The sequence below is a fragment of the Terrapene carolina genome, unplaced genomic scaffold (assembly GCF_002925995.2).
Source record: "Terrapene carolina triunguis isolate 2854851 unplaced genomic scaffold, T_m_triunguis-2.0 Scaffold211, whole genome shotgun sequence".
Classification (NCBI taxonomy): Eukaryota; Metazoa; Chordata; order Testudines; family Emydidae; genus Terrapene; species Terrapene triunguis.
The window spans coordinates 6233851-6305939 of record NW_020664562.1 but is presented as its reverse complement, the minus strand read 5'-3'; positions in this window follow the sequence as shown (position 1 = coordinate 6305939).

The following is a 72089-nucleotide window of genomic DNA, read 5'->3' as shown; positions in this document are numbered from 1 at the left end:
TATCTGATAGCTCAATATGCCAACTGTCTTTAGAACTGCTTTGAACTCACTGAAAAATAACACAATGGGCTACTTCCATTCCTGTTACAACACCGCTGACACACCAAAGATAACCTTACATAGTGCATTAGATTTTTTCCTAGGGTGTATCCACTGTGAGAAAATTTGTAAACATTTTTCTGCACTACTGAAGGTGCACTAATGCTACTTATCATGGAAGCTGTAGTGTAAATAGTGCGTAAGTGTTTCAACCACTGTGTCATCTACACCTGATTCCCTCATTGTTAGCCATGACAGAGCTGCCATAGTATAGAAACACTAGTTTTTCTAGTGAAGACTAAGCAATAGATGTCTATTGGGCAATCTGAGCATATTGAAAGAACCACAATTTATGCAATTTTTGCCATAGATGTACATTAATCCATTAATTTAAAATGGGTTAGGACTGCAGAAAATTGAGTCCTGAAAAACTGGTCTCCTGTAGAAGTCAGCAGGGACAGTCATTAATACCTAGCAAATAGAGCTGGTTGAATAGCAAAATCACAGACAGGATTCAAAAAATGTTTTAGAATTCTAGGGCTCTGGTTCAGTTTGACTATACTGAAGCCCATTGGTATTCCCAAAGATGTCAAGCTCCAAAACTGGTTTGGATGATTTGCTAGTATACACAAAGGTATATGTGACAACATATATGTATTCTGCATTCAAATGGGTGTGTTTCTGAATACTCATATTTGATGCTGCCTATATATGTTCAACCCACTTGTATTTTCAAAGCTTTGGTCAAGGAGGGAACTGAAACAAAAATATGCCACCTTGGATGACCATTTATGAAGTGGAATATTAAATACCCAACATTGAACCTTTTGCAAACAAGTGTTACACTTAAAAGCACGGTCTCCTGGGCATAGGTCAGATACAACATTAGAAAGTATGGGTGAAATCCTGGTCCTGCTGAAGCAATGGGAACTGTGTCATTGACTTCTATAGGCCCTGGATTTCATTCTATACTGTAAACAAACCTGGTATTTTATTTCCCGTAACTTTGGTAGCACACACAGCACTACTGTTTTTGTTGGAAGCTGCTGTCATTTCATAAAAAAAAAACATTTTAACTACAACAGTAGCGCACACACTATAAAGTAATATTTGTTGAATATTTTCAAATGCAAAATATAATTGCATAATAGTCCCACTGTTCTCAAAGTTAATGGTATACATCTTGAACTGGCTATTATAATTTTACTATATAAAAAGAAAGAAGATTTGAGAAACATCTGCTTAGATGTTCTCAGAGAAATGACTAATTAATACATTTCTGTGTTTAAATCAAGTCTGTGACTTGTATTTTGTATAGTGATTACTTTTAATAAGTCAACATTTGCCAACATACCCCTGCCCTCCCTCCTCAATGTACCACGGTTATTTCTTTTCCATGATGGGGAAAACTGAGTTATCTCAGATACAACTCTACATAGTTATTGGCAAATGCTGGCTCTGCGATGGTAACTACTGTGGAAACCCTTTTGTGTGATGCACAGTAGTTCTGTGTCCAGAAAGTATGGCTATTGTTGCTTTCAGTATAATGTTTTCTGAATGTATATTTTTCCCCTCGGATTTATGTGGAAATGTGTCTGATTTTTGTTTGAGTTTGTTGTTGTTTTTGGTTTTGGTCATTTTAATGTTGCATATGTGTGATGTATTTGCCATCCCTTTTTTCTTTAAAGCAAAACCTCAAATATTTAAAAAAAGGTATTATAATTCACAACTGTACAGAATGAAAACTGGACATGGAAATGGAAACATCACCCTGACCCTGCTGTGAACTGCATGCAGGAAACTTCATTGCCACATAAAGTCCCACTGACTTTGCTTGTAGGGGTCGACCCACAGAGAACACGGTGCAATCAAGGCCTTTGTGATCACATTTGGGTTCAGATCCATTACAATGTCGAAGTTATAATGGTTTAAATAAATTTAAGCAAACTCATTAAATATCAAATATAAAGCTGTTTAGCTCTAATAGCATCCCTAATAAACCCAATGGACTCAGAGTAACAATCTGATGTGATTTTTTTTTTAAAAGCATCATTTACTGACACTAAAAAACTGTTGTAAAAATACTGAGGTTTTTTAAAACATCTAATAAGACTCTGGGGCGTGCTTGACAGGACACTTCTGTCTAAAGATCCATCTTAGCAAAAACCTAATCACATGCATCAGGGAACTAATTGTATAGGAAGCTTTCATGGCTATGCTCTTAGTCAAGCAGAATGACTTTCCACTTTCTACTCTATTAATAAATATGCTGCTGTACTTCTACTCCCATAGATCTGAGAAATAATTCTATTACAGCTACTGATTGTGCTAACCAATTAACTCTATTAACAAAGTACAAGGATTGTATAATTTCAATTAAGGGTGTGAACAAAGCTGCAGCCACTCGTTGGTCCTATGAAAATCACTTCTTTGCAAACATAAATCTAAGCTTGTGGGCTGAGATCTCTCCCATAACCAAGCATGAAGGGAGATGAGAGAGATCAGCACATGGAAGCAACAGAAAGTATTGTAAAAGAAAGGAATACAGCCATTGCCTTAGTTTTTGTTTTGAGTAATTATTATTAACCATGTGTGTTTTGATAGTTGCAAGATCCTAGCCCCATTATACCAAGCACTGTACAAACATATAGTAAATAATATTCCCTATCCCAAAGAGTGTACACTCTAAAAGACAAGACATAAGTGGATGAGGAAACGAAGGGTGATCTAGTGATTAGGGTGGTAGTCTGGGACTTGAGACACAGGTTCAATTTCCTGCTCACCACAATCTTCCTGTGTGACCTTGGACCAGTCACTTCGGGACAGGTTTTTAAAATAATGAAGATGTCTAATGATTAATATAGGCACTCTAGTGGGATTTTCAAAAGCATCTAAGCACCTAGCTCATTAATTACAATTGGTGTTATGTGCTTAGTTGCTTTCAAAAATCCCACTAGACACCTATTTGCATTTTAAGTACCTAAATACCGTTAAAATCTGGCTCTTAGTCTCTTGGTGACTCAGTTCCCATCTGTAAAATGGGGATAACAGCACTTCCCTACCTCACAGGGATATTGTGAGGATAAACACATTGAATATCATGAGGCACTCCTATACTACAGTAATGGGGTCAATAGCAGTACCTAGAATAGATAAATAGACAAACACATGAGCAGAGGTTTGAGGGACAATGAGGAGAGTGCAACAAAAATAATAGGATGTTTATCCTTTATGATGGGATAAACATGGGGCAACTCGTGCTTAAAGTTAACCATGTGCCGAAGTGCTTTGTTTGACTGGGACCATTCAGCATTCAGTACTGAGGAGCATCGTGTGATTGTCTGCTTTTTCTTTTAGATAAAGCCTTTTTGAAGTGTGGGGGCTGTATTGTTTTACATACAGCTTTCCCTAAAGGTTCTTTCTTGTGCACACTGATAAGGTAGTGGTGCTTTTCTACTGACCTCATCAGGGTGGATGAGAAGGTTGAGCTCCATATTTTTGAGGTAGATCAAACACTTTATGTTTATTATCAGTCCCACTGGTCCCATCTGGTATCCAATTCAAGTTCTCAGGGCTTTGGATGCCAAGCACTACACTTTACAATTCATACTGCTGTTTTAACATCAATGACTAATGGCTATTCCCATCTGTAACTTGAACTATGGGGAGGCATCTGGATTTTGCATTCATTACTGCAACTGATTATATGACACTGTAGGACCATTATTATCCCAATTGTCTCTTGACAGGTACACAGTTCAGCATAACCCGATGAGGAAGAAAAGATGCCCTGTAGCTGTGCATTGAACTCTACTATAGACCTTGAAGGGTGACGGTTAAAATGGGAATTTTCACATTTGCGCCTCAAATTTCCTGGGTAAATTTTTAATTACTCAGTCTAATGTGAGCATTACAAAGACTTATTGTTTCATGTTGTCTCAAACTCCACATGGATAATAAAGCTCTTCAATTACTCAAGATTCATTAGAAGCCATGACAATGACGTGACTATCCCAGCTGGATTCTGGGTCAATGCATAAGGCAACTCACATCTTATTTTTGGTTTGGGATTGTAGGTGGAATAGTGGGGAGGAATATTCTCTTTACATGGGCACCGTACTATAGCCTCCATTTTGAGGTCTGTGCTCACCCTCTATTTTTATTGTGGCGGGGTATCTATTTTATTGGTCAGCTTTAATGTGTTAAACAACTGATAGGATTTCACACCTATTTGAGGAAAACTTCTGTTCAGCTTGTGTAGAACTCTATTTGAAAGCTTGACTGGAAATGATTATTTTATTTATTCATTCTAATAAAATTAAATATAAAAATCAGGTAGCTATATTGTTGCTGTTGAATGTCCTCAGAAGTCAACCTGCATGTTTGGCCTGCGATGTGAGCCAGGAAGGCAGGCTAGAGTGATGGTTGCTTAAATCATGCTCTAAATCTGAATTAGAGTGTCAAAGAATTTTTGAAATCTTATTATGAAACTGTGATCAAGACTTTAAAACAAAGAAGTGGTTATTACCCTCCATAACAGAGTCTCTGAAATCCCAACCTGCAAAACTGTTCTAGGTGGTAGGCAGCCTGACAAGCCTTGGTAATTTCTGCTTGGAAAGAGAGCTGAGTATTCCTTTGTGAGAAGTTTTTAACCTGCTATTCTAAGGATCCAAGCAGCATCTCACTATATATGGAAGCACCCAAAACCTGCAGCTGCCTGATTGGCTCACATGAACTAAGCCTGGAAGTGAGCCGGTGAGTTGTCTAAGCAACAGTGCAGACTTCCTGCTGTTGCCACAGTGGACCCTGCACTTTCCTGTCTCCTGCAATCCTGATCCAACCCTGTTTTTGATTCCTCCTCCACTCCTGATCTGCTTCTCAATCCTAGCTCCTTCTCCATGCCTGATGCTCACCTCTCTCTAGTTCCTGTCCATTCAACTTGCTCCCAACCACTGGGTACCAATCCTGACTCGGACCCCCAGCTTTGACTTCTGATTCCAACTCAACCCTTTGCTCTGACATCTGACCCCAGCTCCAATCCTCAGCTTCAGATCCTGGTCCTGAATCTGGCTCAACCATCTGGCTCTGATACTTAGCAGTTGACTCCAGCTCTGACCCTGCTTCCATTTCCTGACCTGATGCCTTCTCTGCCCACTAGACCTGCATGCCTACATCCCAGTTCCTAACAGCTACACTTGGATTCAGGTCTGAATTATTTGTGTTTTTGTGACAGCAGATCAACATACCAGATGCATTTGAGTTTTTGTAAATGTCCCTCACTAAGGCCTGGTCTACACTAGGAGGTTATGTCGAATTTAGCAGCGTTAAATCAAATTAACCCTGCACCCGTCCACACAATGAAGCTATTTAGTTCGACATAGAGGTCTCTTTCAATCAATTTCTGTACTCCTCCCCGACGAGGGGAGTAGCGCTAAATTCGACATGGCCATGTCGAATTTGGGTAGGTGAGGATGGAATTCGACGCTAATAGCTCTGGGAGCTATCCCACAGTGCACCACTCTGTTGATGCTCTGGACAGCAGTCCGAGCTCGGATGCTCTGACCAGCCACACAGGAAATGCCCCGGGAAAATTTGAATTCCTTTTCCTGTCTGGCCAGTTTGAATCTCACTTCCTGTTTGGACATCGTGGCGAGCTCAGCAGCACTGGCAACGATGCAGAGCTCTCCAGCAGAGGTGACCATGCATTCGCAGAATAGAAAGAGGCCCTCAGCATGGACTGATCAGGAAGTCTTGGATCTGATCGCTGTGTGGGGCGATGAGTGCGTGCTTTCGGAGCTGCGATCGAAAAAACGGAATGCGAAGATCTACGAGAAGATCTCAAAAGCCATGACGGAGAGAGGATACAGCCGGGATGCAACGTAGTGCCACGTGAAAATCAAGGACCTGAGACAAGGCTACCAGAAGACCAAAGCGGCAAACGGACGCTCCGGATCCCAGCCCCAGACATGCCGTTTCTACGAGGCACTGCATTCCATTCTAGGTGCGGCCGCCACCACTACCCCACCACTGACCGTGGACTCTGACGATGGGGTATTGTCGACGGCCGCTTCCTCGGAGATGTTCGCGGACGGGGAAGATGAGGAAGGAGATGAGGAGGACGAGGTAGTCGACAGCTCTTACAACGCTGATTTCCCCGACAGCCAGGATCTCTTCATCATCCTCACGGAGATCTCCTACCAACCCTCCCAAGGCGTTAACCGTGACCCTGAATCAGGGGAAGGATCAGTCGGTAAGTGTTTTAAACATGTAAACATTTATTTTGAACAGAACAGGAATGGAATATTAACAATGGGTTTTTCATTATTACTTTGCCCTAGGCGCTTAACTTTTTAGTCCTTGCCAGTGCAGCTACTGGAAAATTATGTCAATATGTCTGGGGATAGAGCTGAAATCCTCCTGGGACATCTCCACGAAGCTCTCCTGGAGGTAATTTGAAAGCCTTTGCATCAGGTTCCTGGGGAGAGCGGCCTTATTGCGTCCTCCATGGTAGGAAACTTTTCCGCGCCAGGCTAGCAGCAAGTACTCTGGGATCAGTGCCTCGCACAGCATGGCCGCATACGGCTCTGGTTTTTTCTGGCATTCACGCAGCATGTGGTCTTTCTCAGTGTCCGAAATCCTCATCAGAGTGATATCACTCATGGTGACCTGCTTTAAATTAGGGGAATGTTAGTATTGGGACTGATTGCCTGTTCCTTTACATAACTGTAACCGGCAGTTTACAGCCACGCGGTGGAGGCAGGACAGGGGCAGCATACAGGGATCTTTCCTGGGGACAGCCATGACGGGGGTGGGACAGGGGCAGAGTTCATGCTGGCCGGATTGCCGGCAGCAGGAACTGGCCAACGCTAGGGGCATTGCTTTGAACGTGAAAGGAGGGCACTGCTATAAATTAAGCTTTCAGCAGCCAAAAGTCTATGGCTTACCATGTCCGCCTGCTACCCGAATTCAGCTGTCCTGCCCCGCTTGTGTGATCTGTACTCCAAGACCCCAGGCACTGAATGGGAAGGCCGAAAATTCGACCTTGTCCTGAGTGCGCATGTGATAGGTGCTGTGCATGGTCTTGTTCACATAGAAAGACTATGTTCATTGTTCACAAAAATGTATCTTTGTGAGGAATTCACTCCCTTTTTCCCATCCCACAGCTGCGAGTGTCTCTCGACCTACCCCGGCATCCCCCTCCCAGAGGCTGGCACAGATTAGGCGCCGAAAGAGAAGGACACGGGACGAGATGTTCTCCGAATTTATGGGCTGCTCCTGAGCCAAGGCAGCACAGCAGACCCAGTGGAGGGAGAACATGTCGCAATACCAGCGATCACACAGCGAACGGGAGGACAGGTGGCGGCAGGAAGACCAGCAGGCGACTCAAACGCTGCTTGGACTAATGAGGGAGCAAACGGACACGCTCCGGCGCCTTGTAGATGTTCTGCAGGACCGGAGGTAGGAGGAGAGAGCCCCGCTGCAGTCTATCTCTAACCGCCCTCCCCCGCCACAAAGTCCCATCCCCTCCTCACCCAAAGTCCCAAGAAGGAGGGGCGGCAGGGGCCGTGAAAACAGTCACTCCACCCCTGCAGACTGCTCAAGTACCAGACAGCTCTCATTCCCAAAGTTTTGATAAGTCCTTTCCTTCACTCCAAAAGCACCTCACCCAAGCCCCCGTCCCAGTGTCATCCCCTACCTGTGTAGTTGTTAATAAAAAATACGTTTCTTTTAATTACTGTTTCCGTCAGGTTCTTTTAGAGGAGAGTGTGTTTGAAGGGGGGAAAGGGGGTTGGTAATTGGAGAGGACAGTCACCTTTACCAGGGTACAGACACGGGGGCAGGTTCAGCAGCAGGCCACACACACATTGCAGTCACTAGGCACCCTGGTGTGTTGGAAGGGGGGAAACGGGGTGAACGGGGTATGTAACTGGAGAGGATAGTCAACATTAACTGGGTAAAGAAATGGTGGCAGGTTCAGCTTCTCTTTAAACAAACTTAATAGTCACAGGTTACCCTGCTCACTGTGGAACCTAGCTTTCAAAGCCTCCCGGATGCACAGCGCATCCTGCTGGGCTCTTCTAATCACCTGGCTGTCTGGCTGGGCGTAATCAGCAGCCAGGCGATGTGCCTCAACCTCCCACTCCACCATAAACATCTCCCCCTTGCTCTCACAGAGATTGTGGAGCACACAGCAAGCTGCAATAACAATGGGGATATTGGTTTCGCTGACATCAGAGTGAGTCAGTAAGCGTCTCCATATCCCCTTGAGACGTCCAAAAGCACACTCCACCACCATTCTGCACTTGCTCAGCCGGTAGTTGAAGAGTTCTTTTTCACTGTCCAGGGTGCCTGTATAGGGCTTCATGAGCCAGGGCATTAGCGGGTAGGCTGGGTCCCCGAGGATCACTATAGGCATCTCCACATCCCCAACAGTTATTTTGTGGTCCGGGAAGTAAATACCTTCCTACGGCCATCTAAACAGACCAGAGTTCCTGAAAACATGAGCGTCATGAACCTTGCCCGGCCATCTGACATTGATGTTGGTAAAACGTCCCCTATGGTCCACCAGTGCTTGCAGCACCATTGAAAAGTAGCCCTTTCTGTTAATGTACTGGCTGGCCTGGTGGTCCGGTCCCATCTATAGCCCCACCGCAGTTTGGGAATCCCATCGCGGCGAAGCCATCTATGATGACCTGCACGTTTCCCAGGGTCACTACCTTTGAGAGCAGTAGCTCAACGATTGTGCTGGCTACTTGCATCACAGCAACCCCCACGGTAGATTTGCCCACGCCAAATTGGTTTGCGACTGACCAGTAGCTGTGTGGCGTTGCAAGCTTCCAGAGGGCTATGTCCACTCGCTTCTGGACAGTCAGGGCTGCTCGCATCCGGGTGTCCTTGCGCTTCAGGGCAGGGGACAGCAACTCACAAAGTTCCAGGAAAGTTCCCTTACGCATGCGAAAGTTTCGCAGCCACTGTGATTCATCCCAGACCTGCAGCACTATGCGGTCCCACCAGTCTGTGCTTGTTTCCTGGGCCCAGAATCGCCGTTCCACAGCATCAACATGACCCATTGCCACCATGATATCCACGGCGCGGGGTTCCGTGCTTTGCGAGAGGTCTGTGCCACTCTCAGACTTAATGTCCTCACCGTGCTGCCATAGCCTCCTCGCCCGATTTCTCATCATCTGCCTCTGAAAAAGGTGGATGATAAGGTGTTGACAACGGCCATAACTGCAGCGATGGTCGCAGCGGGTTCCATGCTCGCAGTGCTGTGGTGTCCGCGCTGTCACTCACCAGAAAAGTGCGCGAACTGATTGCCCGCCGGCACTTTCAGGGAGGGAGGGCTGGAGTGACGGTTGAACGATGGCAGTTACCCAAAACCACCCTCGACACAACTGTGGGATAGCTGCCCACAGTGCACCGCTTCCAGTGTCGACGCTTGCCCCGTTAGTGTGGACTCACAAAGTCAAATTACTGTTCTTAGTGTGGATACACACGTTCGACTTTGTAATATCGGTTCCACTAATTCGATTTAAGTAAAATCGAACTACTCTCGTAGTGTAGACATAACCTTACTAACCTTAGGGTATGACTTCACCCATATCACATGGGTCTATGCCACTCTTGTAACAAGTAATGATTGAAAAACTCTAGGCATATGAAAAGCTACATGCATTACATATTTTTATTTAATACTACTGTTTCCTTTTTGTTCCAGTTTAGATTTTTAAAGACAGTATAGAATAGCTCTTTTGTGTTTCATTCAAAAGTTACTTTTCTATTGGTTCCAAGTTTTAAATAAAAGAATGGGAGTTGAGTTGATAGCCCTTTTGACCAATAATGTTGACAATTTCCCACTTTTAAAAATACGCTTTTCTATTGTCAAAATAAATAATTTATTTCAATGGTAGGAAAATAACACCATTTATTTCCAGTGGGAAGGTAAACTTTCAGTGGTATAAATAACGTATCTCTAGATTGCTACATGAGTCAGAAAATAGATCTGAAGTAAAGCCCATCTAAACCTGGTGAATTTATTTGAAGAACACTTCATTTGGCCTAAAGCTGGAATCTTGGTATCTGTATCGAACAAAGGTAAGCCTGGCTATAGCATATGCAGTCAGATTACCTTATTCTTAAATATTTTTTTTTAGCAAAGAGTTGTATAAGGCAGCCTGAAGGCAAAGCTTTCAGCAAATCTCTAGCCACCAGCATGTGAAATCACATCTTCCCTTAATTGGAGTAGACCACATTTTTTATTAATAGCCTCTAGTGCTTTACCAACATTATCTTTTGATCAAGGGATTTGCAATCAACTTCCTGAAGATTATTTTATTTTGCAAGCAACATTTTTGTTATTTGTTACTGATTGTTTGCTTGTTAAAATATACTCATTTATATGTGAAATGTAAGAAGCTGAACTTCCCTTCTAGTAATATTTGGTTCATTTTTGATACATGTTGCACCATGATTGGATTTTAACAATGCATTTTTTATCCCTTTTACATAACCCTTCTTCCATTTCTGGAATTCATACCGTTTTGGGGGGAACATTCATTTAAACTAGTAGAACATGATACTCCATCAGGTGTATGGGAATTAATTTTTACATTGGCGAGAAACATTTGCTGGACATAACTGGTAGAACTTAGCAATTCTGATTCCAAGCAGTATAGAGTAGCGAGGCACTAGACACCAGACAGTTTAGTACAGTACATTCATCATAAGTACAAAAGTTATTAAAATCACATTTAGCTTAGTTTACAGGAAAAATGACACCTCCCTTCCCATGTGGAAATATCACCAGTATTGGTGTATAAAGTGGGGAGTATCAAAGTAAGATATAAATAAGTTGCTAAATTGAACAAGTTCATTCTAGTCTTCCTTCTAGACCAGCAATTTACTTACATTCAATAGGGCCAGCATAGACTAAACTATTCAAAGTCGATTTTAATTTAGATGTCCACCATGTCTTCCTTTGAAGCTTGCCCTTGCTATAGGTCATCTAGCCATCAAGTTCTTCCATTTAGGGGATATCCATTTCATCCACATATACCCAGAGTGGTTTCAATAGAGTTATGATGGCATACAAATGGTGGAGTGTAGTTGTGAATGAGATCTTTGGAGTCTACTCAGGAAAAATATTAAACTATATTTAAAAAATTAAATATATATATTAAATAAAATTAAATATATATATAATTTATTTCGTCCTGTAGCTCTTTTGTCACATTTCTGTTTGGCCAGTAGTCCCACATGTCTCCACAACAGACGTTTGTTTTTCAAGCCAAGTGTCTCATTCAATAACAGAATAAACATTGCTTCAGCTATGCTATTAATACCCTGAGATGATTTGATTGACCCTTGGGATGCTTTAGAAGCAGTGCAGCTGATTGAATCAGCCCAACAACAATTAATTGATTCCAAAATGCTAGCATGATTAAGATACTAAAAACTAAGAAGTTCTTGTGTTCGAGCCCTGCATCTCTAACTCTAATGTGACTTTCTTTTTGTATTGGATTCTCATTAAATGCAGTTTATTACATTTGTGGGAGGAGGGGGGAAAAGAGACAGTGTTCAGAATGATGCAGTTTTTTTTCTGACACCATCTCATCAGTCATTATGTCTTTGCATTTTTTCAGAAAGAATATACTCGTTCTTCACAGTTATCAGTGAGGGGATAGATATAATTAAACAATAAACACACTATTGTAAGAAAATATACATATATGTGATATAATTAAAAGTAAAATGTGACTAAACTACATGGGGGTGGTGAGGGAGAGAAGAACACCGGAAAAAAGAATGTGCCTAGTGTATCTGAGCAAATCTAATTAAAAAGGAGATGGTAAAAGGGAATGGTATTGTGTGGGCTGAGGTCTTGTTATGATAGATAATTAAAATCATGCCAGTGAATTCACCATTCGTAACCAAGGTGTCATACATGTTTTGGCTAAACACTACAACTATATATGAATAGGGATTTAGAGTGTACATGAATATAATCTAGAAACAGATATTTTAAAGTCATATGTAGTAACTAGCTATTACTATTGCCAGTTTTCTTAAAAACAAAAACTTCTGTGAGAAAGTTTGTTTTTACAGTAACTTAAATGCTGTGTTGAACAGTCTCTCAGCCCTTTCCAAAGTTCCCAGACAGTTCAGACAAAACAATGATCAGTGTGAGTGTAAGCAGAGTCTGAATGAGCTCTCCCCTGACATCTAGTGGTGAGTTGTGGAAAAGGACTTCAGTACCTGATCTTGCCTAGGTGCTCAGCATGATGGGATTGCTTGCCCAAATGATCACTTGTGGCTGGTGCTGGATCCCCAGTCTCTTTGTTATTGGGGCCGGAGTATTAAAGGGTTGTTATCCTTGTTGTGTGAACCGAGGGCAGCAGAACTGTACGTAGCATACCTTGATGGAGGGATTCACCCTCAACTGCTCGAGCCGGTTTTGTATTGTATTGTATTGTATTGTATTGTAGGGTTTCCTTTTCAAAATACTGAACCTGGCCCTTGTTGCTGCTGTCTCCACCTGGCAGAAGGGTTACATAAGTAAACTGCATGTATAAGCAACAGTGTAACCTTTTAAAATATATTATAAAAACAAAAACTAAAATAATAGGACTAATACCTCTGGTACTAGTGTTTCCAGAGGATAGTAATATCTTTCCAATTTCTATGATTACCATTTCTCCAAGTGGTAGGGTAGCTAGGCCCACCTTATCAGAACATAATTCACTCATATGTTTTTAACATGTTCATATCAACCGTTTAACATCAGACATCCTTACAATCCTAATGTTTCCTCCCTTCCAGCACACTTAGCTCTACCTTTTTAAAGAAACACACTTTAATGTATTTGTTTATTTCAACCATCTGATGCTACATTACAACAAGCCAAAATTATATGTCCAAGTTTTTCAAAAGTGGCTATCCGTGCCTCAATGTTTAGGTGACTAACTGGAGACAGAACACACACACACACACACAAGTGTATACCTTTGACTATGACTGAGGGAGATATGATAGTGAAACCTTTATCCCAAACTACACTAAGATGAATTTGGGAACACACAAAAGTAATAGAAATATTCACATTAACCCATATAAGTGCCAGTAAAACCCTTCTCAAATATGCCCTGAAAAGGGACACCTCATATACTACTTGGATTTAGCATGAAGGCAACAATTTTAGTTAATTAATGTTCCATCAATCTTGGGCATCTTGTTATGATTGTAAATTCTTTGAGGGTGAGATTGTCTGTTTACTTCATGTCACTACAGTATTTATCACAATGGGACACAAGACTAGATGATCATAATGGTTCCTTCTGGGTTTATAATCTATGAATTCCTGACAGACTTCCAGATGCTACTGCAATACTAAAACCACTAATAGTGATATTATTCTATTAATTATTATTTGTAATACCATAGTGCCTAAAAGCCCTGTGATAGGCATTGTACCAACACAGAACAAAAAGATGGACCTTGCCCCCAAGGATCTTATAGTCTAATGATAACAATTTCCCATAAAACAAAATGTTTGGAACATTGTAAACTTAGGGTAGAACATTTTGTGAGAAACAATAGTGAAACACACAGGCACACAGTAATCTTTTACTTTACACACAATATACTGTGCAGTGAGGGAGAAGGGCGGGGGGAAGAGAGAGGGCTGTTGGTACTGGCCACAGTTTGTCTTAATTCTGCCAGATATTATTTTGCTTAAAGCCCTAGTGGTTTGGGGCAGATTGCACCAATGTCCTAAATAAAATTTCAGCCACATTTAGACAATGTATTTCACTGTGAACTTAATGAGCATGAAGGAAGAGCATGTGAAGTTTCCACAGATGGTGGAATGCCTTGTTATCAGGATATCAAGGCTCTATTTTGTTCTTGAACAACAGTTCTGGTTTAAGAAACAGTCCCCAACCTGGTCTGATGAAGTTTGAACAGCACTCTCCCGTCCCGTCCCACCAGATCTAACCCCTACACATTACCTCTCTACCCTACCTTAGCTTTGCTATCTTCTGGAAGCATGGGGGAAGCCAGTGTACACTAACTGACTGCTTCTCAGTCTCCCAGCAACTACATGCTAAGCAAGAAAAGCTCTTTAACCCCTACCTGGTTTTCACAAATGCTTGCAGCATCCAAACAGTTCTAGTAAATAAACGAGGGTTTTTTTAAAGGATTTTGTGGAGGTACAGAGAACAGCTAGCCCAGTAGCAACAGAGAAGGATTCAAGGAATTCTTTATAAATTTGGAGAGGTTCACCCATCAGAGTTCTTATCTCTTCTGAACAGGCCATTTCAGCACTACATAGTACACTGTCCATTTTTCTTCCTCAAGACCATTCAGCTCAAGTTCAATATAAATATCACTGTCACAAACCACTGAACATTATGTGTTACATGGAGTTCTATGAGGCCTGCTACAGCACCAATGGAAGATCATAAACCTTAAACCAAGATCTACAGTAGCATCTAAAAATATAACCTTATCCCAAGAGTTCAGTGCAGGAAGAAGCTAGAGAACATTTATTGATTAAGAGAAAAACCAAAGAGATCACAAGCACAGCACTTTGAAAATGACCCGTGACTTCCAAATATTTTCAAAACTTTAGTTGCTATGACAGCTGGAAGCAACTCCCCATTGCCAGGATAACTTGAAAGTAATATTTAATTCTTCCAGAAGTTGTGGTATAGTTGGTTAAACCTCAGGAAATAATCAGATAAAATGATGGAAAGAAATAATAATTTGTACAAGCTTCTTTTCTTGTTCTATTTGATACATTTGCTTTATGCTGCAGGCCACTATAATTATTAGTGTTTCCATAACAACATGAAACAAAGCATTGCTGGAGGCTGTTTGCCACATCACTGAATTTATCATTAATACCAATGGGAATCATTTTGGACTTTTAGGCAAACCTTGCCAAATGGGATAGCCCAGGTTGCATAAAATATTACCTTCATCATTGCCTATAGCAGGGGTCGGCAACCTTTCAGAAGTGGTGTGCTGAGTCTTCATCTATTCACTTTAATTTAAGGTTTCGCGTGCCAGTAATACATTTTAACATTTTTTAGAAGGTCTCTCTCTAAAAGTCTATGTATTATATAACTAAACTATTGTTGTATGTAAAGTAAACAAGGTTTTCAAAATGTTTAAGAAGCTTCATTTAAAATTAAATTAAAATGCTGATCTTAAGCCGCCGGCCCGCTCAGACCACTGCCGGCCTGGGGTTCCATTCACCTAGGCCAGCAGTGGGCTGAGCGGGGCCTGCGGCGGGGACCCCGGCTGGCAAGGGGCCGGCAGCCAGAACCCCAGACCAGCAGCGATCTGGGGTTCCGTCTGCTGGCTCCTACCAGCCAGGGTCCTGGCTGCTGGCCCTGCTCAGCCCGCTGCCGGTCTGGGGTCCTGGCCCTGCCCACATAGAGTGGGTACCTACCTTCTCCCTCGTTTTATCCCATTCTCTTCCTCTCTCTCTGCACTGAGCTATGGGTGGGAGTGCACTGAGCACAGGGCTGGGGGTGAAGGAGCAGGCTGGGGGTTGGGGTGTAGGGTGTCACCAGGAGCTAGAATGAAAGAGGGGGCTCAGGGTTGGGGCAGGAGGTTTGGGTGTAGAGTGCTTACCTGGGCAGCTCCCATTTGATGTGAGGGGTGCAGGTGGGAATGTGGGGGGGGGTGCAGGAGCTTCCATTTGGTGCTCAGGGTGGGGGTGCAAGAGTCAGGGCATGGGGTGTGGGGGGGCTGGGTATGTGTGGGGGTGCAGGAGTCAGGGCAGAGGGCTGGGGGCATGTGAGGGGGGTGCAGGGGTCAGGGCCCTGATTCCACCCTCCTTCCCCAAGGCCCTGTCCCCGCCTCTTCTCCGGAGCAGCAAGCTATCAACCTGGAGTGAACTATCTGAGGCCTTGTCTACACTACAGGGAAAAGGCGATCTAAGCTACACAATTTGAGTTACGTGAATAGCATAACTCGAGTCAACGTAGCTTGGATCTACTTACTGTGGGGTCACACTATGTGATGTCGGTGGGAGATGCTCTCCCGTCGACTCCCCTTTCTCTTCTCGATCCAGTGGAGTACAGGAGTTGATGGGAGAGCGATCTGCAGTTGACATAGTGGGTCTTCACTAGACTCGCTAAATCGACTGCCGATGCATTGATCACCACGTGTCGCTCCCCAGGTAAGTGTAGATAAGCCCTTAGTAACCAAGTCCTGAAAACCACCCTTTTACCACCCCCCATCAATATATTTTGAAATGTCTTTCACATTCACTCAGTTTCTTTTATTTTTATATATGTGTGTATACACACACACACACACACACCCCTCATGCTCAGAGTTTGCACAAGCAATCAGTTCAGATGGAGTTTGGTCAGGTTTCTGAAACATCTCATGCTTACAGTCCTGAAGCTATTACCATAATTACGGTCACACTCATATTATCACTTCCTTAGTTCTGACATGTCGATAAGGGCTACACACAAACTATCCTTTTGTCCCCCTTTTGCTACTATACTTTAATTCTTCCAGGACAGAGCAAAATTTTAAAAGAATGCACAGTGCTATTAACGTATAGCTGCTTGAGAAGGCATTTCAAAATCTGTTGACCAATTGCATGTTAACATTGCCATATATTATTTTAAAGCACAGCTCCTATGGACTTTGGCTCAGGACCCCGGGCTTAAGCCCCATGAGGTGGAGCTTCTGCTTTCTGCCCTGGGCCCCAGTGAGACCCCCTGAAACCTGCTCACGGCCCAAAGGGGGCTCCAGGCCCCTGGTTGAGAACCACTGCTCTATCTTCCTCCAATCACTTGCCTCATTCAGTACATGACTTCCACCTTCTGAAACAAATGAAGCAGGGGTCCTACAGACAACAGCCTCACCTTGACTAGGCAACCCTGATTCATCCCCAGAGCAGGTCCAGACTCTCCGCTGAATGAGGCTGGGGTCTTGTGGGAAAAAAAAATAGAATGTAATCATGTAACTAAAGACTTTATTTTAATCCATATATCCAGGGGGACAAATTAAGGTTACAGATGCCACCTTAATGTGGCATTTCCAAACTTTTGAGTGCTTGACTTTGCAACCTGCATACTTTTTTTTCCCATTTTTATTTGTGTGTTTGTGCACGTGTGTGTGTGTGTATATATCTATATCTATATATATATATATATGTAAGATTTTTTGGCTCCCAAAGACAGTGTTATATCGGGGTTGAGGGGTGTGTGTATATATATATATATATATATATATATATATATATATACACACATACATACATACACACACACACACACACACCTCAACCCCGATATAACACTGTCTTTGGGAGCCAAAAAATCTTACCGCATTATAAGTGAAACTGCGTTATATCGAACTTGCTTTGATCCACCGGAGTGCGCAGCCCCGCCCCCCCCGGAGCGCTGCTTTACCGCGTTATATCCGAATTCGTGTTATATCCGGTCGTGATTATATATATATATAACATGTGTATATACACACACACACACACACACACACACACACTTGTATAGAATTTCAACCCCACCCCATCATGTGGAATCATGTTGACACACACATGGATCATCAACAAGGTTGAAACCACAGCATGCTCAGTGCAAGCAGAATCTTCAGCTACTTTAGCCACTAAAATCTAACACACCTCTACTCAACCTGTGAAAACTGTGCTTATAACTTGACCAATTTTTTGCAGATTTTCATGAGCATAGCAAAAGGCACACCCTGACACAAAGGCCACCTCTCTTCCAAATGTCAAGTCCAATAAAAGAAATTTCCTCACCCTTTTGTCTCTTCAATAACCCTTGAGCAGTCTCTTCCAAACACTAGTTGTTTGATTATACTAAGTTGCTTTAATCAGCTGATTTAATAAATTGCTAACTTGTGTAGGGTACTTAAAGTATTTGATCATCCCAGACCCACCTGGAAGATGAGGGCTATAGTCCCTTTCCCAAGAAATTTTCAGTATAAGTCTTAACTTTAAATGCTTCCTTCTGAATCTTAATATGTAATCAAAAAGGCAAAGCTCTTTTTAGAATTAGTGCTAAAAGCCAATTTGTTTGCATACAAAAACATAGTTATTTAAAGAAAGAGCTATTTTAAAAAGTTATTTAAAAAAGAGAACCTTATTTACAGTGTTATTACAATATGTGTAGGTACTTTTTCTGGTCATATGTTCACTGGAGTGCTTGTTACACATCTCATCAATTAAATGAATTAGCTGAGTTGCATGTCCTGCTCAGATCATGACTAATGGGATCAGGTGATAGCTTCAGTTCATTTTGGTCAATGATGCTGTCATTCATTTATAAACCATCACTCTTACCGTAGGAATAACAAATTCATTTCTTAATGAGAAGCATAATTTTGCTGAATTGCAATGCAGAGAACCAGAGTCTGTTACCAGCTACTTATACTTTCTTGTGCTGTAATATTGTGTTTACCCTTCCATGAGGATGAAGCACTGCAGGGAAATTGATGCAATTATAACTAACCTTATGAATAGAGATTTTGCTGTTCTTCTCCCTCTACTTACACTCGACTAGTTCCTCACTTACACTGTAAACAGCCACTTCATAGTCATAAAAGACCTTTAGGAGAAGCTTTTATTCTGCTTAAATACAGCAAATGGCTTTTCATGATGCAGTTGTACAGTGAAGGCTGATGTAGTCATTGGTGATAATCATGCCTAAATTACTATTATATATAAATTTTTGCAGCATTACTGATTTTAAAAAAAAAAAAAAAAAAAAAAAACATGAAACATGGCAATCTGATTGAAGAACTGAATTGTCTTTGATGATTGGAAAGCTGAAAAAAGGGAAAGCATCTGAGCAGCTTTCAGAAAATAAACTATTAATATTCACTTCACATATTCAAATCTACATTACTGTCTGATCCAGCAATGACTGAAGTCAATGACTCCCAGTGGAAAGACTTTTAAGCAGAGACCTGCGAGAGGTATTGAATCTTATGTCACTCCGATCTAGAGAGAGCACAAGGTTTGCCAAAGTTATACTCTCAGGTGTTAATTCATGTTTTATCTTACCTTATTACTATTTGTATTACTGTAGTACCTAGAAGCCCCAGTCACAGGCCAAGACCCCATTGTGCAGAACAAAAAGGTGATCCCTGCCCCAAAGGGCTTACAATCAAAGCCTACTTGCCTTTTGGAGATTTATTAATGTAGAGATATTCCCCCATTCTGAGCACTAGATAAGTTTGGTGATAGGATAATTAATTATATGTTTGTTACCACAATGTTATCACCTTGCAATAGCAAGATCATAGTTAAGGTTGCATGAGAATTTTCTGTTTTATGGGGTCTGTATCTCATCTAGTTTTGGAACCCTGCTTTGTAAATATGCCATGGGGATTTTGAAACAAACTTCAGTCACTAATTAATATGTGTGGGGAATGTTCTCCAGTATTTATGATGTTTGTTGTTGGTTTTTTAAAGGAAGTGTAGAGAAACAAACACCAGAAAAGCTGGGAGGTTTTCCATACAGTGCACATTTACTTCCCCTGCTGCTGCCTGAGCAATAACATTGTGACATCAGAGAAAACCATCAGCCACTCATCATCACTCAGTCTCTCCAGTTCACTTGCATACTTGGGGGGAGTCACTATTGCCCTGGTTGTCATGGAAATGGCTTCCTTTGCTAACTGAATTACCTCAGATGACCATGATAGCATTACAAAGAAGGGTCCCAGGAGGAGCTGTAATGAAAGCTGACTCGGTTTAGATAAGGTCCTTCTTTGCTCTTGTGGGTTTGTCCTGGGTAATTTACTATTTCTTTTCAAAGGGTAATTGATTATTACTTTCCTCAAAAAGTGTTACATGAAAATAAGATACAAAATTCCAACTCCTTTTCCTGTATATTGATGGCTGTAAAAGTGTGAAATATACATGAGTCCAGACTCAGTTTTCTGTTACACATTTTTTAAATAAATAAAATAATAATAATAATAATAATAAGTAATTTACAAGTTGTAGTCTTTTTATGACATTAAAACTTTCCCCCAAATAGAGGAAGATATGTAAACAAGTCAGCATGAATTCAGTATGATATGTTGACATTCTATAACTATTACTGTTACAACTTCATTAGTGTCATAAAACATTGTTGGACTACATTGTTTTATAAGGTATACATTCATATATAAATACTTCTGTTACAAAACTAAGGAAATTGACAAAAAACAAATAACCATCATTTAACAGTAGTTAAGGTTGTCCTCATCAATAAACTAAACCATTAACAAAAATATGAAATACAAAGTTAAGGTTTAAAAATTTACAAAGACAAGTATTCTCAAATGTTAGAAAGTGCCAGAATGAAATTTGCCCATACAACCTTAATTCAGCCCTCTTGTGCATATTCATTATGATCCAGCCTTTAACTACTTGCAGAAATGATTGCCTGTGAAAAGTTTGGTGTAAGTCACTTGCCCAGCATCACATAGGAACTCTGTGGTAGAGCCAGGGATAGAATCCAATGTCCAGTGCAGTGGTAATTAAAGACTATATCATAATGCATATTCACAAGGGGCCAGGCTCATCCTGCCTCTGGATTCCAGGCCACTGACCCTGTTATTAAACTGCAAAGACCTACTCCTTAAAAACCCTTGCTTCTTCCTACCTCCCCTGTCCACATGTACCTTTTCCAGGACTACAACTTTCAATCCTCTCTCTCTGGAAGTCCAACTCCATGTGTGGCTTCCTACCAACCTGTTGCTGAGGAGCCTCCTTTTGGCAGTTCCCAGCCTTTCTGGTGACCGACTAGAACCCCTTCACTCCTGTTGTCCTTGCTACTAAAAGATCCCTACTGTAGAACTCCTCTTTCAATCCTCTCCTATTGGCTCAGCAGTTGTTCCTTCACAGAACCACCTTCTAGTTTTCCCCAGGTGGGTGTAATCCTTAATTAGCTGTCTCCCCTCTAAGTGTCAGAATGGGCTAATTGACCTCTCTGGCTTCCCTTAACCCTGTCCCTGCCATCATGGGTTTAGCCTAATATCCTTTTACTTTTCTCTTGATTCAGCTACTAATATAGCATCAAATCCAGCCACCCCCCACTTAGGCAAAGTAACAATTGATAATTCCTTTTTATGCTATCCTGAGGTTTTTTACACATCCAACTTTCATCTGAGGTTGTTATAAGCTCATTAATGATATAATTCTAGCCACTTTATATTATTATGTAATCATTCATTTGGTACCCTATCTCCATCATGGTCTGATATTAAAAACATTTAGGGCTTTTTAGCACTAAATGTTCACATTGGATCAGCACAAAGCTATTTAGACAGGCAGCTTCTGTGATATTCCAGCATCCACTGGAAAAAAGTCATAAAGTTCCATCTGTGCAGTTTAGGGATTTAAGAACAAATTCTTTCCTGTGCCAAGAAGAACACAGCACAAAGGTTGGTGAAGAGGAAGGCAGTCCTGGCTCCAGTTCTCATGATGCAGTTATTGCGATTCTGATCTCAGCATAAATTATAGCATCCTAGAAGTTGCTTTAACTCATGACAACTACCTATGCTTTCTAAGGAACTATATGCCATGAGAATTGGCAGAACCCCTCATGGCAGCTGAGATCCTTCAGCAGTTCAGTTCTTCTACTGTTGATACTTAAAGGAATAGTCTGTGTTCTGAGACAGAACTCAGAGCCTCTTTCACCAAAAGTATAGACCGTATTCTCTGAGCTATGAGAAAAACTTGTATCTTATATCAGTATAGGGCCTATGGTACTAAACTCAGCAGTTCTCATTCTATTCAACAGAGGGCAGTGATTCGCACACTAACCAGTTTGTTACAGCACATTTACTATAATGATTATCACCAACTTATTATGGATGTGTTACATCACTCAGAACATTCCATTATACACAAAGTTGTCTCTTTCATGATCTTAATGGGATGAAAGGAAAACATAGCCCATAAATATCTGAATTATTTTATCTTTTATTGATAAAAGGCTTAAAGTAAAGATATAGTAATCAATGTAGTAATTGCAGGTGTTCATGGTGTATTAAATATATATGTATATATATATATATAATACACCATGAACACCTGCATTCAGAGATAAAAACATTATGGAATCAGCATGATTAGATTTTCATTCAGTCACAGTCGCATAGTTTTCACCTGAACACTTGCAATTTACACCTAGGGAAAGATGCCAGTATTCCTGGAAAAATGGGGGCACACTTTGGCTCAAACACTGTAGCTTTGTACAAATTTACTGTGCTGTATTTCATTCTAAATCCTCTTTTTCAAACCTTAGGAATACAACTAGATAAACCAACGAACATGCATCATGAAAATGCATCAGCAGGACTTCTTGAGTCTGTATGCTAGGGTACATGTTTTGAATCATAACCCTGTATGTTAACTATAAACTGCTTCAACATAAAGGTAGAAGTGTCAGTTTGAGGTCCATTGAACACTGCTAATTTTTCTAATATATCACAATTACAGAAACACCTGGGCTAAGTAACTGTGCTGATCATTGCTCAGAGAATGTACAGTGCTGAACAGCCCTCAAAAATCTCATTGCTTTTTAATTCAGGTCATTTTTCAGTCACACTTCCTGCAAGGCACAACAATGTTTCTTTATGTAGCTATGCTTACTTTTTTAAATTCATTTTTAGCTACTTATGAAAAAGCATAGTCATTGGTTCAAGTTATTTTCTTACCTAAACACTGAAGAGAGGATGACAGATACAAGGAATAGGGATATATAGCAGATTTCATGTAGTATAGGTTAGGAGGTAGAGTAAATATACGTATTATTATTATAAAAAGTTATATAAAAGATACTTTTAATCAGTACTCTAATTTGTAGTTAAACTTTTTAGTAATATTAGCAAAATATCAAATATTGAAAAACACAAAAAAACTTTGCAAACATTTGCATGATTTTTTTTCTCCTTTTGTTGTTCAGCATAATATTCATCTTTGTTTCATTTAATCAAAACAGTACATTCCCTAATAGAATTGGAATTTGAGGGAATCTATCCCTGTTCTTTTAAAATGTTATTTTAACATATTAAAATGAGGAAGTGTATCTTGAAGAGTCTACTATTCTAAGAGTTAAATCACGGTCAGTCCTTTCTAGGTTCACTGGGATTGAAGGAATGTGTGTGCTCACATGTGTGGACCTTCCTTTTACCTCATTTCAATTCTTCACCACATTTGTTTGCTTGTATATCATCTTCCCATATCCTACACTTCCTCCATTTGAGTCTTTTAGATTGTAAAGTCTCCAGGGCAGTGATTCTCTCTTCCATCAGTACGATGCTCAATGCAATCCCATTTGGAGTCTTTGGTCACTGCCATAATATAAATATTTATTACATCTTGTGCTTATCAAGGCAGGAAGAATGGTTCCACTAATTCTTATGAGTGCTTGAGAAAGGAGGTTTTGTCATGGCAATGCCAGTCTGAGCAGTGATACTCCACAGTACCCAACTGTGGGTATTTTGTGGGTATTCTCAGAGCCCTAATCTTTACCTCACTCCCAACACATATATGCCCCTTGCTAGCATCCAGCAAGGAGAAAAATGTACGTTGTAACTTTTTAAGAGAGCAGTGTCAATGCTGAGCATTCTTTTCCAGTATCTCCATGATATCCTGCTCATTTATGCCCTCTGCAGGCAGAGTACCTCAGAATAACTTCACTTGTCTGCTACATCTCTGGCATCCTGTGCACTCCCATGATTCTGCCAGTAGAAAAGCCAGGATATTTCCCTACAAGTGCACAGAACTCATGCCAGTCCCACACTGCAGCCAAATTATTAGCTGCATGGTTAATTAGCTCACACTGACAGTTCACACTGGTCATTTTGAAGGGCATTAGAGTAGTCACCCCCATACTTCTTTCTTGTATCTGCAGTACTGTATTTATAAAGCAATCTGTGGAACTTGCAAGCACTTGACTTCCATCTTACAACAAATGTAGTGGCTGCTGTGGCAATATATAGATAAAGCACTCTCTCTTTCTCAGTTTCAACTTTTCTATTGTCGTCATTTTTGGAACCACATGTTACACAAAACAAAGTTCACAAATAAATAATTAGCAATTAGTGTTTTCCTTTGATGTGTGTGCCACTGGGTTAATGAAATACAAATACCTGTCTGTTTTCAGAATCATGTGTCAAATTTCAGACAAACTTTTGTGAAGTGCAGGTCAATATTTATTGATATCCCTTGCTTTCATTTTATTTTTAGAGGACAACCAATAACTTTAATGGATACAAATTAGATGTTAAGATCTTTAGGACTTGCTTGGGTTGCTTAAAGAATTATCTCCTGTATACCAGTCCTGTAACATTACATTTGTTAAAGGTGATTAAGCCTAGCTAAGAGAAATCATTGTTATCATAGAGAAAGGTGTTTATTGAAAATTGGCCCAATAGGTACAGACTGGGAAAAAATACTATGGTACTGGGGACTGTGCCTTCAAGGGCTGAACTTCCCAGATAGAGAGTCTGGGAGGAGCCCTGTGAAGTTCCTGTTATGAACAACCAGTTGGATCTGGACACAGAGTAAAGCAAATCTTCTGCAAGCACCTTAAGCATTGAACGGTCACTGGACACCACAGATACCAGGCTTCATCTACTCATTGCTTTGTACTGTGTGTCCATTGTGCCATGGTTTTGTACCTTGTCTAGCCATTTACACCTTGGCAAAGTGGGTCTAAATCGCTACCCAGATTTAATCAGATTTTACACCCACTTTGCAGAGGTGTACATGACTGCACAAAAAGAAAGGTAAGCCTATCGGGATTCACATCTCTTTAGCAAAAAGATTTGGGAAAGATTTTCAAAGACACAAAAAAGGAATTAGATGGCTAAATCCCACTGAAAGTCAATGGGAGCTGGGTGACTACCTTGGCCTTGTGTCTTTGAAAATCTCCCACCTTTCATTTTAATTGCAATTTTAAATAAGAAAAAAAAATTTCGCCTGCAATGGTGACAATAGCAATGTTTGATCTCAATACCAATCACAAAGAAATGAGTTAGACAGAATTTAAAAACATCTCATCAAGAGGCACGCCATACTTATCACTGTAAGCAGCACTATGGAGAAATCAGCAAAAATGTCAATGAAGAAATACAGAGATAAAAGAAAAGTGAGTTTGCTCATGAGATGAAAGAACTACCTATACAAGTATGAATCAATAAGATGAAGCCCCCCCACCCCACACACACACCCACACACACTCTCCTGCCACAGCACTCGAGGTAAAATAGGCATTTTGGGAGATCCTGATAGAGGTGTATAGAAGAATAGAATCTTTAAATGAGGAGATCACAAATCTGGCATCCAGCACAGAAAATTTCTGTACAATTGTTGGATAAGGGTAGAAAAATAAAGCAAATTTGCTTTATTATTCCTGCCTTTTAATGTAAAACTGCACATAAGTGCTATTTAATAAAATAGTTTTTATAAACAAAGAGTATTACAAATAAAACCAAACCATACAATGCCTATTATATGAATTGCAGTAAAATCTGAGTGTTCTAAGAGCTTAGGTACAGAGAACACATCATTCTTTTTTCTTCCAACAACTTCTAATAAACTCTCCAGAGGTAAACAAATTCAATCACTCACCTCATCTAAGAGCTAAAACACACAGGGAAAATTCAACCTGTCAATTCCTTAGCTAGAAAGTTTAAAGTTTACAAAATTAGGGCAAAGTTCTGCTTCTCAGAACTGCATGGGGGCTTTCATCTCTGATATTTTGCTCACCCTATTGAAATCAGTAGGAGATCTGCAAGCATAGGGAGAATAGCTAGGAATTCAGATACATCATGTGCATCTGAGAAGAGACTCTTGCCTTAAAGTTCTTCCTAATTATTTTTTTCCCCTCATACCCCAAGAATATATTGGATTTCTGCATAAAAAGATTCAAGCTCCACACTCAGAATCCTGAGGGAAAAAAAATTCCAGAACCTAATTCTCTCGCACAGTCTCCTTCCAGTTCCATGTTCTGAAGCTTACTCATTCAATTTTATGTCCACTCATTCGATTTAAATGGCCTGATTCTCATTTACACTAAAGCTACTTCACACTACTCTGATGACAGAATCCTTAAAATGGGTGTAAACATAATTTACACAGAACTTATGTCCCCTTTATGCTACCAATGTGGTATAAAGTGGCCTTACTCTCAATGAGAATATGTCCAAAATATTCATTATGAACTAAAATTGGAAATGACCCCAAATTGAAGGCAGCCCTTGGACGAGAAAGGCTGAGAGCACAAGGAGTACTTTAAAATAGAATCAAACAATATAAACTGGTGATACACAAAAATTAGACCCAGTGATACTATTGCCTTAGGATGAGAGTAAAATCCATAAAAATCCAATTTTTGTTGTTATTTATTTTTTTAAATTTGATTAACCTCTCCAATACTGATATGTCTGACTTTTTGTTATTCCGTACCTGCACCGGGTATCAGAAGCTGGTGTATTAGCAGACTATGAGCTGAATCTGGCTCCAACACTATGTTCAAAGAATGCAATGTGGTTCACTGTTATTTGGTGTAAAACCTTGGGTTTTACTAGTAGAACTGGGTAAATAGGTGGCTTTTTGGTTTTGAAAAATAAAAAAAATGTTTTAGGTCTAATTGAATCTGATTTTTTTCAGAATTTTCTACAAATCAAATAAGTTTGTTTTGGGTCTAACTAAAACAGTTGTTTGTAAGCATTTTTACCATGCTAGATTTACAGAATAGCAGGAGGAGATAGTGTCCTGCCTTATTTGGGAGACACAGTTTTGAATCCCCACTCCAGAACAGGGATCTGATCATAGGCCTTCCAGGTGAGTGCCCTAACCAACAAATTACAGAAGCTATTTCTCTCGGTGTACTAATGACTTTCAAGTACTTTACACAAAGTGTTACAATTGCAACAAGAGAGACTGAAAGAATCCCACCACCCACAGAATATCCCATAGCCTAGTGGTTAGGGCATTTACCTAGGCAGGGAAACACCTGGGTTCAAGTCCACTTCCCAGAGTAGGGATTTGAACCTTGGTCTCTGCCATTCTGTGTGTTTGTGTTTCTTCCCCCCAAAGCTGTTTGGCAACTTCATGTCAAATAGTGTCAGGTGGACCTACACTGCATTTTTTGGCAAATACACTATTTGCCTTAAAAAAAATGCACCTAGTATTTACTACCAATCTTTTAGACATTAGACTCAGTTGTCATCAAGAATCATATAGGCACCACCAGATACAGTATTGTCAGACATCTTTACTGCAGTTGCTCAGAGAAATGACAACAAATCAAAAAAGTACATCAAAATAAACGTTTAGGGCCTTATTCTGTCTCCATACTTACAATGAGAAGTACAGTGGGAATCTCCACTTGTGTATGTGTTACTCACAGAAGTTAGGTCTGCAGAAACTAGCCCTTACTGATTTTATTAAAAAAGTAGCTGAATACTAACAATGGACATTAAACTATTTACATTTTCTACTTTGCATTTTTTTAAAAAAATATAGCATTTGTAATGGACTAAAACTAGGAAATACCACAGTAATATCAACCTATTGCACATGGATAATCTCCAGTTTTAATGTAATGCATGTTTAATTACAAACAAGTAGCAGCAGAAAAAGTTCCATAATCTATTACACAGACCTGGAAACTGCTGTGACAAATATGGCAATTTCCTTCAATATCTGTGAGTGATCTCACTGTATTAACTGAATGTATCGCTGTGGGCCTGGGATTGTGTGTAATTCAACAGGGGAGCCACTCCAGGAATTAGTGGGGGTGATCAAGTAAATTCACTCAGGGGTAACACCTCCTGAGAGGTACCACCAGTTGGAGGGGTTTGCATACACTGGTTCAGACTGGATTCTCCAGAGACCAGCAAAGAAAGGATTTTTGGATGAACAGCCTGAGTTTAAACTGACTCAAGACCTTCTTTCTGATCCAGCAAATGGACAGAACCTCCTGTCCAATGTGGGGGAACCAGTCCTTCCTGGGAATGGTTAGAAGAACTGTAGCCTACTAAGATTCCATAAGACTGATGGGTGACCTCCTGTAATCTTTTCACATGCATATGGGAACTTTTATTGTTTTAATAGGTTTTCTCTTTAACGCTTTCACCTTAAGAATAAATGTGCTTGTTTATAGAGGGCTGTGTGGTAAAAACTGCTGGCAAATATGCTGTTCATAAGCCTTCAAAGAGTTACCAAAACACAGACTCTTCCTGGTTAGGGATTTACGCAGTGTAGGCTGGCTACTGTGCAGCCTAGAAAAATTCTGGTTAGGAGGGAGAAAGACTAGGTCTCTGTCAAAGAGTGGTGATAGCTGGGGATCCAGAAGCCTAAAAGTGGGTGCTTTTGCTGGACCACAGAAGGGCAATGCAGGACCAGTTGCCCTGAACTGTGACAATTGCTATCAGAATTCAGAGAACTATCCAATCAAGTATAATATACTGTCTATTTCTCACCTTCTTCTGCGCTTTTCTTTCTATTCCTTGTCAATTATTTGTATTATTACTATTGATTTAAATAAAGAAACCCCTCAAAAGAGTCTAATGACTATGAATGAGAGCACAATAATATTTCATTGGACATGGGTCCTGGCATAGTGAAAAGCTAATCTCTTTCACATCAAAGAGATTCTGGTGAAGACTTTGTTCAGTTTGAACAAACATGACTTTGTAGCTCCCTCCCTGATTTTTGCTTTGATTAACACGAAATATCAAAATGTAATTAAGTCAAAACAGCCATGTTTTGTCTGCTTTTGGGCCAAAGCCAGAAGCAAATGTCAATTTCATATGACTGATACACAAAACCCTCTCCATGCAGACCTCAGCTGAAACAATCTGTGTAAATGTGTTATGGGAAACAAATCGAAGACCAGGGCAATGACTAATACAGGCAAAGAACAAACACAACACAGCACACTAACTTATAGCAAAGGCACACATATTATTCAGGGAAACTAGATGAACAATGAGAAATCACTTCACTTGAGAGAGATCCTAGATCCGATCTACAACCACCTACCACTCTACTTGCTAGTGGCAAAAAGCCAGGACAACATAACTGACTTCTGTCTCTCACTTTCAATACTAGCGGTTAGATGACACTTATCACCCTGATGGGGGCATTTCAAACCTTTGGTCCAGTAGGTTTTGAAAGTGCCACATTTAACTCCAAGGACTATCCTTCCTGAGCCATTATATACAAGGGAAAATACACCCATACCTAACAGAGGCTACAGTATACCTCTTCTATCACTTGGTATTTAGTCTTTCTCCTGATGCAGTCTGTTCCTGCACCTACTTCTAGTCTTTTAAATCTTGGGTAAGTAAGTATGTACCTGAGATCATAGGACATCTTTGCCCATGACAAAATACAGCTGACTCTAGAAATCCCAAAAAGTACAATGAATACTCCTTAATCCCAAATCTCTCATTATAGGATATATTTTTAAAATTTTTTCAAAAGTATCTTTTTTCCCCTACAACACAAGCAGGGCCGGCGCTTCCATTTAGGTGACCTAGGCGGTCGCCTGGGGCACCAGGATTTGGGGGGGTGGCATTTTGCCGCCCTTGGCGGCAATTTGGCGGCGGGGGGTCCTTCCGCGCTCCGGGTCTTCTGCGGCAATTCTGCAGCGGGTCCTTCACTTGCTCCGAAACCCGGCGCCGAAGTGCCCCGAAGATCGGGAGTGCGGAAGGACCCCCGCCTAGGGCGCCAAAAACCCTGGCGCCACTTCTGAACACAAGTATTCACACCAAGGAATAGAGAACAAACTCAGACCCTGCACCCTCCAATCAATGTTGCCACTTCACAGCAGCCCTCCCATATTGGCTGTCTATCATTGGGCTGAGGCTCTTCTGTGACATTTAGTCTTGGTTGGTGGAGGCTTGTGAGCCTTCAGATTACTGCCAGTGCTATCATACATTTATAAGCATTGAACAAAGTCAAGCAGCATGTGAAGTACAGTATGATACCTAGCACTAAATGCCTATTTGGGAATTACTGATTTCACAACCATTACTTTGCATGAACTTGATAACAGCACACAGAGTATACGCCATGAGTTATCATGTAGTTTTGTTTATTTCAGGGACCACATGCAGCATCCAGATATAAAAAACTGTATGAGGAGCTAAAACTGTAGTATATCTTCAGTGAGAATGACAAAAATATTTCAGTCATTTTGTACTATTATGTGACAAAGGCCTCTGTTTAATACACCTGTGGAGAAAGCTAAACATTGGCAAGAAAGAATTTCCTTTTTACTATTATGTTCACAAAACATATTCCAGAAATGATTTTGCTGATATTATTAAGTATATTATTAACTCTTATAAGGCCCTATTTATCTGTAATTATCTAATAGTCTCTTACATCATGGATTATGGCTAATTAAAAACATGACTAGTTTAGTAGAAAAATCTGGTCAGAAATAGATTTAATTTTACTTTTATATGTTGAGGATTTGCTGATCTGTGGGGAGGAGAAAGCTCAACAGTCTTGTCACTGTGAAGATTGTTATGGTCTGTTCATCAGGAGAGATGGGAAGGTGCTGAAACACCATAAATACTGATGAATAATTTGGTAACAAGAGTGAAGGCTGGGATTTCAGCACTCATATTTATCATCAGAAATGACAGCAATTGTTTTGTCTCATTACCGTCCTTAAACAAATAGAAAAGAACAAAGTCAGAAAGAGAAGGAATAGTAAGCAAACAGAAGAAAGATGATGATTTTGCTAGCAGCTCAGTACAATGACCACAAAATCAGTGACAGAGCATAGTCCAGGATAATACAGACATTTCAAACACTATACAAATTGCTGGAGGTGCATGAACCGGTCTGGGTAGAAGATGACATTTGCAAGCTCTTTCCCCACCTAAGCCTTCACCGAAAGGACAAATCTTTCTTAAGTTTCCAAAAGATTTGGTTAACTTTTGAGAATTATTCATCTATGGCTTTTCTCTGAAATTGGGCTTTGGGCAGGACAAGTGCTGAAATATTCCAAGAAAGCAGTTTCTGTGGTAATTTTGGCCCAATAACAAGCAAGAAGTACTGGTATCTCCCAAGTATAGTTAAAGGTTTTCAGCCCAGCTCTGCAGATCAGAAATTTGGAGAATCATCTCAGCTTCCAGGGCTTATCTGAACTGAACAAATCCTTTTTAAGTCTGCCAATAATTAGTTTATCTCTGACTTCTCTTTATGAAATCACTTGCAAAATATTGCATGTCTGATTAAATTAGCTTCCTGTAGAGTCAGAAAATTGCAGAGGGGGCAGAAGTTAGATTCTAAACCAACTGGAATCTATTTAAACAGGATGATGGGCCTAAATTCTGATTAAATTTTAAAGAAACACTTGGAGATTTTCATCAACCCAGTAGGCTAAAGGCCATACTTTTAAAGGTATTTAGGACCCTAACTCTCTCTATATCTTTAAAAATCTAGCTCTAAGTCTTGGAATAAGAGAGGATTCCTGCCTTGTGACTCCCAAGCCTGGGGTTCACAGTGGAGTTATCTTCTACCAACGATGTCTCCACATCCCACCCCTTCAGATATTGGCTCCTCTTTCAGAAAGATCCACAGGACTTCATTTTCTTCCCCAAAAGGACCACTTGTCCTCTACACCTCCCACATACCTACAGAGAGACCTCAGTGCCCTTTGGAGTCTTCTCTGGAAGAGTTTTACAGTCCACTTCTCATCTTCAAGTTTTTTGTGACCTGCCAGTTATCATCTTGGCTTTCAACAGGAGGTACCAAGAAGGTAATCCACAAATCTTCCAGGTAACAGCAACATTTCAGGAGAGGGCTAATGTCCCATCCCATCCCTCAGTTGCGAGACACTGTTAGGTCAGTCTAAAACAGGCACAGGGCAACATGTACATTTATGGCTTGGGTCTGAAAAACACTACCGGAAGTCCCTTGATGACCATAGTGACAACACACTAGTGATTATGATGAGCATCTCAGCTTCTAGCAGCAGAAACATGTTTTCTGCTGCCTCCTCTGGACTATGGTGTGAGAAGCCAGAATCCTGTCCTACTCCCCTTCCAGATACACTTTTATGACTGAAGGTGGTGACTTTACGGGGTGAACCCTCTTGCAGATGAGCATCCAGCCTGAAGACCGGGGAGATGCAGAAAAGGTTACCGTGACTTTAGGAGTGGAAATAGGAATAGATGAACTGTGGTGCCCAAAAGACATTGGAAAGTAAGATTAACAACTGCAGAGAAAAAAGGAGATGGAGATGGATTCTAGTCCCTTTAAAGGAGAAGGAGGGCAGGTATTGGAGGCTAGGAAAGGAGTGGCTATGGTGGAAGTAGATGGGGTTTCCCTTAGAGAATTGAGTTTTCACTATGCTTAGATTCCCACTTATCAAGCAATGGAGACAGCTGTGAGGCTTATATCTTAAGAAATTCATGGTTATCACACACTTCTGAAAAATGTTGCTGAAAAATGTATACTGAGAGTCTGTAAATATATAACACATATGTAGGAAAGGAAAGAAGTTGGTAAAGTACAGATAGGCAACTGTGAGGAACAGTCAAACATAAACGATTCTCATTTAAACATAACACATAAAGGCAAGCAACTGAATATTGATAAAATGTACAAGTGCTTATATACAAATGCTAGAAAATGCTGCAAACTGCATGGAGGCTACTTTAAAACACCATAACAGAGGCTCAAACTAGAGGTATTATGGCCCCCCCCCCACAAAAAAAATCAGCAAGAAAACCAAAAAATGTAATTATGGCTAAACAACAGAGTAAAAGAAGGTGGTAAGAAGTGAAAAATCATTCTTTAAAAAGTGGAGTCAAATCCTAGTGAGGAAAATAGAAATGAGCATTAACTCTGGCAAGTCAAGTGTAAAAGTATAATTAGGAAGGCCAAAAAGAATTTGAAGAGCAATTACCCAAAGATTCAAAAACTAAAGAGCATTTTCTTTTAAGTACATCAGAAGCAAGAAGCCAGCCAGTCAGTCATTGAGGCTACTGGATGCTGAAGGAGCACTCAAGGAACACAAAGCCATTCCAGAGACACTAAAATGATTTTTTTTCATTGATCTTCACTGCAGAGGATGTGAGAGAGGTTCACATATCGGAGTCATTCTTTTAGGTGACAAATCTGGGGAACTGTCTCAGATTGAGGTGTCAATAGAAGAAGTTTTGGAACAAATTCATAAATTAAACAGTAATAAGTCACCAGGACCAGATGTTATTCATTTATGAAATTGCAGAACTACTAACCTTGGTACATATCAGCTGCTGTACCAGATGACTAGAGGGTAGCTACCATAATGCCTTAAAACAAAAAACAAAACAAAAAAACCCCAAGGCTCTAGAGGTGATCCTGGCAATTACAAGACAATAAGTCCAACTTCAGTACCATGCATATTGATTGAAACTATAGTAAAGAACAAAATTATCAAACACGGGCAAACATATGTTGGGGAATAGTAAACATGGCTTTAGTAAAGGGAAATCATGCCTCACCAAACTATACGAATTCTTTGAGGGATTCAACAAGCATGTAGACAAGGGTGATCCAGTCAATAAAGTGTACTTAGTCTTTCAGAAATCCTTTGACAAGGACGCACACCAAAGACGCTTAAGCAAACTAAGCTGTAATCGGATAAGAGGGAAGGTTCCTCTCATGGACTGGAAACTGGTTAAAAGATAGGAAACAAAGTGTAGGAAAAATGATCAGTTTTCACAGTACAGAGAGGTAAAATGTAGTGGCCCCCAAGAATCCGTACTGAGATCTGTACTGGGTCCTGTGCTGTTCTACTTATTCATAAATAATCAGGAAAAAGACAAAAAATCAGTAAGGTGGCAACATACAAAATACTCAAGATAGTTAACTCCAAAGCAGACTGTGAAGAATTGCAGAGTTCTCACAACACTGAGTGACTGGATGACAAAATGGCAGATAAAATTCAATGTCGTGCATTACTTTGTATTTAGCATTGGAAAAAAATAATCCCATCTTTGCATACAAAATGATGGGATCTAAATTAGGTGTTACCACTCAAAAAAGAGATCTTGAGAGGTCAATGTGGATAGTTCTTTGAAAACATCTGTTCAATGTGAAATGGGAGTAAAAAAAGCTAACAGAATGTTAGGAACCGTTAGGAAAGGGATAGATAATAAGATAGAAAATAATGTCACTTATAAATCCCAGGGTATGCTCACTCCATGAATAGTGTATGCAGTTCTGGTTGCCTCATCTCAAAGAAAATATATTAGATGTGAAAAAGGTGCAGAGAAGTGCAATAAACATGATTAGGGTTATGGAACAACTTCCATATGAGGAGAGATTAAAAGGACTGGGACAGTACAGCTTGGAAAAGAGATGACTAAGGGGGATATGACAGAGGTCTATAAACTCATGAATGGTATGATGTAAGTGTTATTTACCCCTTCACATAACACAAGAACTAGGGGTCATCCAATTAAATTAATAGGCAGCAACTTTAAAACAAATAAAAGGAAGTACACAACATACAGTCAAACTGTGGAACTCATAGCCACGGGATGTTTTGAAATCCAAAATAATAACTGGGCTCAAAAAGAAGGAAAAAAAGAATTAGATAAGATCATGGAGGATAGTCTTTTGACATTGGCTAATAGCCATGATAGCCCAGGGGGCAACCCCATGCTCCAGGTATCCCTAAACCTCCAATTGCCAGAAGCTGGAACTGGACAACAGGGGATGGATCACTTGAAATTTCCTTGTTCTGTTCATTCCCTCTGAAGCATCTGGCACTGGACACTGGCAGAAGACAGGATACTGGGCTAGATGATCCATTGGCCTGATGAAGTACAGTCAAACCCCGCAATAAGGTGCCCCGCTATAACGCGAAATCGCATATAACGCAATCACAATTTGGCCCCCCTTTAAGACACACAGTAATACAGTACTGTATGTACTGTACCAGTGGTCCCCAACACCATGATGGCTGCCGGGACATTGATGTGCACCCGCCTAGTGCCAGGCAGGGGAGAGAAGCTGCGGCCCCGCGCCTGCCGGGGACAGAGAGCTCCAAGGCTGCAGGTGCCGGTGCTCTCTATTCCCGGCAGGCGGGGGGCCGCGGCTCCTCTTGAAGCCGGAGAGAAGCCATGGCCCCGCACCTGCCCGGGACAGAGAACAACAGGGCTGCCGGCGCCGGTGCTCTCTGTCCCCAGCAGGTGCAGGGCCGCAGCTTCTCTCCCCTGCTGGGCACTAGGCACTAGGGGCACTAGGCGGCGCACATCAATGCACCGCCTTGGGGACCACTGATGAGCTTGAAACCCCGCTATATCACGACCCCGCATTTAGCGCGATGTAATTTTTTGGACCCCAAGCATCGCGGTATAGCGGGGTTTCACTGTCTGTACATTCTTATGCTCTTATGTTAAGAATATGAAATTGCCAGAGGAAGTGAAATATTAATATGTTAAAATTGACATTTTCCAGTACTGCAGCTCAATGCTGAGAGTTGCTGATCCTTTGCAGATCCCGTTGGTGGCAATTGAAATTGGAAGTGTTCAGCAGTTTTCAGGATCAGGTCCTTGCTTTACTCAGACAGTGATCTTCAGAGAATGGAGGGTAAGGAAAGGGATAAAAATCTCTCTTTCATGAATACCTTTGCAAAAGATTGATGGCCAAAATTATGACTCTCCACAGCCCTCAGTAATGCAAAACTTGTATCCATTAAAACTTAAGGCTCTGTGAGGTGTTCTGTGTGGGCAGAGTGGTGCGTCAGCAAATAACAGCTGGCAGGCTTGGAGCCTAAATAATTGCAGTCTTCTATTTTCTGGAGTTCTAATATAGATACTGGCTGACTCTCTCATTCCCTTATTAGGCTTAGGTGGTTTAGGATGGGCCTTTATTATCATGTTCCCTTTTTTCCAGTTAAAGCATTTTCTGTGTCTATCTGTTATAGAATTTCCCAGGAGATCATTCATTAGATTTATTTTACCCCATGACAAAAAATTGAATGGATGCAATTGAGGGTGTCTTCTCTTTCTTTAATACTGCAAGTATATGTGACTCTTAGAAAATTGTGATGTTCCTATAATTACCTCCTTTACTTGTTTTAAAGGGTTTTTTATTTTGTTTTTTCTTTGTGGTCTTTATATTTTTGCATATTTATTATCATTGATTTTATATAACAAAACTGTAGTCAACTCAAGTGCTCATATTAATTATTTACAGTGCAATGACACAGTATCCTCAATGGCCAGTTATAACCACTCCTGCACATATGCCTTCCCTGCAAAATAATACCAAAGAAAAAGACACACACACAAAGCCTGTTAAAATATGGCAGAACAGTAATATAAGAGACAAACAAGTACATTTTTTAATTGAATGAGTATTCACGGTATTACCAATGTTATTGGTTCATTACAAGATGTAAATGGTAGAATTATCAATAATAATGCAGAAAAGATGGAAGTGTTCAATAAATATTTCCATTCTGTATTTGGTGAAAAAAAAACCAGATGATATAGTCTCATCATATGGTAATGATAACACTTTCCATTCTATTACTACATCTCAGGAGAATGTAAAACAACAGCTACTAAATTTAGTCATTTTTAATCAACAGTTCCAGAAAACTTGCATCCAGGAGTTTTAAAAAGAACCACCTGAAGAGCTCGCTGGACCATTAATGCTGATTTTCAATAAGTCTTGGAGCAGTGGGGAACTTCCAGAAGACTGTAAACAGGATGACCCAGGTAATTATAGGCCTGTCAGCCTGACATTGATCCCAGGCAAAGTAATGGGGTGGCTGATACGGGACTCTATGAGTAAAGAATTAAAATAGGGTAACGTAATGGATTTATCGAAAATAGATCCTGTCAAACTAACTTGATATCTTTTTTATGAGATTACAAGTTTAGTTGATATAGGTAACAGTGTTGATATAATATAATTAGATAGCTGTACGGCATTTAGTTAGATACCTCACAACAGTTTGATTACAAAATAGAATAGATATAAATTTAGAATAATAATTCTATAATAATATAGAATAATATAAAATTAACACGGCACATATTAAATTGATTAAAAACTAGCTAATTTGTAGCCTCAAAATGTAGTTATAAATGGGAAATCATCATCAAATGGTGTGTTTCCAGTGGGGTCCTGCAGGGATCAAGTCTTGGCCCTACACTATTTAACATTTTTATCAATGACCTAGAAGAAAGCATAAAATCATCACCGACAAAGACACAAAAAATGGGGAGCAGTAAATGATGAGGATGATAGTTCACTGATTCAAAGTGATCTGAATTGCTTAGTAAACTAGGCACAAGCAAACAATAGGCATTTCTATTTGGCTACCTGTAAATGTATACATCTATGAACAAAGAATGCAGGACACACTTACTTATTTTAACAAAGAGAATGTTGAGTGATGATTTAAGTACAATTTATAAGTGATTGATTGACTGGCGATCCCTCGATTTCAAGGATGATCTCTACCATGGATTTACATATGGAACCGCAAATCTGCCCGCAATAGGTACAGTCATTTTGTCGCAGGCCAGCAGCCTGCTGAAAGTTATTTCTTTTTCCTTCCTCCTATCTCTCTTTTCAGTTTCGAGGGCAAGGCGTTTTGCCTCAATGCGGGCCACTGTCTGATGGAAGATGTGGCGCCATTGGGGACAGTTGGTGGCTTGCTCTTCCCAGCTTGTGATGTCCACATCAGTTTTCTTAAGATACGCTTTCAGTGTGTCTTTGTAGCATTTCCGCAGGGCTTGGAACGTTGGAAAGATGTTATTTCCCATGGTAGAAGTCTGTGCATGATTTCTTTTAACATGGGGAAGCTGGTGCGCCTACAGTGACCACACAATCATGACAAGTTGGAGATTTGGGGCCAGTGGCCTCCACTTGCCTCAGTCTTCATCCACTTTCACAGCCATTGAGATCCGAGGACCCTCTTCTGCCTCATCCACTGTTGAGGACTTGGGGGATTGGACCATTCTTTGTCTGGGACATCCCCTCAGACCTGTTTGCTTTGGGAGAAGCTATCAGGAACATGAAGCTCCCGACAACATAGCTCTGAGGTTCATTGGAACACACAAGCCCTTTCACCACAACAAAGTGACGGTCCCCAAAGAAGACATAGGGAACAAAAAAATAATAATGGGCTCTTCAATCTAGCAGACAAAGGTATAACAAGATCCAGTGTATGGAAATTGAAGTTGGACAGATTTAGACTAGAAAAAAGGCACATATTTTTAACAGTGTGGGTAATTAACCATTAGAACAACTTCTAAAGGGTTCTGGTGGATTTTCCATCACTGGAAATTTTGAAATCAAGATTGGATATTTTCTTCTAAAAGACATGTTCTAGTGCAAACAGAACAGTAGGCCTAAAGCCAGTGTTATGCAGGAAAATTGACTAAATGATCACAGTTGTCTCTTCGGGCTTTATAATCTATAAACTTTTTTGAGGAACAGTCTGCGCAGGACTATTTTTTTAATCCTGCCCCACAATACCCACTCCTACCCACTACCATATTGTTTCATGCATTTTTATCCCACCCTCACCAGCAAAACTTTAGATCCTGCAAATCCCACAAGAGAGACAGATTCCTCCATTCTACTAACCTCCCCCGGCTGCCACACACACAATGGTTGGTTAATATATTATATAGACAAATGGAATTCAGACACAATTTTTACCACTAAAAGAATAAAACAAATCTTGCTTCAACCATGTACAAAATATTTAACTCAAACAAAATAATTAGCAATTCTCTGAATAGGTTACTGTTGGTAAATTGCTGAGAGATTTAGTGTTTTCCCGCAAATTACTGCAGTTTTGTTTTTTTGCACACCCAATCCCGCCCGCAACAAAGTACATTTTACCTGCTCCCACGATTATGGCAGTGGGTCTTGCAGGATCCCAGTTCCACTGGAGGACTGTTCCCTGAGGAACACCTTCCTCTAAAGGTAGCACAGGGCCAATTCTTCCAGGTTGCTGAGAGAGTCAGGGGGCTCTTGATCTGCTGTGGAGACACACAACCTCCATCCAGATGGCCTTATATCCGTAGGCTAACTTGGAAGATCAAACAGGATACTTGGAGGAGGGGGATTGGGCAAGAGAGGGGCAGGAAGGAGCCTCTAGCTTGGTTTGCAATAGAGCAAATCCTGCATCCCCAGTGGAAGCTGCCATGGTAAACTAAATGTCCCACTAAAGCCTGGTGTGATTTAAATCTAGTGTAGGGAGAGCCAAATCCTGTTCCACCTCACCCACCCTTGTGTAAAAGACAAGAAAAATAGTGGGAGAGCTGCAGTTCTTCTGTATGTTGAAAAGGTCATGCAGAGAGACATATTCAGCACTGAACATTAAATTGTTCTTCATTACCTGGCAACCTATCGATTACTCTCTCATAAAAAGCTGGTTCATTTAATGATGTGATCCATTATTTTCTGCTGCTGTAGGTTTTGAGACTAATGTGTAGTGTCCTTTTTCTTTTATGCAGTCATAATACTGAAATGTAGCCATAACAGACATACTTTAGGTAACGTGTAGTTTAAACACATATTTAGTAAGCACAGTTCAATAATAAAACAACATGACCAGTTTTCACTAGTACCCACCCCACCCCCCCAACCCCAACCCCAGCCAAACAGGAGGGCGTGGCTTCGGATCACTCAGCTCAGCAGGGCTGTCAGTCCATCCACACTATCCAGAAATCTGGAAACCCTCTCTGTTCTCAGGTCTGCCCGGAGTGTTGGTAAGGGAATCCAGGCCCACCCACTCCACTGGATTCCAGCTCAGGGCCCTCAAGCTAAACAAAGAGAGTCAGAGTTTGCTGACTCTGACAGTGCCCTGAGCTCCTACTAGGGTTTAGGGTTGGCCTGGAGTCTCCAGGAATTAAAGATTATGTCATGTGATGAAATCTCCAGGAATACAGCCAACCACAATTGGCAACCCTAGCTCCTACCTTCCCTCAGGCATCTGCAGGCTCTTCAGCCTGTTGGTCTGTTTGTCCCTTGCTTGGGTGTTGTCCCTTGACGGCTCCCTAGCAGTCTGTTGATAGGAGCGCCTCTCTCCTGGCTGCTCACTCCTCTGTTAGACACCCAACCCTTTTGCTTCCCAGCTGTTTTATCCACCCAGCTTCTGTTAGACTGCCAATCAACAGTGCCTGGCAGGGCCTGTATTTACCCTTTCGTTGCTGGGCTAGAATGGAGTACATACACCCCATGACACACACACATTTATTATTATTTATTACTGTTATTTAAGCATACACACAAGCCTCTGGAATCTTAAGAAAAGCAGGGCTTATTTACTTACCTTTTGCTAATATGTAAAAAATCATGAAATCTTTATCTAAAATCTCTATTCTTCTGGATCATAATATGTTCCATATGAATAAATATCATAAATACAGCTATTGAATAAAAAAAAAAATCACATGGCATTTTTTTTTCTATTTTAAGCATGAAAAATTAAGGTTCATTAATCATTGCTCATTTATCTGCCTTCCAGAACAGAATAATTCTGATCTACTTGAGCCATTTATCCATCTCTAAATACCCATGCCATCATGTTCACTGCATGCAGGTCATTAAAATGGCATGCATATGGAGGTTTATTGCTAGATAAGAAGCATTCGGAGACCATAGTACAAACATTTGAATGGCACTAAGCCATTTACTACAGAGCAAGTGCACATTTATAATAGACAAAACTATGCTGTAATAGACAATTTAAGCTTTAGTCATTTATGGTTAATAGGAATGTAGCCTTAAAGAGAAAACACTTTAAATAATGATATAAAGTGACCTGAAACAAATGACGGAATAGATACTCAGTTGGTTTAAATCAGCCTGCCTCTATTTAAGCAATGGAACTAGGTTGCGTTACACCAACTGGGGAACTACATTATTAAGTGTACATGTTAGCTTTTCCTTATTACTAAGTTTCAAGAAACACTGTCATTGTAAAGAAAAGTGATGCTACTCTTAGTCTCTGACTGTGGATACGCTTTACAGATAAGATAAAGACCTCTGCAAAGTAAATTGCCCACCATTAAATTTACACTCTGGTTATTGCAAAAAGATACCTAGAGTAATGTTTCTATGCCCCATTGACCTTGTCCAATGTCCTCAATCCTTACACTCTGCCAGCTCCTCTCTCAGTTTGAATTATTTCCTTGTGATCTTCTCTGCCACTCCTAATTGCTAGGAGGGAGAGTGGTTAGCTTCTCTATGGGTAACATTCATCTAAAGATCTTTGAAGGAATCTTTATTATCTGTTGTGTGATTTCAAAGGCCCACATTCAGGAAAGTATTAAGCACATGCTTAACGGTAAGCATATACTCAAGTCCAACTGGCTTCTATGGGACCTAAGCATGTACTTAAAGTTAAGCACATATTTAAGTGGTTTCATGAGTAAGAGGCAAAATGATTTTTGCTTTGTTTTGCAGTTTTGGTTGTCTTCTGTTTGGTTGGTTTTGTCTTTTTGGGGTGTGTGTGTGTGTGTTTTTTAACAAACCATACTTTATAGTTTGTCAAGAGCACTGACAAAAATGTATGTTATGTAACAAAGTATTTTCCTCATCTGATTTTAGGAATACTTTTGTAGATTTTCTTAAGCAAGCACACTCTTTGGCTCTTTATTATGCACTGTGACACAGACTAGTTGGCATTCACCATCCCTAAATTATGTTCATGTGCCTGAACCCATTCTCCTATGAAATTCATGAAGGGCCCAGGAATACATTATGCTAAGCAGTTCCTAGGAACTAATGGACACCCTCAACTCCCTAAATGAAAGTGTTGAGGGTGCTCACCACTGTTTGGACGCCATTTAGCATAGGTTTGGCCCTCCTCCTATGTTTCTACATTACATAAGAGACAGAAGGCGGAAAGGCTTCCACTGATTTGAGTGGGCATTGACTTAGACCTATGAAGGCAGTTCAGTTTCAGCAGCTACAGATTGTTGTTACGAAGGATATGGTTCTCTCCTAGTAAGTGTTAAGAAAACTCATGCAATCATGATGAAAGGGGCTAACTTCATGGTAGTCAAAAGTCCCACTGACTTCATCTACTCCATTTAAGAACTAGAATATTTGATCTTAAGGGGGAAAAAATGCACTGGCAATACATTAGGTTCATCCCATTTCTCACAAGAATTCAGGAATGTGATGGGCACTTAGCTTTTTTAGAAAAACAATAGAGATAAATGAATACAGATTAAAGTGCAAAGACTAGAAACATTGATTTCAGTTGAGAATTAGCGATAGGTACTAAATATCGGGATCAACCTAGAAATAAATATGAGGGTGATCAGCAGGGTGAGAATAGTCAAATTAGTGACAGAGTAATGACTCAGCCACTGGACAATCTGATGTCAATCAGAGATTTGTGAATGGGGAAAAAATGGAATTTTTGAGTAGCACAGAAAATGTATAATTAATTGTAGAAAGGTCAGAAAGTGATGCAAAACTCAAAGCTAGTGAGAGCAGGAAATATAAATAGCATGAAAGGAAATGGCATAACAGAAAAAATATAAGCTCAAAGGAAAATTTAGTATATTATGAAAGGGATATATGGATAAGCAGAAAGGAACAATGGAACTTTACACATTCAGCTGATATGCTGGTTCTCTGTGTGGTACACATAATGCCCTGCCTAGTAATATCAATTAATACAGACAACTGACCAAACACACACACACACAGTAATGGGAGTGAATTTCCCAGACCTCAACTTATGTAGATGGACTATAAATGTCTTCGATCACAGATGAGTTCAATGAAAGCCTTCCCCCATGAAAAAAACAAAACAAACAAAACACCTTCCAATTAAACCAACCTGCTGTGATTTCATTCATTTAGTTACTGGTCATGTTTTTGATCTAAAAATAAAGTTACAGAAAAGAAACATTGTGTTATTTCTTAAGAAAAGAGGAAAATACCAGTCCAAATTCTATCTGTGAATCTTACGGGTCCAACTCTGCAACCCTTATTTATGCTGAATAGGACTTATGAGAGTAATCTCATTGGAGTCAGTGAGGCTAATTGCATGGAAAATGTAATGTAATTTTACCACATAATGTTTTGTTTCCTTGTATGGGTGTACTATGTAGGCAGCAGTAATGCTTTTGAACAAGAATTCCTAGACAGAGATTTGGGCAGAACAGACTTTACTGATATACAGAGCATTTTAAAAAGATCTGCACTATAGCGGACAGTAAACATGTTCCTATAAGCCAACCACTTATGCATTCAGAAAAACACGACAAGCAAGACCATTTGAAATAGTACCGACATACTGATTCCAAGTGAAGTTATAAATAGAGCAGTGAGGAGGATAGAAATCCATTTCACAAAAGATTTTGAGATTTCAAGATCTGGCTTCATTCAAAATGGAGCGAAAGCCTAAAAATTTGAAATTCTCCACAAAGGAAAAACAATCTTTTTGGGTTGTTTCAAAACATTCTTGATCCTGCACCACTTAAACTAATAAAATATTTTCCACTGACTTAAATTAGAATAGGAATAAGTGCTTAATAATTTCTCCCCCTCCCCCCCCAAGGTCAGATTGTCAGAGACCCTGGGGGAGTTTTCGCTTTCCTCTGCAACATGGAGCATGGGTCACTTGCAGGTTTAAACTAGTGCAAATGGTGGATTCTCTGTAACTTGAAGTCTTTAAATCAATATGTGAGGACTTCAGTAACCCAACCAGAGCTTATGAGTCTATTACAGGAGTGAGTTGGAGAGGTTCTGTGGCCTGCAATGTGCAGGAGGTCAAACTAGAAGATCATGATGGTTCCTTCTGACCTTAGAGTCTATGAGTATATGTTTAATTAGATACTTGTTTATATTTACAAACATCTTATGTATCTATTTGTTAATTGTGAAAGATCTGACTGTAAGCAAGTTTTTATGTAAATCTTTGAATCTTAAATGATATCAATAGAACATGCAAAAAGGAAGAGAAAATGAGGTCAGTAATAACGATGTTATAAATAAATTATTATCCCTAAATATTGTGCACTGAAACCAGGCCAGGTGAAGCCAATAAAGACAAGATGTTCACTATTATTCAAGTGGTGAGTGTGTGTTAAGTAAAAGAAATATTACTTAGAAACTTCACTATGTTAATATTGCAGGTGCAGAACATATTTCTAACTGAAAGACACAGATCAGATAGATTCAGTGTTCCTCAGTATTACAGACAAGAATATAAGGATTATGGACTAGATACAACTCCCAAGTAAGTCAAAGAGTTTTTCCATTCACTTCAGAGAGAGTTGGCTCAGACCACATACGCAGTAGACCAGCCATTATTACCACCTCCTCAGTCAAACTGAACCTAAACTTACAGAGAAATCCCTTGGAAATAAGGGATACCCATACCATTTCTGTTACAAAAATGATCATTTCAACAGAAAATAATTCCAGATATTACATATCTTGAATTATATATATATATAAGGCCCAGCTATTATAAAGGTTGTCAGATTCATTATGGAGTTAAACCTAAATAATTTGACTCAAATGAGTTTTACATTCCCAGACAGATTCTAAGGACATCTCAGCTGCGTCTCTCTTATATAAGTAATTTTCTTTCCTTTTCTTACTTTCATGTTCAAAAACACTTGCTGCTTTCACTGTTCCAATGCTGGACAACTTGCCCTCCCCCCGCCCAAGAGTTCATCCCAATGGGACTACTCACATGCTTAAAGTTCAGCATGTCCTTAAATGCTTTGCTAGATCAGGGCCTAAGGCTAGATCTCGGAACCTCTGACAACTTATGATTTCATAATGTGAGGCATATATTTTAAAACTTGCCCTCAGGCTGTTCAAAGTGGGTCACTGGCAAATCAAAGTACATCTATCATTGTGGAGAAGAATGAGACACTTTGACTGACATTTCAAGTCCTCTAAACTCCAACAGTCTCAGAAGCACATCTCTACAGTTTTGAGCATTTTTTCAGCTCATCAGAAAATATCTAGTTACCACTATACTCTAAGAACAGAACTATATCAATTTTTTAAAAGTTGCTTTTATGGACCTTCATGTCCAAAAATGTAACTAAAGTGAGGTAATGATTTTAGTTTACACTATTCAATAAAAATAAAATCCCACATCCAACAATCTCTATTCCAATTTTCAGCCCTTCATTAATCTGAAGATATCAAATCACACCTCAAAGAAAGAGTTTATAATAAAAAGTTTGATGGACCTTTAATGCTAGCATCGTGAACATGTCACTATAATAAACTTACCTCACAAGTTCTGCTCTATTAGTCCACATCTAATACTTTTTGCCTCTAGTGAACTATGTGTTAACTCATTTTACAAGTGCACTATGTCTTGTCATGACCTGAAAATTCTTTATTCTTCTCTGAATCATTCATCTCTGTCTTACTTTCTCAGAATACAGCAGATCATGTTTTATGTCTGTATTATGTAATATGCAACATGCCAGGTGTATGTTACATACTCAGAAATGGTAGCACAGAAAAACACTTTTTTGAAAATTTGGCTGATTTTTTTTTCTTTCCTTCTTAAAAATGTTGATATTTCATCCAAATTTCAAGATTTGGGGGGGAAAAAGTCAACTGCTCATTGACACATACTGTGACTGGGTTATATGACATTGTATTTGTCTTTAATTGGAAATTCCTTGCCCCTGCATGTGATAAACATACATGCTGAGGGTTAAAGCTGGTTACTCTTTTTAGCTTATATGGCATACAAAAACTACCTGGTTTTAATTGTCATAAAATTTGAGATCCTTTTTAAAAATCCAACCACATAGTGTGGATCTTGATGACTTTCTGTGGCAGTGAATTCAACAGGCTAACTATAGACTATATATGGGGTGAAAGTAAAGAAGTAAAAGAAAAAGAAAGTAAGACTTACAGATACGTGGGCCAGAAGGGGCGGGGTCTCGGGCAGAAGGGGCGGGGCTGGAGGTCAGCGTCCCCCAGCCTTTCCACACTGCCTGGCCCACGGCACCTAGGGCTCCAGTGGCGATTTAAAGGGCCCGGGGCTCCGGCTGCCGCTACCACAGTAGCTGCTCCTTCTGCCCTCTCTCCATCAGCAGCTGGGGGCAGAAGGAACAGAAGGAGCCCCGTCAGCAGCTGGGGCAGGGGGCAAAAGAGGCAACGCCATTAAAGCGCTGCTGTGGCAGCGCTTTAAGCAGGATCCTTTGCCACGGCAGAGCTTTAAAGTCAGCTGGGTATGGGCCAGTATTGGCGGCCACTTTTTACCGGTACGCTGTACCGGCCCGTACCAGCTTACTTTCACCCATGATTACTGTAGCGGGGTGGACACCCGCTCCTGCCCTGAGGGGCTTGGAACAGCCCTGGGAGAAGGCTAGGGCAGGGAAGGCTGAGCTGATTCGGGGGAAGTGGCTGCAGCTGGGGCCACACCCCAAACAGACTCAGCTGGCCCTATAAAGGCAGGGAGCCAGGAGCTCAGACGGATTCTCTCTCTGCACTCAGAGAGAGAAGGGCCTGGCTGCAGGGAGCAGAGACAGGGTACCTGAGTGGAGCAGGGCTGAGGAAAGGCTGAGGAGCTGGGGAGCTCCAGCCTGGAAAGCCCCAGGCTGCGGCCTAGTATTAGGCTAAGGGGTACTGGGGGTTGCAGAGGGCAACCCAGGTGTAGGCCAAGGCAGCAGGTCCAAACCCAACCCTGCCAGTGATGAGTGGCTGATACTGCAGTCTGCCCCTGGGCATGGGGCTAGATGGTGACTGGCAGTAGCCTTATTCTGAGGTGAGGTGGGGATAGTGGGTGGGGGATAGTGGGTGGGGGATACTGGGAGGGGAGACCCAGCGTGTGTGGGTACTGCCAGGGGGCAGCACCCAGAGCAAGGGACACGGGGGCCAGTGTGAAGGACAAGGCAGATCACCGGCCTGCGGAGGGCACTCTGGGCTGCAGCGAGCTGATTCCCCAGACGACCAGCAGGAGGCGCCGCAGGGGTGAGTCCGACCTCTTACAATTACATATAATAATATCACACTTTACTGGTTCTAAGTATATTGGCATTTAATTTCAATGTGTCTCTCCTTTTCCTTGTATTATTAGATAGCGTGAAAAAGAGTGTCTGATGAGTTTTCAGCAGGCCCTTCAGAATTTTGAATATCACAGTTGAGGGTAAATAATCCTATTTTTTGCAATTTCTCATCAGACCATATATAAAAGAATGTGTCTATGCTATATTTTAATCTTCCTTTTTGTCCTCTACTATCTTTCTAGTTCATCACTACACTTTTTTTTAATTTGCATTGCATTTCAACTGTTTCTAAATATTGTCAGAACAATCCCAAAACTTCTAAGAATCAGGGTGGGTTGTTCGGTTTTTTTTTGAAGTACAGGTGAAGAATGTGATGTTTCTTTCAACTATTAGACAGTGACTAACTTATTTATACAAACTTTCTATCACTTTAACTATACCAGTATAGGCAAAGTTATACAATCACGTTGGTGTGGACTCATGGAACCTGATATGGAACTACTTAAACTGATATAGCTTGTTCTAATATGGGAACAGCTACCCCCTCCCTCCCCAGGATAAGCACTTGTATACAGCTGTTGTTGTTCATCCTTCGAGTTTGAAGATGACCATAACATCATTGATTGGTTTGGTTTCTGTGAACATATGAGTGGCTGATCAGGCTAATTTGAGCTTTGAACTGTCTGTGGTACACTGAACAAGAGATACCACTATGGGTTATTGATTAAAAGTGGACATGCTACTTTTGCGAGATTTATGCTGCTGGTGGTTCTGCTCTGCCTCAGCAGTTCTCCTCTGCTCATAGACTATAGCTCCTGTATGGATGAGGCTTCACCAGATAGAACGATCATGAGCGAGATCTTCCCAAAACTCTGGCTCAGTGTTGAAATGCCTCAAGGATAACTTGAGGGAGTCCTTGAAACATTTCTTATGGCCTCCCTGAGAGTGCTTTCCCTCCTTTAGCTCTCCACAAAAGATCTTCTTTGGCAGTCACTTATCTGACATTCTGGTGACATGGCCTGCCCATCTCATCTGTGATTTCATCAACAGAATATGGATGCTTGGAATGCCTACCCTATGAGAACCTCAGTATCTGGAATTTTGTCTTGACATCTTTTCCTCATCAGTTTCCTCAGACAGCCCACGGGAAAGTGATTCAGCTTCATAGCATGGTGTCTGTACACCGTCCAGGTTTCATATGCATACATCCGAGTTGGCAATACAATCACTTTGTAGACCTTCAGTTTGTTTATTGACTAATGCCTCTACGCTCCCACATATTTACATGTAGTCTGCCAAAGACCACACTTGCTTTGGCAATTCTGGCATTGGTTTCATTATTGATGTGAACTGCAAGACAGTGTACTGCTGAAGTAGGTGAACTTGTCCACTGTCTGGAGGGTTTGGCCATTCACTGTGATAGTAGGCTCTACGTAAGGTTTTCCTGATGCAGTTACAGCTGTATACAGCTATAACTGCATCCACACTAGGGGTTGTACCAGTGTAACTATTTCCATTAAAAAAATCACCCCCCTCACAAAATTACTTATACTGGTACAAACAAACATATGCTTGTTGACCAGACCTAAGTTTCTTCCAAATACAGTATACAATACTTAGAATGATGGGGTCTGATTCTCTATTGCTCTGCATATTATGCAGCCATCTACACCAGAGCAAACTGAGCATAAAATGCTTCTAGATCAGAATGGCAGCATTTTATACCTACTTTGCTCATACGTAAATAACTACGTGGGTTGTAGGGCAATGGAAAATGTGATACATGATTTACACTTTTTTTCAGGCAATTGCTGGAATATTTCAAGGATGACATTTTTCTTCATCAAGGCATGCTGGTGAAGAAAACTTATAGCTTATTATTTTTGCATGGCAGTTTCCACAATGGGCCAAGTGTCTACAAGCCACCAGTTTAATCACTGTGTTCCAACAAACCATTTTACTGATGCCAGCTAAACTACTATCAGGACTTTCCCTACAGAAAACCACTTTTGCATTCCATGTATGAATCTCCATATACCAAAAGCTATATTCTTTGTCTTTCTTGAGTCTTTTATAAGATATCTTCTCACCCAGGGGAGAGTATCTTGGAGATTCTACCAATCTGCTGAGTCAATAATATGCTTGCAGAGGTTTTACTCAGATGGAGGTGATGCAATACAAAACAGATTGACCAATTATGCTTTCATTCATTATGGTGTCACATTGTACTCTATGGTGAATAACCAACTACATTTTGCAAGCAACTGGATTATAAAACACACAGGTAGTTAATCGTAAAGTCCTTGCATATTCAAAACTTCAGCTGATTTCAAGGGGAGTTTTGGACCTATAAAGAATATAGGATCTGACTCAAAACTCCTTCCTCTCCCTTTTGAGGCCTAACCACTCCACCAGTGGTAGTTTTGCCAGTGACTTCAATGATGCCATAGGTGAATGTCTGTCAATGAAAGTTACACATCTAAATAGAGATCAGTACACAGTGATTGGAGAATTTTAACACTATTCAATTAATGCTGAAAATGGATGTAACTACTGTACATCCTGGATACATTATTGAACAAAGGTAATTATCTCCCAATTATTTTCCTAATAACATACTCATTTGTCAATAAATGCCAAGATGTTACAGCATTAATTCATAGCTTAAATTCTGCTCACGCTGCCGATATGGTTGGCTGCTACTTTTTTGTATTGCTACTTTGTATGCCTGATTTTTGTCCCCATTTTACAAAGGCTGATTTACATTAACTAAAAGATTTACCAAAAATACACATCTTTGTTCAGAAAAATGTGATTTACCATATATAGGCAGTTCCTTTCTCTCTTCATTGTATGACTCTCACAGGTCAAATTCACATAGCTGGCCAACACCTTGGATCTGATTATGTTTTGATATAGAGACTACCACTAGAGTGAATTACTAGAACTTTCCTAGGTAACTGGCAGGCTTTATTATGGACATTGCCAAAAGCTCATGAGTGCAACTAAATCTCAAAACATATTAAAGGACCAAGAATTTTCAGACAAGTCATTATGACCATAGTCTTGTCATTGTCATCAGCAAAATGACCCAAACAACCCTTCCTCCTCCTCATTTCTATAGTTCTGTACGGGTATCAGAAGAAGAGACAGGGAGAGAAACTGGTGACAGACATGAAACCTATAAAGAATAGAATCCCTCTTAGCATAATGAATAACAGCCATCAAAACACACATGCTAAATGAACGTAAGAGCTATTCAGGGTGACGAACCGCTTCTTCAGTCCAGACGACCTGCAGTCCTCAGCAGACCTCAGCATCGCTAACTCAAGGAGTGAGTATCCTTTTTGGCTGAGAAGATCATTCACTCTGAGGAAGGCTTTTAAGGGTACCAAGAACCAGTAGCTGTGCATAGGGGTCCACTGTCTAGACACCTTCCTTCCCCAAAATATGTTCTTTTTACACAACAGAAAGTTCTAGACATATTTCACATTTCCTTCAATATCACCTGTGAAACTGGCCCCTGGCCCTTCTCATTGGAGGAGATTATATCTTATATTATTATTAATATTTATGTGTATTGCAGTACAGTCTAGAGGCCACAGTCAGAGATCTGGGGCCCCTATTTGCTAGGTACTGAAAACACATATGATGAAAAGATAGTCCCTGTCCCAAAGAGATTACAATCTAACTATAAGATTAGAGACAATAGATGGATGCAATAGACAAGAAAGCACAACGTAACAGTGACTCTTTAAAATCTGTATAAGGAGCTTTGAAAATTTCTTTCAGCAATATACATTTTATACCATGCAAGTTCCAGAGAAGAACCATAGTTGATATAACTAATAAAGGATTCCTATAGAGTACACTAAGTAAACAGAATGACTATGCCTGTGCAGTACTTCTACCAGGATTAAGAATAACTAACAGTGTGTGCAAGTCCCAGAAGCATATTAATGTTCTTCTGGCAATAGTAAATAAATCTGTTTTCTGCTACAGTGTTTATTCAGTGGGTTCTGCAAATTTCATGTGTATCCAAATGAGAGATAAAATAATCATATCTCATCATTTTATAAATAAATCATTGTGAGCATAAATAGCAAAGATGGGGTCTGATTCAACCCTCATAATCAATGATAGTCTTTCCACTGACTTTAATGAGGGCTAGATCAGGCCCATAATGAACAGGCTGTATTGGAACAATCTCAGGAATAGATGAATTCAGGACAAAAGTATATATAGTCCTTGACCTAGAAATGCTCTGGGCACTAGAACTGGTTGGGATTTTTCCAGTTAAACTTTTTTTCACTGGAAAATGCAGATCTCTTGAAACAAACTTTTTTGCAGGAAATGGTCCGTTTTGACAATTTTTTTCTACTTGAAACAAAATTGAGAAAGTTTAGAAATTGTCAAAACAGTTCATTTCAACATTTTGTAATTGAGAAATTCTGGTTTTCCATCTCAAAATGACTTTGTTTAACAAAATTCAGGTAATTGTATTAAAAAGATTTTTTGAAAAAACTGAAACCAAAAGAAAACATTTTGAAGTTTTCTGAATGAAATATTTCAACTGACCCAAACTGCTCCCTCCCCCTTATCTCCCATAATGTTTGGTTGGTGACTATTTTTGAGACAGTCTCCCTTGTAATATCTTGGCACTTGCTTTTCCTGTTGGCTGGAACCAAATAATGCAACCATATGGGGAAGTTTTGGGAGAAGTTTAGTCTGGGTCAAAGTGGTTGTTTACACTGGACTAGTTTGCCCGCATATAGAATCATAGGACTGAAAGGGACCCCGAGAGGTCATTTAGTCCAGTCCCCTGCACTCAAGGCAGGAGTAAGTATTATGAACTAGTGACAGCTCTGAAAGCCCCCTTCCACCTGCTTGACTTTGCAGGCCCTGCTTAGTTTATACCACCTACCAATGTCCTTCCCTATCTCATTCCACTGCCGGTAACTTATGGGACTGATCTTGTGCCACTGAAGTTAATGGAAAAGCTCTCCTCGACTCCACTGTGTGCAGACTCAGGCTTCTGGTTAGAAGGATTTAAAATGTTGGGCTCAAGTAGAACAAAGACTTTTTTTGTTTAATTTTTCTTTTAAACAGGAAGGTTACTACTCATGTATCAGTCATGAGAATGAATGCACATCTGAAGGAATAGACAATGAAAGTGCTGCCAGTTTTTTGTAACTGGAAATGACAAGAGCCATCTTATTATCCAAATGCTAATACACATATTTTAGTAATTGTGCCACTGAGATATCAGAGCTAAAATAGGAAAAGGCATGAATATTCTTGTACCTTCTCCCTATGTATAAGTTCTTCTGTGATCAAATTGTCTCTTAGTAAACTAATAATAAACAAGATAACTGGAATGCTTTTCGGGCACAAATATACTTTAAAAGTAGAAAAGGCCATGCCTTTCAAAGTAACCCAAAAGCATCTATGTGACATAGAAAACTCAACCCTGGAATTTCTCCAAATTATTCAAACTACCATCATCATTACTAGAACAAAATAGCACCTTAACATGGCAGCTGTGATCCAAGCAGCAGACAGAGGTAAGAAAAGGCTGGGACAAACAGAATTCTTAGCTAGGGTGACCAGACAGCAAGAATGAAAAATCGAAACGGGGTGAGGGTAATAGGCACCTATATAAGACAATGTCCCAAATATGGGGACTGTCCCTATAAAATCAGGACATCTGGTCACCCTATTCTTAGCACAGATGAGGATCAGGATGACACAGATCAGAAAAGCCTCAGAAAATTCAGCAAGAACTTGCTTTCATCCTTTAAGAAAACAAAATTCTTATGGAGGTTTGATACACTGCACCACTGGAGGAATGAGTTCATTCAGGTAAGCAGAGGAAGTGCTCTGAGGAGCAAATGGTTTCCTTTTGATAGCTTGCAGATGCAGATCCAGCAATTATAGTTCAGTATTGTGCTTTACTTTATGATGTTTCATGGGATGTGTACCTGAGCATACTACAGGCAGCACTGTTGATAACAGTTAGACATCCATCTCATTCACTGCTCATGTCACCATGGTCAGTAAAAGGAAACAGAGTCTTGGTCACTGTGCTACACATCAAAAAACCTGTTTGCTTCTCCAGCATGGTGAAATAGACATTCTGCAGTTTATCCGGTAGGACAGAGGAGGGACTAGCTCCATGCCTGGTTAGCAGAATGGGGTTATCTATTTAATTATTATTAGAACTGGTAGAAAGAAGGGACACATTTTTCTTGAAATTATTCATCAAAAATGTATCCTCTTTTTGCTGAAAAATGCAACTATTTCTCATTATTTATATTACAGTAGCACCATTTATACTAAGCACTGCACTTAGGCACAGCAAGAGACAGACCCTGTCCCATAATGCGTATAGTCTAAACAGATAAAATAAAAAAAATTAGCTAACTGGAATGCAGGCATTAATTAGAATATAGAAATGTAAAGATTTAATATAAGATATTAAGAGGTTATGCTCATCTAGAGGTCCTGGAATTTGGGTGCATAGTCCATCATGAACGTCAAAGAAAATCTGAACTGGAAATAGAGACATTCTGTCCTCATTTACACAGATGCAAGCACTGGAAGACCATGTTTTGAAAGTGTCATATCAGTTTTCTGCACTATATATTTTTTATTTTTAAATAACGCAACTACTTTGATTCAACAACTGACCTACACCAGGATAATTTAAATCCCCAAAATCCAAATGTTTGAACTGAACATCTCGTAGCCTAGGACCTGATATGCAGATGGTTACTTAACCCTATCCTCTGTTAACTGGATTCATTCAGTCCACACATTCATGATTATCCAGATGGGAGGAACAATCTTAGACTTTCCAAAGGAAACCAGATTTAGCCTTGAAGATGATGGCAGCAAAACCAGTCAGGTGTGCTCTGTTGCCTGAATGATTTAGAAGATAACCTAGCATTGTTGACACTAGAAAGGATGTCTGTCCCCCGCCCCCCTCTTCTAAAGCTACACAGCTTTTCCTGAGCATAAGACGCGGGGAGCAAGCACTACCCATCTTTTTCATGGGCCCTGATCTTGCAAATGAATTCATACAGGTAGGTTACTGCCTCTGCCTGGAGTTCCACCAACATTCTTTTACTTAGTGTAGATGATCTGTTCAGTCTTTAAAAAGCTAGCATTGTTGTTAATTTTGTGATATAGTTTCTTTTTGGGGGAGCTGTGGCAAGCTGTGAGGAAGTTTGCTCTCTATCTAATCTCTCTAGCTATTCTTGGAGCAGAGCTGCTCCCTGGTAACCAACCACTGGTGTTTTGGCTGATAATCCAGAATACAGATTGCCTTTGTATGGAGATCATCTCTGCTCAAGGACTAGTATACGCAGAGTAAAATAAAAAAGTTTCATTGAAAATACACCCAGATCCCGTGCCACTGATTTGTCTACCTACAAGATCTTGACATCTTCTACCACTCATCAGAGGGGGCAACAATATTTTCACAGGTCAACTTTTGCCCATTACACCATATTGGAGTTCGATTTGGCTCTGTGACTAAAGAGCAGCCTATCAGCAGTACTGCTTGCAGTGTGAATATGATAAAGAGTGAATGTTCTGGAACACATCAACCTTTGACTCCAGTTTCTTAGAAGATTTTAAAAACATTTCAAAAGAGGTTTTATACACAAACTTCTATTAAGTCTTTTCCCCTGCAGGTGCGTGTGTGTGCAGGGGGAGCACTAAGACAGTGGCTCTCAACCTTTCCAGACTACTGTCCCCCTTTCAGAAGTCTGATTTGTCTTGCGTACCCCCTAGTTTCATCTCATTTTAAAACTACTTGCTTACAAAATCAGACATGAAAACACAGAAGTGTATTACTGAAAATTGCTTCTCTCATTTTTACCATATAATTATAAAATAAATCAACTGGAATATAAATATTGTACTTACATTATAGTGCTCTATGTACGGTACACTGAAAACAAGTCATTATCTGTATGAAATTTTAGTTTCTACTGATTTTGCTAGTGCTTTTTATGTAGCCTGTTGTAAAACTAGACAAATATCTAGATGAGTTGATGTACCCCCTGGGGTACGCGTACCCTTGGTTGAGAAGAACCATTGCACTAAGGATTCTTCTTACCCTTGGAGGGGAGTTTCCCCCACTTCCTGTGGAGAAGAGGGAAAGATGGTGGCTTATTGATTTTTCTGTAGAAGAAGGGAAGTGTAATAAGGCACCGCTAGCTGAGAAATTGTCTCTTTCAATAGTTAATGGTGGTGCTGCTCTCACTACTGGCAACAAAGGCTAGAAGCTCCAGGAACTCCCCAGAGAGACTAACTCCGCTTCCTTCTTCCAACTCTGATTCTCGCCTAATGACTCTTCCTTTTAACAGCAAGACAGGAGGGGGGAGTCCACAGGGACAGGGAAAGTAGGGGAACTGTCCCTCTCTTTTCAATAGAGGAGAGGGAGCTACACTGCTTCTTACTTTAACCCCTAATAAGGGCTGCATATTGATTCTCTACAGTGTAAAGTGTATTTATTGCATGACTCAGTGCTTCTTCCTGAGCTACTGAATGTTAATCAGCAAATAAAGAGTAACCCAGAAAAAAAATTATATGTCCAATGTCTTGAATTAAATGTTCTCTTTTTATCACATTAAACACTTGGACTGCTTTTGTGGTATAATGAATTACTGAGAATTACACAAAACCTTCATTGATTGCTTAATAGTTTACCACCTTGATCACCCAATTCCATAGTGCTATAAGGAGTAAAACAAAGTTGCCTCAAAAACAAACTGCTGAACCTGTTTACAAACTTCACATTCTTTCTTCAAGTATACATCCACTTCCAGGGAAATAAGTTTGACCTAGCTTCTGTTAAATTGCCTCTTAGTATCACCAATTCCCTGTGCCATCACATGTAATGAAAGGCCTATTCCTCTTTGAGGAGCATGCTTTATAAACTTTTCTCAGTTTGAGTTTTATGAAACATTTATCTCCCACAGGAAATAACTGTTGTGGAGTCAGATTCTGTATGTTTAAAAGCAACTGTTGATTCATTTGGCTTTGATGGGTTGGAGATTAGATGAGAACATGATTCAGTCCAATTTAGAACACTTTTGCACCATCCTACTGAGACTTTTTACTAGCTGTTTCACCATTAATTTGTCTCTCTCTCTCCCCCCCCCTCCCTACACCCAGTGATCTCCATGTCACATTGCTGCGAGATATTAAAAAACCCCACACATATCAGTATTGTATGTAAGTACTAACTGAACCTTTGGGCAACTCATTTAGTCTCTCAGGACCAGATTTTCAAAGATATTTAGTTGCTTGATGATAGACGGGTGTCTAGTGGGATTTTCAATGGGCACTGAAAATCCCACCTGGTCCTAGCTGCACATTTAGGCAACTAAAGACCTTTAAAAATCTGGCTTTCTATACCTCATTTCCCTATCTGTACTTCCCTACCTACCTCACACGTGGGTTTTGAGGATAAATACATTAAAGATTGTGAGGTGCTCCGATACTATGGTAATGGGGCCCTGTAATAACAAATGTAGGTAGGTAGATAAGTAACACAAAAAATCGTGTGCATTAATAATCAGTTTCCATCTGGTATTTAACCTACTGTGATGAAGCAGAGAAACTGCCAGCCAGCACAGCAGGGGTTGAAGAAAGCCTTTGGGCCCAGCTAACCTACCCCCACCCCGCTATGCCTGTATCCAATGACAGGCCTGGCGGGGGGATAAAAGATGGGAGCCTGGCTCAATTCAGGGCTGACTGGTGAAGAGGCAGGAGCTGGCTGTCTCCCTGCCTGAAGAGATGGAGCACAGACCTTCTAGCCAGGGCAGAAGCTCTGGTTTCTCAGCCAAAGGAGATTGCAGAAGAACCCCCAGCACGGGAGGTAACTGACTGAGCAAACCCCAGAGACGTTGTGGGGCTCATCCTCACCAGCTTGTGGCTGATCCACATGAAGGAACCTGGACTGCAGCAAAGCACCATCCAGACCCCAGAGGGAATCCTGTGGGGAAACAAGCCACCCCATAGATTGGATTAGAGGGGTCATGCCCCAAACTGAACAGACTACTGGGAAGTAGACTAGGGCAGTGGATTCTGACTCCCTGCCGGGAGGAACATCAACCCCCTTGTTCAAGGGTTGACCTACACAGGGCCCTGGGCTGGGGCCCATTAGAGAAGGAGGGTCCAAGTCCCTGTACCCCCCCCCCCCCCCCCACAGCCTTAAAGGCTGAGGCCACTCAGCCAGCAGGGGGCTGAGACAGAGCCAGGTGATCTAACCAATAGGCCGCCTGGCCACCCAAGCCCTGTTGCACCTACCATAATTTTTGTTCTTTTCCACTGGCTTCATTTGAACTGGATTTCCTTTTTTTTTTTTTTTTTAAGGATGATATTTTTTTTTTTCTTGAACTTCCGGAACAAAACTATTTTTTCTTTTGTTTAGGTACATGCATGGCTTCTATGGCCCTTTTAAGGTATGTCTAAGTAGTCTCCATGATGATGCTAATGATTTTTAATTTTCTTTTTTTTTTGATTTGCAAAGCCAATTAAAGAATTTAGCCACATGACCACCACAATTAGATTTATTTGATCACAGACCCTGGTCGGCTTTGAAAAATCTCAACCTCTGTTCCTAGGTTCTTTCTATTTTTCTTCCTAATGTTGAAGGTGGAAGAAGCAAGTTGTACCCACCTAAAAGGGTTTGTCAATGGAGTTAAATGAAATGAAAGGCCCAGGGTGTGGATAGGAGTAGATGAAAGAGCCACATCTTTGTGAAATGTTTAAAATGATCAGTAAAAGAGAAGGTTCATAGTGGTTATTTCTGAAATAGTTCACACACAAATCAGGTGTCAGGGCTTCCAAAAATCATGTGGATGGCTTAAGAATCATGAAAAAAAATTAAAAAATGGCTGGGGTTCTTTTTATTTGCTTTCAAGATTTGAAGTGGTCCAGGCTAACATTTTCTAGCTTCTCTCTATAACCATAAGGGCTAGAAACTTACAACCTAGTTACCACCTCTCAGGGAAGTAGATTAACTACAATGCTGGAAGAACCCCACCTGTCTCTACAGTGAGTGTCTATACCAGTGTTTCCCAAACTGTGGGTCATGACTCCAAATGGGATTGTGCCATCAGCAGATAGGGTCACGAGTCCAACAGGCCAGATTGGCCTGCAAGATGATGCCATGAACATGTCCAGACCTGATCCTCAAATGCTGTGCCAAGAAGCCAGCATTTTGATCTACAAAATGGCAGCCTCCACACTGCATGACCCCACACATATGGTGCATGCGAGGACCCACTGTGGGGAGGCTGCCACTTTGTACATCAAAATGACAGCCTTTGTACATGCAAGGTCATGTTGTGTGGAGGCTGACGTATTGTAAAATGGCAGTCTCCTGATGCGGTGTTTGTGGAGCCGGTCCGGGCATGTTGGCTGTGCGGAGGTGGCTGTGCTGTTACCATTTTGCCATTTGCACCATCCATCTGGGCAAACATCCAGGTGAGAGACCAGAATCCAGAAGATCCTCATCTGTGGGCAGCAGCATTATCAACAGAGCATCCTCACTGCCTGAACTGGTAGGAGTCTGAGATGTACATCTGCAGTAGCTTGTAAGCACCTGAAGACAAGGCCCATATCTTCATTTATGCTACCTTGAGTCTCTGTTGACACTCGATAAAGAATCATTGTAAGTCACTGTCTCTGTGCTGCAAGTTCCAGGCTGACAAATTATTCAGCTTCCCATACAGGTGATGGCTGAGCATCTCAGCCAACTGGAGGAACAGTTTGCATTTTTCCTCCAACTTGGACAGGACAAAGATAATTGGGTGAGAAACCACTTTCAGGGCAAGCCTGATGCCATGGATTTGCCAGCAGCTGAAATCGAACAGCTCATTGAAATTTCCTGCAATTGAGTCTTGTGAGGAACATATGCCCTACTTTTTCTCCTGGAGTTCTAGTTCACCATAAAGAATGAATATCCTGCACTATCAACACATGCCTTGATGGTGCCATTCGTGAACACATACATGTGAATCTAGATTCAGTGAACTTGTGTCCATCAAGTCTTGTTATTGATCTACCGTTGATGTCACATAGTAGATTAGATCTGCAATTTCTACCATGCGGCCGGACTTCAAGAAGCTGTGTTGTAACACAAAAGCCCATGTGTCATGTTAGAGCACATTAAATAATGTACTTAATGTGTAAATTTCTTGATCACTATGTTGCTTTGTTGCTGTCTGGGGTCACAGGAAAAAGTAAGTGTCAAAATGGGGTAATGCAGGCAAAAAGTTTGGGAACCCCTGGTGTATGCAAGAGCTGCAGCTATGCCACTGTAGCGATTTAAGTGTAAACATAGCCTAAAAAGCAAACTTCTCCCCTAAGGATAGGCATTCTCAGATCTTCAAAGAGTACATGGTGTTACATAACTTTGTTACTGAAATTACCTACCAGTAGGTTTGATCTATAATTTACATCTAAGGATGGACTTTTGACTTTAATTCTCAGTTTACTAGATTTTGTGGGTTTAAAACAGAGCTCTAGATTGTCCATCTAATCACAAAATAGGAAAAAATACTGTAAAATGCATTGTTTTGCAGTTTACTCAGGCTGTAATGTCTAAATAGGCTGGGCATGTTGAAACACCACACTTCAGTCGTAATGTTAACCTTTGCTTTTATGGTCACACATTTTATATCCTTTAATAAAGCAGATTTGTTATTTGCTTGAAGTTTAATTCTTCCCAAGATGTTTACTAAATTCTATTTATAAGCTAACCGAATTATTATTGTTGCTTGAATTTTGCTCCTATGGATACAACATTACATTTTAAATTCCTGTTCTGGAGACTCCAAACATTGGTGTTTTTTATGGATGTTGAAAGAATGTAAAAAGCAAATCACTAGGTTTTATGACAGCAGGGTAGAAGGATGCTGTACACTTTTTAATTTGTGACCCTTGGAATCCACTCAAAAGTCACAAATTACTGCAAATGGAGTAATAAATCACCCAGTTCACAGTCCATGTCTTCTAGGTTCTAATTCATTATTTCATTTTGGAATGGAAACTTTTCTCTGCTGTTCCCCTCTGCTGCACTCCACCATAAAGACAGAGGCAGGCGCACCACTGCAACCAGAATCTTCACCTTTAGAAAAGTAAGCAAATAAGAATGAAGATGTGCCATCTTTTATAAAATAAATTAAAGACATTGATAGTTGCACCTCTGAGAGATCTGTCCAGTACAACTAGGGGCTGACCCGAAGGCCTCCTAGTGACTTCAATGGACTTTGGATCAGCCCCCCTTGAGAGTTATTGATACTAGTATACACAAGAAAATAAGAAAACAAGCAATGGTCCTACTATAAATGTTTATAATCACCCTACCTATTCCGTCTTATAATTACCGAGCTGGTATTATTGTACAAACAGATCTTCACACTTTTAAGGGCCGTGTTGCTCATCTTGGCATTGCCGTAGTCTCATAAGAGAATATAACTGGCTATGACAAAGACTATAAATAGCATATAAGTCACTTTAAGAGGATAACTTTTATGCTTCCATCTGCCATTGTTTCTCTTTTTAAAACATATAGTTAATTATTAGTTAATTATTGTGTCTTAGGTAGATGCGGTTCTGTTCCCTGTGCCAAAGTAGACAAATGGATAGAACCACCACTACAACTGGCACTAATTACCATCCTTGTTGACATTCAGTAGAGACACCAGAACTTTAATTATTTTTTTTTCACTCTTTTTTGTATATAAAGCAGAAAACAGAGGAAATCTCTTAAATGTAGTTTACAAAGAGGATGGAACAATATCAAACTCAGACTACTTTAGCTACTCCCCCTTTGTCCCTCAATGTATTGCTAATTTTCATGGGTTATAAAATCTTGGAGTCTACCACCCTCAACTGTCACCTCTCAGCTTTTAAAATGGCCTTGAGATTTATCACAGTATTTTAACAAAAGTACAATGCCATAGCATCCTGTCAGAATTTACTGGCATCTTTGTTCATACACTGGACATAAAATATGTCAATGTGACCCTTTACCCATATCCTTGACAGCATGACATTGATTGCAGATTGCCTTTCCTTGATTTCACATCCACTTCAGATAGAACAGATAAAAGTGGAAGAACATTTCATTCTACAATGGATTTCTCCCAATACTTAACTAGCAAAAAGCCCAACCTCTATTAGAACAATCAGAGTGGTAAATGGGCCAAAATACAAATAATAGGAACAAGTTATATGGTCTGGTAAAAGATAATGATTGCTGTCATCTTTCTTCACCATTTCATCTAATTTTTCACAAACATGTTTTATAGAATTCAAAGCAAACAACAGTGTTAAGGAACACACAGGGATGAAAATGATGTAGTCTCTCTCCTTAGCATCATATTTGTGAGATGTTGGGTGGAGGTGACATATCATAGCTGTGCAAGGAAGTTATACTAAGATACCAGAAAAACTATGAATATCCCCATATTCACACTCACACATCACAACCTATCCCATTAAAAAAAATGGAGGCAAAGAATGATTGTGAAAATAAATTACCCTTGCTTGATAATGTTTTTTCGCAGTTGTGCATATTCTTTAAATATCACTTCCCCCCCCCCCAAACCAAATAAATATGACAAACTGAACAAAAACTGCAAAAAAAGTTCCCAAATATTTGTTAAAATCTTCAAGTAAAGATACTAAGACATCTGGGACTTTTTTTTTGTTTACATTAATATTCTAGATAAAAAGTTTACTGGCAGGAATCACCAATGAATTTTAAGCATATTTTGAAGGATGTATACAAGAAAGAAGCACATTTTGTATTCATAATCCAGAGTATTAGTAAAAGTAAGAAATCCAGAGTAATTCTAAGGTATATACTTGTCCAATCAGGGAAAAAGACATCCTATCTAATCATTCAAGCCCTTCAAATTACAAATAGGAAAATTTAAAGCAATATTCACAATGGTTCATGAGCAATCCATAAGGTAAATTAAGTTTTGATAAAACATGCAACATACATGTACACATTTGCAACATGCTCATGGTCAATTTACAAAAACAAATCACACATCGCATGCACATATCTATTGTTCTCTCCAAACAGTTCATATACTAAGTTTATTATTATTATTTAACATTTATATTGTGGTATTGTCTAGAGGCCAACCCAGGCTAGGATTCCACTGAACTACGCTAAAGAAAAAAAATAGTGTGAACTCCTTAGTCAAAACTTCAATACAATTTAGAGAAGCTCTGTAGGGATTTTCAATAAAAAAATTGAGGGATTTTTTTCCATCAAAATTTTCAATAAAAAATTGTTGAAAACTTAAAATTTGGAAAATGTTGATCCAGCTAAGCTCAGTGTTATAAAATCCTATAAACGTCCCTGTCCTAAAGAGCTTAGTTACACTCTGAAAGACAAGACCTTAGCAGGTGGATGAGACAAAGAAATATTCCAACATGAGGAGTGGGGAAGGCTGAGTAATAAAATTAACAGTGCAATTCTTATCCAATCAGGAGCAGTAACCAGGGCCGGCTCTAGGTTTTTTGCCGCCCCAAGCAAAAACATTTTTGGCTGCCCCCACCCCAGCCCTGGGCTCCCCCCTGCACCCCCCTGCTGCCCCAGCCCTGGGCTCTCCCCCCCCCCACCTGCACCCCCTGCCGCCCCAGCTCTGGGCCTCCCCCCACCCGCACCCCTCCGCCCTGCCCTGGGCTTTCCCCCCCTGACCCACACCCCCCTGTCGTCCCAGCCCTGGGCTCTCCTCCCCACACCCCGTGTTGCCCCAGCTCTGGGCTCCCTCCTTCCCCTCCATCAGTGCCCCCCTACCCACACACCCCCTGCCGCCCCAGCCCTGGGCTCTGCCCCCTCCACCCGCACTTCCTGCTGTCCCAGCCCTGGACTCTCTCCCCCCCCACCTGCACCCTCCTTCCGTCCCAGCCCTGGGTCACTGGTAACTTGCTCCCAGGGCGGGTCATTCAGCAGGAATTTTGGATGTGCACAGAACACAGACAGGATTGGTTCCCATATGGTTACAGAACTGCAGTAAAGTGGAACAATTTTCAACTTGTGTGATTGGAGGATATCTGGATGCATATTATAAGACTGTCCTCCATAAATGAGGAAAAGTTGAGGTGCCTTTATTATTCTTTTGTTCCACTCTTTGTTTCTATGGGGAATTTGCCAATGCAATATCACTGTCTTCCTTTTAAACAAATAAAACTAAAAAAAAAAAAAAAGGCAATGGCTGTTGAAAATAGCAATTCCAGCCCTAAAAACCACTGGGAAGCATTTCTTGCTCAATTTTATCCTACTTTTTCTACAGCAAGTTACAGTGGATCAGTATATTTGATTTGGGAGAAATGAAGTAACAGCTGCCCGAATTGAGCTTGAGCACTCCTGAATTTTGAGGTGTTCAAATCTGGAAAGCAGATGCTAGATTCCCTTTCTGAATATTAGCTAAATCTGGAAAGGAAAAGTCAATTTCTGCTTCCATGGCTCAGAAGTGGAAATCCTCCTACGTGCGTGGTACTGAATCTAAAGCTGCCCAGGTCCAGTAGAGCCTCCCCTCCCGTTCTTTTCATTTTAAATTCTAGTGGGATATACATACCTCCCTTGCCAGGCTTCAGATAGAGAGGGGCACTGTCCATTTAGTCCACCCAATTCTTTCTTTGGGGGCTGCAAGGTGAGGTCACACCAGGTATCCCTAATCCAGTCTGGGGATGTCTTCTGAAGGGGATACCTGGGCCAAAGCCTTCTACTCCTTGGGCATACTTGTTCCCCATTCACAGTGCCACTCCATTCTAGCAGTGAGCTCTCCATTCACAGCAAGCTGCAGCATGAGGTTCCAGCTAATATACTCCCTCCCTCTACCTTTCCTGTTGATAGCGGCCAAGGGAATGCTGGGAAATGTAGTTCTTTCCCTGCTCCAGGGCTGGGTCTATAGGCAGGGAGCTAACCAAGGAACTACAGCTCCCAGGGCCGCCTGTTGGTTCTCAGCTCCCAGGCTGGATCCCTGCTGGCTGCCGCCCCTGCAAATGGGCTGCCCCAAGCACCTGCTTGCTTTGTTGGAGCCTAGAGCCACCCCTGGCAATAACATGGTCACCATCTCCGAAATGTTACTATTTTTTTTCATATTGTCTCCTTATACTTCTCTTTAGTGTAGAACTGTGTGACATGCTCGAGTTGACCTGCAAAAGTATTCTAAATTCAGGTCTGGGTTTGAGTGACACCTGAATTAATGAACGTCAGTCCATTCTTTTGAAAATTCAGTGAATAAAAGCTGAGGTTGCTCACCAATTTTGGAATCCCAGTGAACTTTCCTCATACTCGCTGACCTACTTTGTTTCCCCATTCCTTCTGATCCAATAAGCCCTTGGAATCTTCTTGCAATTATCTAATATCAAAGGGGCTTTCTGGGATTTGTTAGATGGGTAAAATGGGGTTAGGGAAGGTGTGGGAGGGAAACAGCTGTAAGTAGTTGTGGATCAGCTTAGAGATCTAAGAAAACGTATAGGAATTGATTCAGTTCCAGTTCCCACAAGCCAACTGAATTCGCAATCCCCTTGATAAATGTAATCTTGCTGGGTTCACACAGCCCTGCTTGATTCCCATTTTAAATTAGATACACTAAAACATGTACATCACCAGCCCAAACACACCCCTATTAAAATAATGTAACTCTGATTGCCATACGTTTGCTGTCATAATACTTGACATTGCTAACATTATTCCCTAGGTCATATCACAGTGTGTCAGTAGCATGGAATATCAAGATCCACACAACAAGTAATGCAAAGTCATTATTTTAAATTTACACGAAATAAAGGTTTCAATAGCTAATTACCATGGTTTCTGATTACAGGCAGCCAGACCCATCTGTCAGAGGACATTTAGCAGATCAGGGTGCCCAGTAGAAAAGGATGGCTCATTTTTTATTCCCAGTGGCTGATTTGTAATTTGACTGAACAAGACAGTTTCAACCTTTCGAGTTCCATTAAAGTCAGTGGGAGCCATAAGGCTAATGCTTATGTCATCTTCAAAGAATATTAATTAATGTTTTCATCTTGTTACTTTTCTCCCAAAACTACAGAGGACAGATTTGGAAAACAACAAAATTGTGAACAAATGTACGCTCATTAGAATGTGTGAGGCATAATTAGCCAATTATTATCTAGTGAATTTGAGTCCCAACATAACACACCTTTTGGGGGCCTGATTTCTGGTGGACGACATGGCTCAGCACTTTCAGGCTTCTTTAAGGTTTTGCAGTTGGGTACTTGTGATCCTCCATAGGCTACCCAGGGTTGTGAGGCACCTCATCAGGAAGTCTTGTCTGTGCCTGCTGTGGATCAGCTCCCTGAAAACTCCAGCCTGTAGAAACACAAACCCTACCTTCCAGGCTTTCACGGGCCTCACTTTCTCTGTGTGTGGGTTAGCAAAAGGCACAGAATAGCCCTCGATTCTTCAGAGCATCTCTTGTAGCACCCAGCCCCTGTCTACTGGACACTCACATTACCACCAAACTTGCTTGTTCCCAGAAAAACAGCTTATAAGATTCAACTCGGGATCAGCACTTTACTTAACACCACAGCAATTAGATATATGTACAGTGAAAATAAGAATAAGTTTATTATCATAACACAGAGATTCAGGTGATAGTGAGAATATTGGAAACAAATGGTTACATATAAAAAAAACATAATATACTTTCTAGAAATTAAACTTAACTGACAAGTTATCCTCCTGTCTAGAGAAGCTTATCTCACCAAAGTTCTCTCCAGCACATTCAAACAAGCATGGTTTAGACACCTCTTTAATGAAGCAACTCACTGTCCATTTATTTCTTAGGTGAAGGATGAAGGGTGTTTTCTTTGTCTTCCCCCAATATATTAAAGCAAACCTTTGATGTGCACCTCAAGAGAGAATTCTTTCCTCCACACCCTGCTGTTTACTTCTTCCTGTTATTTTTCTCCCTTTCTGTTCAGACCGGAGAGAGGTTACCCACTGTGAACCAGGCAATATTTAACTTACATGTAAACAGACAGATATATGTTTTTTGTCTAAAACAAAACTTGCGTTTTTACCTTTGCTGGTGACCAGTCCCTAGACGCAGACCTTAATAAACTGAATTTTCTGTGTATATACATAAATACTTACACAACATCCATACATGCATTTCATAATATCGATGATCAGAATAATACTGCCTTTTATTTGAGACCTCACATGACACTCTTTGGTTAATGAGAATGTGCATACCAGACCGAGGAGATCTCTGTAACTCCTATGTACCCTTTGTGTGCCCCTTGCCAGTTGGCATTAAGAGATTCCTGTATCACATTACTGAAACACCTGGGCACCCAACATCGCTAGTCACTTTGGGCTAGATTCACAAAGAATCATAGATGTGAGACACTGAGCACCCTAGCACCTAACTTTTAGACACCTGTAAAAATCACTGGGATACATGAAGCCTAAGTTCAACACCTAGGCTCTCCCTATATAATGAATGGGGAAAGATAGGTGACTCAGAATACAATTCACAAAAGACAGCATGCTAGGAGACTCCTCACCTAAGCTAGCCAATGGGAGATACTAAGGCCAGGGATGCATGCTAAGCCCAGCCCCTCTCAGGGAGTTTGGCACCTAAGTCCTGGCTGGGATTCTCAGCTATAAACTTTCTCTTGGAGTTGGGCACCAAAACCATTTTTGCAAGAAGCCATGAACAGGTGCAGAAGATGCCGGGAGAAGGAGGAGGACCTCCTTTGTAACTTTTAGCCCAGTGGTTAGGGTACACAGGTAGGATGTGGGAGACCCCAAGTTCAAGTCTCCCCTTTTTCTGAGGGGAAGGGATTTGAACAGGAATTTGTCATCTCTAAGGTGATTTTCCTAACCAGTGGAATATGGGATATTGTGTGGGACTCCCGCAGTCGCTCCTGTTGAAGCTATTCTACTGTGGTTAAATAAAGGAAGTTACTGGAGCCAGGGGAATGGAACCTGGGTCTCCCATCACTCAGCTGAATGCTCTAACCACCAGGCAATAGTATCATTCTCATGTTTTCTTTCTCTCTGGCCTAATGGGGACAAAGAATCATGAGGTGGGTGGGAACTTGAAGCAGGCATCTCCAACATCCCACGTGAGTACCCTAACCACTGGCTAAAAGTCATAAGAGTGGTCTTCTTCCTTGTTTTTTGTAAGGTCACCAAGCTCAGTGCATGTTTACTGGATCAGGGTTTGCATTTGAATGAGGCCCAGGAATGCCTATATTCCCCCAGATCATGCACCCCTCTGGGGCTTAGGCATTCTGGACATCTGGTGTGGGGCTGCAGTGTGCATGTGCTCAAGCAGAAACACAGATGCCTAAGGGGCTTTTTATTGCAAAATATCTAGGTGCCAAGTGAGTTCAGGTACCTACAGGGTTCAGTGGCAACTGAGTGGGGTTTTGTGACTCTCAGTGGGGCCTGATTCTGGAATTTAGGCACTGAAAGTGACAGTTAGGACCTTAAGTCCTTCTGTGAATCTAGCCTTTGTGTTTTCCCAACATCGACTTTTTAAACAAGACTTTAGCCATGCCCTGGTTTCTGCAAAAACATCCTTCCTGGAGTATGCAATATTGCTTACTGCAAAGCATGCCCTGAACCCACTGTGCTCAGGAAGTGTAAGCAGCACTACAAATGGATCCTCTTGTCCTTCCCATTTATGGAAGGGATTGCTAAAACCAGAGAGGCTACTCTAGCCATTAGCCTGGGTGAGGATTTTCGCCACCTAGACACTACGATGAAATACTTGACATACTATAAAGTCTGATCTGCAGAATGTGGGAGAAGAGCAGCAAAACTCAACATGCAAGCAGCATTTGATTGGAAAGATGTGCAGTCCCTTTTCACGGTTTCTATCTGACTAGTATATTTTTTTTAATGTGAGACAGAGGAATTCCTATTCCTATTTCTGGATTATTCTAATGCTCATAAGGAACAGATTTTGCTTTACTGGATTAGCACAAAAACAGTAAAGAAAACAACAATGGAAAATTTGAAAAAAGGGCAATGAACTTATAATGTGTCAACTTATATTATTTTACATACGTATTTAGATGCTATTTCTATGGTTGTTTGGTGCTCCAATTGCAGAGATAGATTAAACACCAGTTAGCAAGAACAGAATTGTAAAAACAAAGTATTATGGTACAAGTATTATGGTATGGCTATATTGGCAGAGAGAAAGGAGGATCAGGACAAAACTGGGAGGCAAGATCAAATCAGTATCTTAGATGCCTATATACAAATGCGAGAAGTATGGGTAATAAGCAGGAAGAACTGGAAGTGCTAATAAATAAATACAACTATGACATTGTTGGCATCACTGAAACTTGGTGGGATAATACACACGATTGGAATGTTGGTGTGGATGGGTACAGCTTGCTCAGGAAGGATAGACAGGGGGAAAAGGGAGGAGGTATTGCCTTATATATTAAAAATGTACATACTTGGACTGAGGTGGAGATGGACATAGGAGACGGAAGTGTTGAGAGTCTCTGGGTTAGGCTAAAAGGGGTAAAAAACAAGGGTGATGTCATGCTAGGAGTCTACTACAGGCCACCTAACCAGGTGGAAGAGGTGGATGAGGTTTTTTTAAACAACTAACAAAATCATCCAAAGCCTAAGATTTGGTGGTGATGGGGGACTTCAACTATCCAAATATATGTTGGGAAAATAACACAGCGGGGCACAGACTATCCAACAAATTCTTGGACTGCATTGCAGACAACTTTTTATTTCAGAAGGTTGAAAAAGCTACTAGGGGGGAAGCTGTTCTAGACTTGATTTTAACAAATAGGGAGGAACTCGTTGAGAATTTGAAAGTAGAAGGCAGCTTGGGTGAAAGTGATAATGAAATCATAGAGTTTGCAATTCTAAGGAAGGGTAGAAGGGAGAACAGCAAAATAGAGACAACGGATTTCAGGAAGGCGGATTTTAGTAAGCTCAGAGAACTGATAGGTAAGGTCCCATGGGAATCAAGACTGAGGGGAAAAACAATTGAGGAGAGTTGGCAGTTTTTCAAAGGGACACTATTAAGGGTCCAAAAGCAAGCTATTCCGCTGGTTAGGAAAGATAGAAAATGTGGCAAAAGACCACCTTGGCTTAACCATGAGATCTTGCATGATCTAAAAAATAAAAAGGAGTCATATAAAAAATGGAAACTAGGACAGATTACAAAGGATGAATATAGGCAAACAACACAGGAATGCAGGGGCAAGATTAGAAAGGCAAAGGCACAAAATGAGCTCAAACTAGCTACAGGAATAAAGGGAAACAAGAAGACTTTTTATCAATACATTAGAAGCAAGAGGAAGACCAAAGATAGGGTAGGCCCACTGCTCAGTGAAGAGGGAGAAACAGTAACAGGAAACTTGGAAATGGCAGAGATGCTTAATGACTTCTTTGTTTCGGTCTTCACTGAGAAGTCTGAAGGAATGCCTAACATAGTGAATGCTAATGGGAAGGGGGTAGGTTTAGCAGATAAAATAAAAAAAGAACAAGTTAAAAATCACTTAGCAAAGTTAGATGCCTGCAAGTCACCAGGGCCCGATGTAATGCATCCTAGAATACTCAAGGAGCTAATAGAGGAGGTATCTGAGCCTCTAGCTATTATCTTTGGAAAATCATGGGAGACAGGAGAGATTCCAGAAGACTGGAAAAGGGCAAATATAGTGCCCATCTATAAAAAGGGAAATAAAAACAACCCAGGAAACTACAGACCAGTTAGTTTAACTTCTGTGCCAGGGAAGATAATGGAGCAAGTAATTAAGGAAATCATCTGCAAACACTTGGAAGGTGGTCAGGTGATAGGGAATAGCCAGCATGGATTTGTAAAGAACAAATCGTGTCAAACCAATCTGATAGCTTTCTTTGATAGGATAACGAGTCTTGTGGATAAGGGAGAAGCTGTGGATGTGGTATACCTAGACTTTAGTAAGGCACTTGATACGGTCTCGCATGATATTCTTATCGATAAACTAGGCAAATACAATTTAGATGGGGCTACTATAAGGTGGGTGCATAACTGGCTGGATAACTGTACTCAGAGAGTTGTTATTAATGGTTCCCAATCCTGCTGGAAAGGCATAACAAGTGGGGTTCCACAGGGGTCTGTTTTGGGACCGGCTCTGTTCAATATCTTCATTAACGACTTAGATATTGGCATAGAAAATACGCTTATTACGTTTGCAGATGATACCAAACTGGGAGGGTTTGCAACTGCTTTGGAGGACAGGGTCATAATTCAAAATGATCTGGACAAATTGGAGAAATGGTCTGAGGTAAACAGGATGAAGTTTAACAAAGACAAATGCAAAGTGCTCCACTTAGGAAGGAAAAATCAGTTTCACACATACAGAATGGGAAGAGACTGTCTAGGAAGGAGTACGGCAGAAAGGGATCTAGGGGTTATAGTGGACCACAAGCTAAATATGAGTCAACAGTGTGATGCGGTTGCAAAAAAAGCAAACATGATTCTGGGATGTATTAACAGGTGTGTTGTGAGCAAGACACGAGAAGTCATTCTTCCGCTCTACTCTACACCGGTTAGGCCTCAGCTGGAGTATTGTGTCCAGTTCTGGGCACCGCATTTCAAGAAAGATGTGGAGAAATTGGAAAGGGTCCAGAGAAGAGCAACAAGAATGATTAAAGGTCTTGAGAACATGACCTATGAAGGAAGGCTGAAAGAATTGGGTTTGTTTAGTTTGGAAAAGAGAAGACTGAGAGGGGACATGATAGCAGTTTTCAGGTATCTAAAAGGTTGTCATAAGGAGGAGGGAGAAAACTTGTTCACCTTAGCCTCTAAGGATAGAACAAGAAGCAATGGGCTTAAACTGCAGCAAGGGAGGTCTAGATCGGGCATTAGGAAAAAGTTCCTAACTGTCAGGGTGGTTAAACACTGGAATAAATTGCCTAGGGAGGTTGTGGAATCTCCATCTCTGGAGATATTTAAGAGTAGGTTAGATAAATGTCTATCAGGGATGGTCTAGACAGTATTTGGTCCTGCCATGCGGGCAGGGGACTGGACTCGATGACCTCTCGAGGTCCCTTCCAGTCCTAGAATCTATGAATCTATGAATAAGAAGAATGAATCAGTCAAATAAAATGCTAAACAAAACAAAGGGGCCTTATAACTTGTTGCTCTGAAGGTTGCTAAACTCGGGCTCTTGTGGACTACTGCAGAGATTTAATTCCTCATATGGGGACCCTCCACAGAGAAAGTTCTGCCACTGGTCTTGGAGGGTTCATATTTATTTAACTGTAAGCACACATTACCTTTAGTATCCTACACAGGTTGACTTAAGTTTATCATTAATAAAGAGGAAATTATACTTTTTTTTCTGTAAGCCTATAGAAACCATCATGCCTCAGTGTGTCACATATACAAATGGAACACATACAGCTGTGGGAAGCACATGCTGTAAGGTCCCAATCTAGAAAAATGCTTATGAATGTGTTGGGGTGCAAAGCTCGCTGTGAATGAGGGACAGAGGGATAAGAGGTGGACTAAGAAGAACTACTGAGACTCAGCAGGGAGGGGCAGCTGGATCCAGGCTAAGAATGGGCATCCCGGCAGTTCCTACTGCCATACCTAATTGGCTGGTGCTGGTACCCTGTGCTCTGGCCCCCCTTAGCAGCTGGCACCCAGTGCACCAACCCCCGCTACCTTCCACCCACATCCCGGTACCCTGTCCCCCACCTCACCGTCAGCTGGTGCACTTGCTTCTTCCGAGTGTCTCAGCTAAGACTCTGTTGTCTGGAAGAAGGGGAGGGGACAGCTGTTCCTGCCTGCTCCCTGGTGGCAGGCCCAATCTCCTCCATTGCAGAGGCTGCCCCAGCCCAGCCTCAAGGTCCCACTCTTGCATCTGCTCTCTCCCCATCACCCATGTCTGGAAACATAGTTGGATCTCTCTTTGGCCTCTGCAAGTTATCGTGGGGGCAGAAAACATTTGGAGAGTGGAAACAT